Source organism: Chrysemys picta, chromosome 10 (assembly GCF_011386835.1).
Source record: "Chrysemys picta bellii isolate R12L10 chromosome 10, ASM1138683v2, whole genome shotgun sequence".
In the NCBI taxonomy this organism is placed as follows: domain Eukaryota; kingdom Metazoa; phylum Chordata; order Testudines; family Emydidae; genus Chrysemys; species Chrysemys picta.
In genome coordinates this window covers 74,005,143-74,077,231 of record NC_088800.1, presented here as the reverse complement: position 1 = coordinate 74,077,231, position 72,089 = coordinate 74,005,143, and the positions used below count along the sequence as shown (strand labels likewise).

The 72,089-nt window shown below is 43.6% G+C and overlaps 1 long non-coding RNA gene across 1 annotated transcript; it reads right to left on the bottom strand.

Moving 5' to 3' along the window:
* Window positions 1-23,057: 23,057 nt before the first annotated feature.
* Window positions 23,058-71,675, bottom strand: LOC135974067 (uncharacterized). The gene is made up of 4 exons (XR_010591190.1): window positions 71,551-71,675; window positions 56,771-56,826; window positions 49,433-49,518; window positions 23,058-29,666 (listed from the first exon to the last, which is right to left on the bottom strand). It is a non-coding gene; the product is annotated as an uncharacterized LOC135974067 (long non-coding RNA).
* Between the last annotated feature and the right edge of the window lie 414 nt (window positions 71,676-72,089).

Here is a 72,089-nt window from a genome sequence, read left to right as displayed (position 1 = left end):
GAACTGCAAGAAGATGGGAGCAGACACTGGGAGAAAGGATTCTTTGCTTAGTGGATTTATGTTGTTTGTTTGTTCACCTCCTGATTCTAAACATCATGAATTGGTGGAAATGCCTTTAAAGCAAAACTGTTGAGTTATTCATGACACTGTTAGAGCATACTGTGGAGAAAATAAAGCAGTGGTGAACCTTGAGTGATGGTCCTGGATAGAGAAACAACCAAATAGACTCATTGGCAGAAGGCGTATAAGAAACAAGGAAGTGTGATTTATAAACCATGTCCACCTAATATGTTTTCAAACAGATCCACCTTTATCTACACTAAAGACAAAGTCATGTTGAATATCAATTTAGTTAACATGTTTTACAACACAATGTATTTTCTCATTATTGACAAACCTTAAAAGATGGAACAACTGATTCATCAAATTTGTCCATCTTCTAGTGTTTATCGTGTCCCTAATTGATGCTGCTGCTTTTTCATATGGCTGATGTAAATGTAGAGCAACAACTATAACTTTATATTTAGAGATTGTGAAGCCAGATAATTGCGTCTGAATTAGTAGAATATATTGCTGTAATGCCTCCTTCGTCTTTGTGAATCGGGCATTGAGTTGTTATATGTTCCATGGTCTGTACTGGGTGACCACAGTCACACACTGGAGAGTCTTTAATTTTCCATTTGTGTAGCAAGTATCCGCATCTGCCATGGTTTGTGCGGATACGGTTAGGGTTGCCCATGAGCTTCATGGGAGATCAAAGCCAGGGATCTTTCATGAGGTGTTTATTTATGTCTTCTTGTAAACTCCTTCCGGCTTTCCAAGCTTCATCAGGGTTGAAGTTGCATTGTTGAAGGTTAAATGCATGGGTCCAAAAGGGTTTATGCGACTTCAAGTGGTGGTGAGGGACGCTCATTGGTGCTAAAGCCTTGGACTTTAACAAGGACTGGACACATGATTATTCCCCAACTACACTACAAAATGAAATCATGTTTTGAAAAGGTTGAGAGTTAAACATCCCAGGTCTTCTAACATGATTATAGCTACAGAATAAACAGACACCAGCCAGCAAAGGCACTTCAGTCTGGAAGAAATGTCACTTCCCCCCAAACCCTAAAATTCAAGAAACAATGCAGTAAATAAAGATGAGTCAAGGGACAGAAATTCAGAAAGTTTTCCAGATAAATGATTTCCTGCATAGCTCTGCAGGCAAATCTAGGCATGATCTTCTGTCAGACATGGCTCCATAGTGAGCAGCTGTACAAAGATGATGTTTACCGCTATCTAAAGCTCTGGAGAATGCTTTCACACTTGCACAACTTGAGCGTGAAGTGACAAAAGTGATGAGTAAGTTATACAGCATCTTAGTTCAAGGTCTCTACTCAATGTGGAGCTAATTGCATATCCCACAGATTTTCCTTATGCTTTTAGTGTTTGTATAAAAAGAAATCAATTAAGGTCATAGTCACACTCTGTGTTTTCATTTCTCCTAATTTGTTTAAGTTAAATTAACTCTTTTGCCATTGAATAGAAAATAATGTTAACAACATAAAACATGCAAAATAACCACAGAACTTTGGAGGATAATTATGGAAAGCATCATTCCAAGTATCTAGAATTTACAGCCACTTAAGATAAGTGAGGTGGAAACTGGCTTACAAAATTTGCCCAAAAGGCTATATTCCTCAGAAAATCACTCACTAACAAACTTTCCTTGTTTTATTTTATCTGTGCTTGGTGTGAAATTACTGGGTGGTATCATTTAATTTTAGTCAACATAGCATGTTCATCACAATTAGAACCTTGCATCTATATGAACCAGGCAAGTGCTATCATGCAAAAGCAGAACAATGATGCTATTTTGATGCTAAAAACAGAAGAAGTGGCTTTTTTTATTTTCTAAAGTGGGATGAGGTGAATAGAAATTAGAATTCTCTTATCTGAGTGGTGACCTGTGAGTGTCCAGCACAGCCCTCACTGGAAATGCCAAGATCAGGGCAGGCTGCAAAAGGAAAAGCAGATACTCCCAAGACTGGTGGGTAACACTGAAGTTAATCTCCTCAACCAGTCACAAACTGTGCTTCTGCTCCCCCACACTGGTTATCAAGAAGCAAAAAAGAAATCATACAGCCCCCTTTATTGCATTCCAGTTCTCTGGCTCCCAGCCAGCACGTAGGTCCAGTACAGTGAGAAGTTATTTAAAAAACTCACATATACAAAATGTTCTTCTAACCCCAAAGGGTCAGCCACATTACCAGGTCTGTATAGCTTTGGATCTTACACAAAATACCACACTGCCAGCCAATTCTTTAGGGTCTAAAACTAAAGGTTTATTATAAAGAAAAAAGAACGAACAAGAAGAGAGATGTTAAATCGTAAAGCAGTCACATACATACAAAGACTTCAAAGTCCATATATCAGGTTCCTAGCAGTATTGGTGAGTTTGTTGGCTTGAAAATCCCTCTGGAACACATCCACAGCTTGGATGGTCATTCAGTCCTTTGTTCAGAGCTTCAGTTTGTAGCAAAGTTCTTCCAGAGGTAAGAAGCAGGATTGAAGACCAAATGGAGAAGATGCAGCTGCCTTTTATAGTCTTTTGCCATGTGGCCTGTGCTTCCTTTGTTTCAAACAAAAAGCTGTCCAGCACATGGCTTGGAGGCCTTAGAGTTCTGTCCACAGGCATGCCCCCGCATGCCTTGCTGAGTCATAAGGTGTATCTGCCTTCTCTCAATAGGTCAGTTGTATAGCTGATGGTCCTTAATACGCCAACAAGCAGGCTAGGCAGAGCTGATACCCAAACTGTCTGAGAGGGACACCCAGAAGCATAGCACAAGTTTGAAATACAGACATATATATCTATAACTCATAATACAAAGGTGATACAAACACATACATGAGATTATCATATCTGGCAAGTTGTAACATTTTTGCAGATACCTTACATGGCATATCTGGAATAATTCATTACAATTTTACAATATTAATATTCACAATATCCTCAAGTGTCCCCCAGATTCCATAAAGCATCACAAGAGTAAAGTGCAAAACATTGATTTGGTGTGCGGCAGCTCATACTAGATAGTCATAATGGCTCCTTCTGCTCTTAAAAAAAAAAACCTATGAATATACGTATGTAAAGGCCAGATCATCAAGAGTAGGGTTACCATTCGTCCGGATTTACCCGGACATGTCCTCCTTTTGTGTGCTAAAAATAGCGTCCGGGGGGAATTTGTAAAGCACTCACAATGTCCGGGATTAGCAGAGCGAGTGGCTGGGAGGGCTGCAGGGAAGTCCCGGGCTGGACTCAGGAGCAGCTGTAGAGGAGCCGGATCTGCCCTGCATTCTGAGCCAGCAGCTCCCTTGCAGCCCAGTCCGGCAGCACTGTGCAGGGCCAGACCGGGTTTTGTTGTGCAGGGCCAGGGACCAGGTTTTGTTGTGCTGGAGAGCTCAGCCACGTGTCCGGCTCGGCTGCACAGAGCCCAACACTCTGTTCTGAGCAGCAGGGTAAGGAGGTCAGGGGGCAGGAAGGTTCTGGAGGTGGAGGTCAAGAAACGGGGGGGGGCTTTTTGGGGGGAGTGGAGAAAGTTTTGGGCAGTCAGGGTACAGGTAGGGGGTAGGGTCCTGGGGGGCAGTTGGGGGGGGTCTTAGGAGGGGGCAGTTAGGGGACAAGGAACAGGGGCTCTCTTAATGGCTCTCCATGCGTCTCTGGACCCTCTCAGCTGTCGGGCTTGGACGGAAACATTGCCTGAGGGTAGTGAGAGAATGGGTTATCGGTGAGGTGGGGGTGGGCGTGAGCCCGGTCAATAGGGGCAACCCCTACCAAGATCTGAGCCTTTTCTCACACACCCGTTAGAGCTCGACATTATGCTGTTTGGGACCCCTCTTTGAGGAAAGCCTCTGGATTGCAAGTCCAACCGCTACCTCCTCGTGGTGAGAGTCGGTAACTGGCTTGGATAGCCAGGCGGATTGCGGAGGACGAACCCACATCCCACATTTAGTGGGGTGTGGGATGGGGTTGGGCAGCCCCATATGGTGCCACATGGATGCCCCCCTGGTAAGGGTAGCCTCCCCCAGGTACGGGTTGACTCCCCCTGGTAAGGGTTAGTTTCCCCCAGGCACGGGTTAGTTTCCCCCAGGCACGGGTTAGTTTCCCCCTGGAAAGGGTAAGTTTCCCCCAGGTACGGGTTAGTTTCCCCCTGGAAAGGGTTAGTTTCCCCCTGAGAAGGGTAAATCTTTTAGCTATGGAAAAAAGTAATTTATATTTTTATACCGGATTGGCGCTGGACCGGGTTAATAACGCCCCCGCTGTTGGCTTTGATGCCCCGGCTGACAGTGTTAAATATATTAGGGGTGTGATCAGGGTCGCTGGACCAATGGATAAAATGGTGTGGACTATAATGAAGTCTCATGAGAATGAGAGTGAGAATCAAGTCCTCCCAGTGGAGCATGGAGAGGAGGTAGAGGAGAATGTTTGTGATGATCATGGTGAGGAGATTTTATCTATCTTACCGATGGTTTTTACAAGGGACACTTTTAATGATTTAACTATGGACAGTTTTAATCCAGATTTTAAGTATTTAAGTACATTTGATGATCCATATGTTAGGGAATCAAGTACTGATTTTAATAGGGATCGTAATAAGGATCTTAACAGTATTGGTAGTAATATAAATATATTAGAAAGTAGTTCGTGGAAGGATGGGGTTTTTTATTTAGAGTATCCCGTTGATAGTTTTAATTGTCCAATATGTCCCCAGATATTACCAACATTTGGTAAATGGGCCAAACACATTAATGTGGTTCATAAAAGTAAAGCCATACGAGTTGTATGTAGTAAATGTGGAAAATCTTCTCAATATCATAATATAGCTTGCCACTACCCCAAGTGCATACCCAAGAAGGCGGATACCCCAATGAAGAGCCATACGTGCTCGGTCTGTGGGCTTGGTTTTCATACTAGATCTGGATTGAGCCAACACTGTAGACATAGACACCCTGCTGTGAGGAATGAGCAAAGAAAAGAAGATATGGCTGCTAAAAGTAAGATCAAAGAGGGATCGACTAGATCTCGTATATGGACTAAAGATGAGGTTGCGCAGCTTATACAGTTGGAAAGGAAATATATTGGGAAAAGGAATATAAATAAATGTATTGAGAGCGAGATGAGGACCAAAACGAATAAACAAATATCAGATAAAAGACGAGAATTAGCAAAGAAGAAGTTAGTGGTAACAGGAGATAGGGAGGAAGTGACTGAGGTAGAGGACATTAGAGTAAATATATTAGAAATTCCGCCCCCAAGAGAGAGGATTTTCCCACTAAAAGGACATCCAGAAGTGGATTTAGTGGAGAAAATATGTAAACGGGGAAAACAAAGTAGGGAGGGAAGAGAAATAATAAATAGTTTAGGGGAAATTGAAGGATTATTAAAGGAGGATTTAACAAAAGCTCTCGGATGGGCAATGTTGGAAAAATTATGTTATTCATTAGTAGAGGGACAGGACCCTAGAAATGAAAGTCAAATAGAGTTGAAGAATAAAGGAAAAGGGAAGATTAGAAAGGAGGGGAGAAGGAAGCAATTTAATGCAATTAGGAGATATGCTACAAAGAAAGCTAAGTATAAATTCTATCAACAATTATTTGATAAGGATAGAAGAAGATTGACTCGCATTATAATGGGAGAGCCAGATAAGGCTAAGTGTGCTATCCCTATGAAAGAAATTGAGGAATACTATGTAAATATTTTGGGAACAATTGGACATGGTAATATGATAGGGTGGCCATCATCCACAGAGAATGCGGATAATGATATATTAATGAGTCCGATCTCTGTGGATGAGATTAGAATAGCTTTAACAGAAATAAGAAAAGATAGTGCTCCTGGCCCAGATAAAGTAAAAGTGAGCAATTTGTGGGATATTTTTAATTTAGACTCCTTAATACTTACAAAAATTTTTAATATATGGTTTCTAAATAGACAGGTACCAGATGAATTTAAGAAAAATAGAACGATTTTAATACCAAAGACACAAGATGAGGAGGAAATGAAGAAGTTAACATCTTGGAGACCATTGACAATTGGGTCAGTTTGGATTAGAATCTATACCAAAATATTAGCAAAAAGACTGGTGGAAACAGTTAAGATATGTAGTAGACAAAAAGGGTTTATATCCGCCCCTGGGTGTGAGGAAAATATTGCTATATTAGATAATTTGATTAAAGGGGCTAAACGAAATGGGAATGAAATTGCAATAGTGTTCGTAGATTTGGCTAAAGCATTTGATTCTGTGGGACACGGACATATAATAGCCGGGTTGAGAAGATTTGGTATAGATGAACATTTTATAGATATTATTAGGGACCTTTATGATAATTGCACAACTAGGGTATGGGTGGGTGATGAAGCTACTGAGTCTATTTTAATTAGGAGGGGGGTCAAGCAGGGTGACCCGTTGTCCCCAATTTTGTTTAATATTGCTATGGATCCCCTTTTAACTAGATTAGAAGTAGAAGGAAGTGGTTTTTATGTTAAGGGTAATAGTGTCACGTCATTGGCTTTTGCCGATGATGTGGCAATTTTAAGTAGCTCATATAAAGGAATGATCAAAAATTTGGGTATCTTAGAGGAGTTTTGTAAAAATACTAATCTCTCTGTTAATGTGAAGAAAACGAAAGGCTTTCATATTTTAACTAAACATAAAACCTATGTAGTTAATCCTAAGGATAATTGGCAGATAGGGTCAGAGAAGATTGAATATGTTCAACCAGGGGATTTTGAAAAATATTTAGGGGCTAGAATAGATCCCTGGATAGGTGTAGGGGGACCGGTACTTAAAGAAAAATTGAAAGATTGGAGTGAGAATTTAATTAAGGCCCCATTAAAACCGGCCCAAAAAATATTAATTTTACAGACATACATCTTACCGAAGCTATTTTATAATCTTCTTTTAATAGAACCCCCTTTTAATCTTTTAGACGATCTTGATGTGTTAGTTAGAAAAATAGTTAAAGAGATTTTACATTTACCTCAGTGTACCACAGATGGGATATTTTATTCTAGAGGTAGGGATGGTGGTTTAGCTCTCACTAAGTTTAGTGTGCAAATCCCAAATATGTTAATTCGTAAATGGAGGAGACATATTGTCTCGAGAGATGATTGGATGGACCTATCTTATCTATATGCAGGAGAAAATCTTGTGGATAAAATATTGTCATTTAGTGCAGTAACATCTCATCCCAAGAAATGGAGGGAAGAGGAATTTTTAAGATGGTCGGAACTGAGATGTCAGGGAATAGGGATAAAATATTTTAAAAATGATTTAATTAGTAATTCGATTTTTAGAAACTCTAGTAAAGTTAAATCGTCAGCGTATATCGCAGCATTGCAGCTTAGGGCAAATATTTATCCTACTAGGGAGACATTAGCAAGAGGAAGAGGAGGTGTGAATGCTCTTTGTAGATGGTGCGGTAAAGTGCGGGAGACTGTTCCCCATATCTCAGGACAATGTTATAAGACTAAGAATGCTAGGATAAAAAGGCATAATAGAGTAGTGTCTGCAGTTGTGGATAAGGTTGGTAAATTAGGGTGGAAGGCAATGATAGAGCCCCATTTGAGAAATAGTAAGGGTGAGTTAAGAAAGCCGGATATTATATTTATAAAAGGAGATACAGCAGTGGTGGTTGATGTTACAGTGCGATGGGAGGATAATGCCGGAAGTTTGGAACAAGCCCACAGTGAGAAGGTGGCTTATTATCTTGAGTTAGAGGAAGAAATTAAAAACTTAACGGGAGGTAAAAATATCCACTTCTTTGGTTTTGTGCTTGGGGCACGTGGCAAGTGGAGTGAAGGTAATAATGATTTGTTACAATTATTGGGAATGGACAGAAGTAAAAATTTTAAGGAGAGTATATGTAGACTTGTTTTATATTCCACTATTGGTATGATGGCTATATTCAGTGACAGGTAAAGATCCCGGAGTTTCCATTCCGTGTATCTTGCCAAAACTAAATTTTAGCTATTTTGGTTTCCATGCTCTAAATTTTCAAATTTTTAATATTGTTTTGAACATTAACATATTTAGTGTTATTTAATATCTGCCCTTCAATAGAATGGTTTTAACTATAATAATAAATACTTATTAATGGATGAAATTCCAATTTAAATCATTAGTTTATTTATTTATTTATTTTAACTACTGGATGTGGATGCGGACTGGCCGCGTATAGTAACCAGGAAAGGGCAGGTAGTCACGCCTGTACATAAATAGGGGGTGGGGTTCTGGAGGGCAGTTAGGAGCAGGGGTCCCAGGAGGGGGCAGTCAGGGGACAAGGAGCAGGGGGGGAGTGTTTGGGAGTTCTGGGGGGGGCTGTCAGGTGGCAGGGGTGGGGAGATGGATCGGAGCAGTCAGGGGACAGGGAGCAGAGGGGTTTAGATGGGTTGGGAGTTCTGGGGGGGGCTGTCAGGGGGTGGGGAGTGGTTGGATGGGGCGTGGGAGTCCCAGGGGTCTGTCTGGGGGTGGGGGTGTGGATAAGGGTTGGGGCAGTCAGGGGACAAGAGGCAGGGAGGCTTAGATAGGGAGTGGAGTCCTGGGGGGCAGTTAGGGGCAGGGGTCCCAGGAGGGGGCAGTCAGGGGACAAGGAACGGGGGGAGGGTTGGGGGTTCTGGGGGGGCGGGAAGTGGGAGGGGCAGGGGCGGGGCTAGGGCGGGGCTCCTCCCGTCCTCTTTTTTTCTTGCTGAAATATGGTAACCCTAATCAAGAGGAGCTGCATTTGGAGTTCAAGAGTGCAGTATAGCTCTGAGGATCAAAACTGTGGGTGTTACATGCATGTATCTTAGGGCAATATTCACCTCTCCCCTCACAAAACCCAAGTCATCAGGCTTTGTGCAGAGAACTAAGCACAGAGTTAGTAATTCCTCTGCTCCCTCCTATACATACAGACAGAGCAGGGGTCTGCAGTCCACAGGGGCTCTAATAGCAGTCACTGCTTTACCCTGACAGCTACGCAGTGTTTTGGGACCATGGGATACATGTACTATAAGTGCAGATCATGTGATATCTCCCTAGTACAGAGTCTCCCTTCCCTGCACCCTGAGGTTTCAGAGTCCGCCTTGTGCAGCTAATCCACATCCTGACTGTTGATTTGCTATGGGACACCCTTTGCCCTCATGTAGCAGGGTGGTGACCCCACTCCTGCCCAGAAGGGCTTAAAACAGCCCTGTGAGAGGGCTGTGGTGGGGAACCAGTAAGCCTAGGCTGATTGGGGAAGCAGCCTCAGCTGGGGCCACGCCCCAATCAGGCCACATCTGGCCCTATAAAGATGCTGTTAGGCTGGAGCTGAGTCTCTCTGGATGTTGAGAGGGATGGGCCTGGCTGCTGGGAGCTGAGCAGGGTACCTAAAGTGGAGCAGGGCTGGGGAAAGGCCAGAGGAGCTGGGGAGCTCCGGCCTGGAAAACCCCCAGGCTGCAGGCCTTGTTAAAGGGTGAGAAGGTACTGGGGTTGCAGAGGGGCAGCCTAACAGGGTAGGCAGAGGCATCAGGTCCAGACCCTCCTTGCCAATGATGAGTGGCAATTATACTGCAGTCCACCCCAGTGAGCGGGGCTAGATGGTGACTGGCAGTAGCCAAAGACTAAGGTGAGGTGGGGATAGGGGGTTCCCCAGGGAGGGGAGACCCAGCGAGACTGTGGGGTACTGCAGGAGGCAGAACCCCGAGAGAAGGGGCACCAGGGTCCGGGAGGGACACGGGGGCCAGCGGCAAGGTGAGACACCAGCCTGCAGAGGGTGCTCCGGAGGCTGGCGAGCTAATTCCCAGGACGACCAGCAGGAGGCACCATGCCGGTGAGTCTTGGCCCTGCCACACCTCAATTACAGGCACCCAGTCCCCTGGCTCAGAGCAGGCCTTGCCCGGATAGATTTGTGTTCCAGAAACAGGCCTCATTTGATACGTGCTGGGATAGGTGAATTAAATATGCTCAGGTGTTACCTCCTTGCCTCATGTGACCTACACAATACACACTTTAAAAAAGAAAGGGAAGAAAACAGGAAGAAAACATTTATTTATACTTGCACCAGATCTCTCAGACAAGACTTTATCACAAGGCTCACAGTCCAGCGAGGAAAAGGGTTAATCCCAAAGAGAAGGTAATCATTCTCTAGCCCTTCAAATATAAACCAACAATCTCAATACTATTGTCTCTCAACAGTAGGGCTTGTCAAGAGGCCGGGATAATTCTTGTCAGGCCACATTCCTGGGCCTCCTCCGCTATGCCAATGCTTTTCTACTCCTTGTAGCTGCTTCCTAGTCCTTCCTGTCTCTCTCTATCTGCCCTCCTCCATCCCGTTGGTGCCATGTATTGATATACATTCAACAAACCTAGAAATGTGGGAACTTGCAGTGTGCCAGGGACAGCTGAAAGCCCAAGGCAATAGCTTCTAACACGGCGAGGGAGCCAGGCAAATGGATCAGGGTTAGCAATAATGTTAGTCTATTTCTGTCAATTGTCAAAAAAGTGAAACAAAGGATCTTATTGCAGCCAAACAAGCTTCCAGAGATGGAGACTACCCCACAATGGCTGTACAAAATTCACTCTTTTGTGGTTATTCCAAGTACACCAGCTCTTCTCCACACATTAGTTATCCTTCTTCTAACCACAATGCCCAGTGAACCCTACATTATCGACTTAGCCATCTTTTAGTCTTGCCCTTTAACCCAGGGCAAGAATGTAATGAATGAAGCTAGGAACCACAATCAATAAAAGCACTAAAGTCCACAGCTTGTATAACCACAGCAAGGAAAGTGGCTTCCTCAAATACTCAAATATATTAGATTAAGAAAACTATGATAGCAGAAAGAGATCCTAGAAAGCATTGGGTAAGAAAAGAAAGTGGGGATCAAAATCCTGGTTCTCTTGAAGTCAATAGCAAAACTCCCATTTGCAAAGCAAATATGCATTGTCCCAAAATGAGTCACTAAAAGTAAACTCCTTTCACTACAGAAATAGATTGGTCTTTGAAGACAAAAATGGAAATGGCAGGATACATTTAGGGCTTGTTCCTGCACGTGGATATATGCAATGCTTGTAAAATTAGCTCTTTCACTTGTGCACATGGGAGCACTAAATGCCAAAAGTCTCTTTAGTGCAAGTTGACACTGATCTTTCTTTAAGAAGTGACCATCAATACCAAACCAATGAGACGCTATGCGTTGCAAATGGGCAGAGATGGAAGCCCAGATCTGCCTGGGACAAGAGGCTTTCGACACTCCATATAAATGTCTTCCAGGAATGCAAGCATCATGGTTAAAATTGTCTCTTCATCTCTCATATCACTACCTCCTGTCACACAATCTTTCTCATTTAAATGAAATGTGTTACGACACTTACTGGAGGCAGGACTCAAATTAAGGTTCGGGACCCACAGGTATATAACACACCCCACCTCCCCAAGGCTGTACGCTATTTTCCCCCATGCACTGTCCCAAGATTAATGCCACCATGTTGCCAAATTCAGAACTGCAATTTACTTAGCAGGGGTATGAACCCCAGTCTCAGGCAGCTGCTATCCCATTTTGGCCTACAGAGGGAACAGGGGCCACAGGCACAAGAATCTGCCATCACCAAGATCTGCTGGCAACCACACAGCAGGGTTGGGGTCCCCTCCTCAGCTTAGCAATGTCGTGTCCGTCAGCCTCAGGAAGAAGCGACTTCTGAACTCCTCTTCCCCCCAACACCGCTTCCTCTCTGTCTCACGTTTCTTTTGGATATTCTTATGATCTTTGGCCCCTGGAACTCACTTCTTGCTCGTGGTAAGAGGGTGTTCTTCTTGACCCTGACGGAGGGCAGCCCTGCAAGCAGCACAGTCTATGGGAGAGGTCTCCTTAGTTTGTGCCCTATTGACTAAGACCTAAATGGAGGAAAGCTTCACATTATCTTTCCTTAGAGGTTCAAGTCTACTTCTGGTGTTGGTTAAAAAGTTTTTAACACATGGACAATAAATGGCTTTTCAAGAAAACGAATGGGTTGGTGAGAAAATCTTTGTTCTCAGAAAAATTGGTTTCTCATCAACATTCAATTTTTATTGCATTCAAAATTGTGCATGGAAAATTTTATAGTGTTCTGATCAGCTCTAGTCATTTCACAGTCTATGGGAAATCTCCAGAAGCTAAAAGCCAGCTTTCCAACAACACCAGATTTAGTAAGAATGGAGAGAGCAAAATCGGATGAAAAGAAAATGAAGGGTCTGTTTAACGTATCTAGTCAAACTCTACAAAACTATCAAAAACAAGTCCCCATCATGTTGTTGCTGGAAAGCCAGTCCTCTTTCATCTTTCTAGAGCAGGTATCCTTTCCTCCCATCTGACTCCCTTGGCAGGCAGGATGTCAGCCATACAGTAGCTGGACACTCAATTGTCATTCATCCTTCTCTGATTTACCTTTCAGTTTACTTTGATCTTCCCTCTATGGCATCACCTCCAAAGGTATTTACTCTTTCAGGAGGAGATGACAAACCTTCATGAAAAGTCCATTGTCTGTATCCAACATACATTCAGAGTTGTGTTCATTGCTCTGGATAAATAGCTTCCAGTTACCTTCCTGTACCATTTTTAGATTTAAACTTCTTTCCAAGGTCTCTCCTTGCTGCATTTTCCCATATTATTTCCACATAAGGATCGGCCACACCCAGAGCTGTCTGTTCTTTCTTCTAGCCCAACAACCATGCTTCTTGCATGTTAATTATCCTGCCTGGCAGTGTTAACCTGAATCCAACTGGCTGTTTTGCAATTTGAGTTTAAAGAGACATAGCTCACCTCCTTATCATTCTCTCATAACATTATTTTTACTCTCTATCAGATGTGATTTGCTGACCGATTCACTCCAACCTGTCACAAACATGATCACCAGGATGGTCATGTAAGTTGAATACATATGGGGCACCAATACAACCAAAGTGGATTCAGTATTTTTATTCAAGTAAATATTGATGAGTAATTTTTGAGATATTCTGTCGACACCATTAAATATCTTCCCTCTACGGATGAAAAAGGTTGTGGAAAAATTGGAAAGAGCTAGAAAAATGATTCAAGGCCTGCAAAACATGCCTTTAATGAGAGACTGAAGAAGTTCAAACTATTTAGTTTATCAAAGACAAGATTACAGTGATTTGATGAAGTCTACAAGTATGTACAAGGGGAACAGATTTCTGATAGTAGAGAGGTCTTTCATCTAGCAGGGAAAGGCATAACAAGATCCAGTAGTTGGAAGTTGAAGCTAGACAAATTCAGACTAGAAATAGGGAGAAAATTTTTGAACTGTGAGGGTACTGAGTAGGAGAACAAGGTATATAAGGACATGACAAAGTCTCCATTACTTGTAGCCGCTAAGTCAAGACTGGATATCTTTCTAAAATATACGCTATCACTCAAAAGAATCTATGGTCTGGATGCAGAAATTATTAGGTAAGGTTGTTTGACCTGTGTTATGCTGGAGGTCAAATTAGATTATTAGGATGATCCCTCCTGACCTTACAATGTATGAATTAATCTATGAACATGTGTAAAAGAGGGAAATATTCAAAAGTGGTTCAGGCCCTGACAGCATTCTGCCATTCACATGAGAGCTAGATAAAGGGATCGGGCTATGCAATATATGAAATTGAGAGAATGAAGCCACACACTTTTGTTCACCCCAAACAAATACCCCCAATTTTTTATTTTTAGTTTTTTGCTTTGATCCAAATATGATTTTTTCAGAAAAATTGAAAAAAAAATGGATTGGATCAAATGCAATGTTTATATCAGCCCAAAATCAAATGTTTCATTGCGATTTTGAACATTTAAAAATAAATAAATAAAATCAAAGGAAATTTCAAAACCAAAAGTTGTTTGGAATTTAAAAAAAAACATTTAGTTTTGAAAATGTAAAAAATGAAACATTTTGGCTTTTTCTAAATTTCTGTGTCTGTGGGCTTGGGTTTTTTTGTTGTTGCTGTTTTGTGCGTTCAATTCGGCAAAACCGACACATATTTACGAAACATTTTGAGGTCATTGAATGTATTTTCCAATTAAAGATGAAAAATTTTGCCCAACTCTAGCCCTAGCGACAACTGAACTGTTTTCCTTGGTATTTGCTATATACTTCAACTAAATAGTGACGTTAGCATTAGGGAAAGGTGGCTAAGTGACAGCCCTGAGAGCTGGCATCCTTCTTTTATCCACAGAACAGGTTCAGCAAGGGGACCAGCAATGCAATCTTCACAGTCCTTCCCCTCTTCTTTGCCTTAACCTGAGGTGGACAGACCAGCTCTTGGAGAGGAGAAAAGCAGTTCATGTTCAAAAGCCATTCCCTCTGCCCTCTCAGTGAGGGTTCCAGTCGTTGCCAAGTCTAGGGTGACCAGGTGTCCGGTTTTCACCTGGAACACCCGGTCAAAAAGGGACCCTGGCAGCTCCAGCCAGCATTGCCGACCATTGCCGCTAAAAGTCCAGTTGGCGGTGCTGCAGGGCTAAGGCAGGCTACTCCCTACCTGTCCTGGCACTATGCTGTGCTCCGGAAGCAGCCAGCAAGTCCGGCTCCAAGGCGGGGGGGCCACAGGGCTCCGGGCGCTGCCGCCGCCACAATCACCGGCCAATGGGAGCTGGGGGGGGGGTGGAGCCTGCAGCCAAGAGCAGCACGCGGAGCCTCCTGGCTTCCCCACTTAGGCGCCAGACCTGCTGGCCACTTCCAGGGTGCAGGGCGGTGCTAGGACAGGCAGGCAGGCAGGCAGCCTGCCTTAGCCCAGCTGCGCCGCTGACTGGGAGCCGCCCAAGGTAAGCCTGTGCCCCAACCCCGAGCCCCACCCTCAAACTGGGAGCCCCCTCCTGCACCCCAAACCCCTCATCCCTGGCCCCAGCCCAGAGCCTGCACCCCCAGCCCAGAGCCTGTACCCCAACCCCCTCCCTCAACCCGCAGCCCCCTCCCTCATTCCGAATCCCTAGGCTCCCCCCCCCCCAGCCTGGAGCCCGCTCCTGCACCCCAAACCCCTCATCCCCAGCCCCACCCCAGAGCCCGCACCCCCAGCCCAGAGCCTGTACCCCAACCCCCTCCCTCAACCCGCAGCCCCCTCCCTCATTCCGAATCCCTAGGCTCCACCCCCCCAGCCTGGAGCCCGCTCCTGCACCCCAAACCCCTCATCCCCAGCCCTACCCCAGAGCCAACACTCACAGCCAGAGCCCTCACCCCATCCAGCACCACAACCCCATGCCCCAGCCCAGTGACAGTGAGGGAGGGAGGGGGAGAGCGAGCCACCAAGGGAGGGGGAATGTAGTGAGTGGGGGTGGGGCCTCAGGGAAGGGGCGGGGCTAGGGTGTTCGGTTTTGTGCGATTAGAAACACCTAGTGCCAACTGAGGTAATAAAATGTATTCAGTTGAAATGGGTACACACAGTTTTTCCTACACACACATGCAACCACACACTAGCACATTTCTAAGCACAACACATATCGGGGTGTTTGTTCACCAGCCAACGCACACACACGTCTGGTGAAGCGGACGCCCTCACTTTAACCCGTGCCTCAGCACGGCCAAAGTGTGCTTGCTGTAGCTGAGGAACACACAGCCTATTGTGAGCTACTGCCTCCTTAGCAACATGTTGAGAATAAGGCACAGACATGCCTCTCAGCCCCTTTGCACCGAGTTCTCACTGTTTACTTTCAGCCATGAGCTTGGACAGCTCTTGGTGACTGCGTGTTTACAGAGCAAATGACCAAGTTCAGAAAGTTCAACAACCCCCACATCTCTATAATTACCTTGTTTTCTACAGTTTGGCCAGATGTGGGATGAACGTTGGTACTTTCCAGGAGCTCTATTTTCATCTTGGCATCATCCTGGATCAGGAATGCGTGTCAGCACTGGGAACCGCCCTGAGACAGACGGCATCTAATTTGCCCCTAAATTAATGAGACAGTAGCATGTTTACCTCTCCACTAGCTTTTGTAAACAGATGCAAGAAGTGCTGCGGTCTCAACATCTTGCCTGAATAAAGGGCCAGATACCCAGCTGGTGTAAATGGGGGCAGCTTCAGTGAAGCAGTGCCCATTTACATCAGCTAAGGAGCTGGCCCTAAAGATGTATATTCACATTTCCTAGCTGGACCCAATAAAGCACTAAACACTTGTCATTTGGAATTTCAGTTCTGATCCTATTTTCTTGCTTCCTCAAAGAGATCACTAAAAACCAAATGTAAAAAAGCCAAGTTGAGTCAAAACTCAATAATACTGATGTTTTTATTATAAAAGAGGCTGGGGGGTGTAATTTTTTTTTTCAAGTTTGGCATCTTTTATTATTGTAATCTTTTAAAATGACTGCTTTTTCCATTGTATTAATTTATTTTTATTCATTCCTCAGATGCTTGTCACAGGGTATCTTGAATGCTGCCAATCTGCCAAACAAAGTAAGCCAAGAAAGAAAGGAAAAAAAAAAAAAAGATAACAAGCAAGAAGGAAGAAGGGAGAGCTGATTAAAAGGGAGGCAGAATAGTTTAAGGAAGGGGTGGCCCAGTGGTTAGGGTGCCACTCTAAAGCTCAGGAGATCCAAGTTAAATTCTTTGCTCTGCCAGACTTGTTGTGACATCTTGGGCAAATCACTTAGTCTTTCTGGGCCTCTGTTCCCCATCTGTACAATGGTGATCATAGCACTGCCCTACCTCTCAGAGTATAAGCCTGAGTATAGATGACATGGGAAGTAGGTGATTCCCCAAACTGAAATCAAACCCAGTCCAGCTAGAATCTGGTCACAGGATGGAGAGCAGAAACAATTACCCCAAGAACAACTGCCTCCAGGCAAGAGAGTTGCTCAGATATCTTGCACAACGATTACATGGTGAAAGGGGTGCTACTTGGACTCAGAGAACAAGGGATTAAACTCAACTCAACTTCCCTCTCCTCTTGTACAGATACCCAGGGTGCGGGTGGTTAAGTCAATGGGCTTGGATTCATGACACCTGGATTCTGGTCCCAGTTCTGCCACACAGATGTTATGTGTGACCTTGGGCAAGTCACTTAAACCTTTCTTGGACTCAGTTCCGCCTCTATTAAAGTGGATACTACTACATCCTTCCTTCCAGCTCGTCTCTATAGATTATAATCTGTTTGGGATGGGGACTGTTTCTTATTATGTGTTGTACAGCTCCTAGCACAACTGGCCCCCAATGTTGGCTGGAATACAAAGAAGAATAGGAACGAGCCATAAGAATGGTTGCTTGCAAGACAGAGGGGAAAGATGGTCTTAAGGAAGTGTCCCTAGATGTAACCTACCGCAAACAAGATCCTTCCTTCTTCAGTGTGTAACCAAAGTCTGAAACACAAATTCTCCCATGTTTGGGGTTCAGTAAGCCAGCATAGTTTCTTCAGCCCTGGAGCCTAGTTGCTCCCCTGCCAAGCTGCCTTGGCTGACTTCCTCCTTTTATTTCCAACAGGTGGGCCCAGATGCACATACCACACCCTCTTCCCAACCTCTGTACAGCTGACAGGAAAAGAAAGAGTAAGGCTGGGGCAGCCTCAGTGGAGTGGAGCCAAAGCCCGACATCCACACAGGACTCACAGTGCATGCACAGTTCTCCCCCTCGGGAAAGGACAAGAGAAAGAACAAACCTCGTATGGCAGATGATAGTCGCATCCCTTAATACACTGCCAGAAGGCGCTCAGATACCACAGTGATAAGGGTAAGATAAGAACCTGAGTAGACTAGAATAGTCAGACCACAGCTGGGGAGTACACCCTGTAAGGAGGGGCTCCTATCCTAAGGATTATAGCACTGAACTTCAAGCTGAAGAGATTCTGGTTTTGCTTACTGATTGTATTAACTTATTTTACTCTCCTGTCATAAGTGAAATCAATGAAAAGGCCTGGTGTTTCTTTCCTGATGAATTAGCCTTCCAGTTTACAAGACTTCAGCTGGAACCTGAACTGATTTTTTCTTCTTTTTAAATATAATAATTGCAAAAAGTTGGTTCTTAAGTTTCTTGCCTCACCCTGTGGCCCTGCAATGTTCCAAGCATCTCAGTTATTTCCTTGATTTATACTGGTTCCTTTCTTTCCTTCCACGCAGAGACTTGGCAGAATAGGGAATAGCAGAACTAACTGGTTGCCCAAATAGCTGCCAGGAGCACTACAAACTAGTGCTGCCGTATTTTAATCAGTTTTGCTTATTGGGGCACAAGGGAAATGTTTCCATTATGAGATATTGCATTTGTTCACAGTGGAAACAATTTTGCTCCTGGAAACAGTACATAAAATGTTTGGTTTCTAGAAGAAATGATGCAGTTGATAAACTTAATAAACTACTGCAAGTATGTACTGTGCTTTAATTGTCTCTCTATGGCTCCAAAGGAAATATGAAAAGTAAAACAATGAGAAGGGAAATAATACAATGAAATCAAATAGGAATGAAAAGAGAGGGATGAAGGTGCTTCTGTATGGGTAAAGGGTAGGACACTGGCAGACCAGCTGCCAGCTCGTGCCAAGGCTCCTAGGTCTCACTGGACACGGACAAATGCATAGCTGGAAAGCAGTCTGGCTCACCCAGGAGTTAGCATTGTTAAAATAGGTATTAGATTTATAAAAATGTGCTTAGTGTTTAGACTTTATGAAATGTTGTGAGTTGCCGCATGCAAAAAATCTCTTACAATATCTGTATCCCATGTTATAAGGTAGCATTTAAGTGTTTGCTCTGAAACCGTAAACCCCCACACAGTCAGGAAAGAAGCATTACCAAGTGTGAAATACTAGTCTCCCAAAACAGGTGTCATCTCTTGCCCAACAAAAGAAGGCCCATAGACAGCAGACAAGCCACTATAAAACAGCAGAGGACAACAGACTTAGTTGATTGCTTCTAGGGTGACCAGATGAGGGAAAGAAAAAATCAGGACACATGGGGGAGGGGGTGCTGCCAGTGGATATCGGGACAATTTGCATCCTGAACAAAGATTGGTCGGGATGCGGGACACACCCCAAAATATCGGGACGGTCCCGATTTTATCGGGACGTCTGGTCACCCTAATTGCTTCCCCCACATCCATGAAGAGAAGACATGCAAGTGGACTCATCCCTTCAGCTTGAACTTTGGTGGAAGGGAATACAAATCTCTGACAGGAAGAAGCTGTATTTATCTATGCTGCTTGGACTTTGAGAGGGCAAGATTTCTAAACATAAGCAAGGGATCCCCAGCTGCATAGCCTGGGTTAGCCCTAGAGGACATAGAGTTGCATATTACAGCAGCTTCTATCACCTTTGAAACATTACACTGTAACTCATTTGTGTGTGTATGTTTACCTACTTTAACCCTGTAAATAACATTTGTTTTTCTTAGTTAATAAAACTTTAATTAATATATTATAGGATTGGCTACAAACAGTGTCTTTGGTAGAGGATCTAAGGTGCAACTGACCTTGGGTAAATGATTGGTCCTTTGAGACTGGAGTAACCTGAATATTGTTGTGATTGTTGGTGTAAGACACCGTCTATCACAAAGGCAAGTTTGCCTACATGGCAAGATAAACCAAAGTACCCAAGGGACTGTCTGTGACTCCATGCCAAGGGTGTAATGGTGCTTGAGGAGTTCACACTTGATACTTGGTGAAATCTAAGTATAGAGCTCACAGACAATGTGGGGTTTGGGCTCTGGTTTGTAACAGTGTGCCTTGAGGTTGGAACTCATGCTCCTGCCCCACTCCAGACAGTTTGACAGAGGGTATTTAGGGAGAGTATGTTATCATGGAAAGGTAAAGATGAGTAAAGCCCAGGGATAGAAATAATCTGAGTGGGAAGCTGGAGAATAAGAAATGCAGTTTTAAAGGCTTCAAATTTCAAATGTCAGCCTTATTTTGCATCTGAAAAATTGCTTCTAAACACATTTGCTCCTGCGCTTTGGAGGTGCAAACACCTACAGACTCTAGCACTTGTGCATGCACTGGGCGTCGTCTGGCATTAGACTTTACACCTGAAAAAACTGATGCCCCAAACAAGTTCCATACATGCAAATCCTAAAACCAGTGTGCGTTTATTTCAAGCACCTACATAGGTGTTTCCACCAGCAAAGAGAAGGCACAAGCACATACCGAGGCCTCTCATCACATGTGCACCACTGGGTGCCTGGAACAAGGGCTGGCTAGAAGTTTAGCTGAAAATATGCAAAATTGCTGCTCCTTCGAACATAAGGGATTTAGAATGTGCATCAAAGAGTGACAGTGGAAGCGTTAATACTATCCTATCTACAGCTAAGTCTCTCTAGCTTGGGATTTTCTAAGGTACCAATTACTGTGATATTTAAGTACCAACAATGAAGACCCTATTCTCAAATAATATGAGCAATTGAAGACCAATTTTCATGTCAGTTCTATATGGAATGAATGTTCTCCTACATAGCTCACACAAAGGGAGTATTTTTTTTTTTTTAAACCTGGAATTCCTCTTGCGCCACTTTCGGGCTAAGCATTGAGGGGAATGTGTTCATATCTCCATGGCCAGGAACAGGTTACAAAAGGGGAACAATCCAGCCAAGACAAAAAGAAATATTAACTCATGCCTACCACATTGCTGCAATCGATGTGAAAAAGAGAAGGAGGAAGGTGCTTTACCTCACGTGGCAGATGATGAATGAAAGCATTGACTTTGCTAGCATGACAAAAATAACCTCCAACCAGAAAGTGACTTCTTGGCCACGTTATCCCACATCTAAGTCCCAAACCGACTTTACATCAATATGAGGCATGAGGTATATGTAGTAAGATGAGGCCCTGAAACAAACTCTTGTATCAAAGGCCCAGTCTGAGGCCTGAAGCCTAAACCAAAGTACTTTTAGGCATTGCTAAGCAAAAGCTGGGCTGTGAGCCAGAGGCAGGCCCCGCTCACAGAAGTTGGCAAGAAGAGGGCTGCTAGAAGCAGGTGCATCCACACATAAGTGCTAATAAGAGGGACTTGTGCCAAGATAGCATCAGAACACTCCCCAGAGATAACAAGGAACAGGCAGGTGCATCTTAAAGACAGGGTCAAAAGGACAACATGATGGATAGATATGTTTGAACTGACATGATCAAAGAGGGAGACAGCCCCCAATGAGTCAAGGAGCTGTACTTCAATACGTCAGTAGGGATGAGTAATCTGTCCTGTAAAAGTAGGTCCTGGAGCGCATCTTTGTCCAGCCGCGGGGGCAGTGGCGTGTCCCACCACTGACTGAGCTGTGTCCATTGCCGGGGGCACATATTCGTAGAATGTCCTGTAGACTCTATAGGAAACTATTACTGTGCTTCGTTTGTTCCTTCGTACCTTACTAGAGTCTGTGGTCGTTGGGGGTTCTCTTGGGGTCTGCTGTGTCAGCTATCTGTGCAGAGACGGGGCAGCACACAGAGGGAACACGCACGCAGCCAACTGTTATCATCATTGAACAAGAGCAGAGCACCACACCGGTAGCTACTGACAACAGTATAGGTCACCAAAAAGGTGAACTGACCCTGTAGCAAATTTACTGCTGGTCTGTGTGAAAGACAACACAGTTCTATAAGCAATGCCATGGCCTTACCATCAGATTACTGTGCAATATATATGTCTTCTAACTTTATCTATATTTTACTGTACAAACCTATCCACTGGGGCCAGGTACAAATAACAGCCCATACTCCTTTTATGTTTGAGCTCCCCTTTCTGTCTCTCACCTTAACCCCAAGGTAGGGTGTGATGCTGGTAAACCAGGTGCCACATCTTGCCACGTCTGTAGGCATCAGTTGGGCACTGACAGATTCCTAGCTGGAAACAGACTGGCTCACCTATATGTTACTATTGTTCAAGATAGGTGTTAGACTTTTAAGGATGTGTTTAGACTCTATAAAATGCATGTAAGTCGCTGCATGGATTAATATCATGTGTAATGTCTGCATTCCATACTACAAGGTAAAATATAAGTTTGTTTTATAATTGTAAAAATGCTTTCTCTGAACTTGTGAACTGAGAGGGGAAGAGTGGACTATCAAAATTAAGTGGGCCATCACAGGAGAAAAGCTTTGTTAATTCTCCCATCCACCCATGAAGAAGTACATGCAGGAGGCCTCATCACAATGGTTTGAATGCTAGAAGAGGGATATAAAAATAGCTAACAAAGATTTTTCTTCTATTTGCTGGTTGGACTCTCACAAGGGCGGGAGCGAAGACACAAAAAGCAGAGATCCCCAGAGTTGACCTGGGTTGAACCCTAACAAGACATTCAATGCTGACTGATTACTAAATCTGTCACCTTTTGAATCACAGACAAACTCAAACTCATTTTAAACTCATATGTTGCCTGCTTTAACCTGTAAATAACATTTCTTTTTTCCTAGTTAATTAAACTTTAGTTATTTTATTACAGGACTGGCTACAGGCATTGTCTTTGCTGTGAGTTCTAAGGTACAAATTGATAAGGAGTAAGTGACTGGTCTGTTGGGACTGGAAGCAACCTGAATATTTTGTGATTTTTGGTGTAAGTGACTATTTATCTCTAAGTCCAGCTTGCCTGGGTGGCAAGATAGACTAGAGAGCCCAAGGGGACTGTCTATGACTCTATAGTAAGACATTTGTTACTGGGTTGCTAAAATCTAGTTACAGAAATTTGCTGTAGACTTCTCCTTCAAGACTCCAGTGCTATAGCAATTGATTGTGTTAGAACTCAGCATAGAAGACACTTGAGCTCTGCAGTCTTAATGAATTAAGTTTCTCTCTCTATCACACATGGATGCACCAAAGGACCAACGGCAGAGAAGGGAATGCAGATGCATGAGAAGTGTCAGCATCAGGAGAGAGCAATATGGCGAGAGCATATCGAGTTAGTTTCCAACACTATGAAACCAACCTATGCTTCTCTCTAGTTGATAGATACTATACAATGCTGCATTTCTGCAAATGAAACTTACAAAGCATCTAGTAGGATTTACTTTTGTGCCTAAGTGAGTTAGGTCTTTAGGTGCCTAAATATATTTGTCAATCTGGCCCCTAGTTCAAATTACTATGTAAACATGTGGTAGGTCAACCCCTATCCAAATATCAAGATGCAGTCACATATTTAAGGTGTTTTATTTTGATGGTTAACATGGAGGAATCAGACTTATACCGCTTTTTGGATGATCTCTAGTTAAGAAACACATGCCACACATCAATATACAATTAAAATTATTTAGACAATAGAATCCTAATAATGTAGACAATCTTAACTTGCACTAGCATTATAACTACTAAATATCATCAGAGAATTGCACAGCCTTCAACCTTTTTTTGTCTAAAAAAATAGATGGGCTAGATTATTATTTTTTAAAAAGGCTTTTGGTCCATAGCAGGGCATCTCTACAATTGCACCTCTCTCAGGCACTGTCAGGGTTTTTTTAATTTAAAAAGAATGTATATTGCACTCAAGCGTCTGGAAACATAGGACATGGATTAATCCTAATATCTGCCAGCAACAGGCAAAGAGCAAACCCACCCGTGACCCTGCCATCTCTACCCATGGGTGACATTCTGTAAGTATCCATGGCTACAGGACTACAGCAAGGGGGCAGGGGGGAGAGAAAGTGAACACCTTCATCTTGCTTTGCCTAAAATCACGGCACTTCAGCTCTGGCAAGAGGCAGCTCATTCCAGAGCTGAGAGGCACCCACTGAGAAAGGGCTCCGATCCTGCCAAAGCATCCACTGAAGTCAACGGGACTGCGCATATGCCTAAGACTTTGCCCACATGCACACCTTTAAAACTGACCCTGTTCAGATATAGAGATAGCCATCTTACTGTTTACAATGTGATGCGGACATCAGCAGAACAGCGGCCTGGCATGAGTGAGCTTTAGAACCAGTGTCTCCTCTATCGTGATGGGCGTTGGGCTGAAGAAGCCTAATGGAGACGAGGGGCGGGGAAGGAGACAGAAGAGCACAAAAGAAAGAATTGTACGGAGAATTATCATTAGAACCCAGAAGGGCCGATATTCTGAGGTGTTTTGTAATGTGCTTGAGGTATAGAACAGCTGCTTAGCTAATAGCATTATACAGAAAAGAGCATTAGCAATATTAGACTATAGGAAAGGGAAGAATTATTGGCTGCATACTTTTTCCCCAAAGAATAACATAATGAAAAGGGTTCAGCTGAAGCCACTAAGGCACCCTACAAATCATATATATTATAAATCAGCAAAGCCCTGAGGCATCATGTTTATATAGACACTTAAATTTAAAATCAAAATACTCAATCTTCGTTGCTAGGAACAGAGATTCAATTACTTTGAGCTTTACAGTCTGAATAATATGCAGCATAAAACTAAGTTTTGTCCCCAAGGTATTGCTCACTTGCGGGCCATTTAAATCACCTAGTTGCACGGAGCAGACAAAACAAATTAATCCAAAAAAATAACAAAATTAGCCTTTTATCTATGAAATCTGATACAAATTGCAAAACAGACGATGTGCAAAAACCATTCAACGTTCATCGCGTCATGAAGCCCTCATCATCTCTATTTTTCCTCCCCCTTTCTTTAATTCTATAAAGCTCTCCAGACAAAGACAGGAAACATTTTATTACTAAAACTGCTTGAGAAGTCAATCTTAATACTCTTATTGCTGTCTAGGTGAAATAGTGCTAGACAAAAGCATAATGAAATTTCAAACATAACATGATAGAGGTTATTCTGTTGACAACTGGGACTAATCTATAATTGGAAGGATTTTTTTTTTAATTCAAGTCAGAGATTGGCCACGCAGGCCCTGAACCTGTAAGTGACATTACATGAGCAGATCCCTGTTCCTAAAATCAACTCTGTTGAAATCAATGGGGCTCCACACAGGCACAGAACAAATAGAAGGATTGGGGCCAGAGCCAGATCTGAACTCTTCTAAAGTTTGAAGGTCTTCAGATCTGGGGTTCCTCAAATCTTTGATAGCACAGTGACGGTACCAGCATGGCAGAAATGTCATTACTTTCTTTCCCACCCCTGTATGCCAAATGCTACACGGTAACCTTGCAAAATTCTACTCAGCCTGGGCAAGTCATTTTTCCCCTGGGTTTTGGAGAGCAAGGAAATTATTGAAAGTCTTTTTACAATAAAGGCTAGGCTCAGGACACTTGGTTCCTGAGCTGCCACATTTTGACAAGGTTTCTAGAAATGTTAGATATAGTAGGATCGCCATAGCAGCAGCCAAATGTATGAATGTCAAAGCATTTCTCTGATGCAGTATCACCAGCCTTCCCCTCCCCTGTGGAATCCAGATTCACTTATCAGAGTACAGTGGAATCCAACATTATCAATCATTTTACTCATCCCTGCCAATTACAGTGAAGGATTATTTTTCTTGGCAAACTAATTCTTCCACACGTATAGTTCTGCATCAGTTTTTCCACTCCCTCTACCTCTATCTTATCCAAATGATTCCCTCATTATATCTCATTTAGGAAACAGTTGTACTTTATTATAAACAACATATTTGTAAGGCCAGATTATCAAGCAAGGGAGGCATTCAAAACATATACCTAGGTTATGTGGGTTGATTAGTGCAACTGTGATTATAGGCACTTGATTTGTTGCATGCAAATGAACATACTGATGCATGCACTTACCCAATATGCATGGGAATGTACCCACAACTGCATATTCATTGTACAAACAAACTTGCAGTCTGATCCAAGCCAAGCCAAGGGAAAGATTCCCAATACATTCAATTGGAGTTGGATCAGGCCAAAAATTTGTTCGCAAATCTAGCCCTTTATGTGAATTTGATGCTCATGAAAGCGAGGGATTAATAATCCTGAATGGAGCAAAACCAAGAAAGAAGCTGGTGCATCCCCTGCTTCTCCAAACAACTCCGCCAGTGCACTTCTCACTTCCATCACTCCCCTACATGACAATCCTGGGCTGAGCCTGTCAGGTATTCCTAAGTATGTCTCATTGGGCAGTGTTTTTGTGATGTGGTCAATGTCCATTAGGACGTAAAGTGAATCTAACCATATATTGCTTGAGAGCTGAAGCAGGATTTGAATTCAAGGATCAGATCTTGAGGTCAGACCTTTGTGCCCCTGGCACAACTCAGTAGGCCTGTGCAAAGATAAAATTAAGCCATTTGCCGCCTTCTTGATCCTGAAGCTTCTGGACATCAGACCAGATCCAGCTGGGTGTCTCCAAGGTGTCAGGACACCAGTCAAATTCATATTCAGGGATTGGGAAAAGGGTGTCATAAGAGCCTCTGTAGTATCCCTGTGCTGTGATTCTGCCAATGGCAGAGCAGAGCTTGGTCAAAGGGTACTTTTTGTGCTACTTAATGTCTGAGCAGAAGGTCTGGCCCCCAGGTCTCCAGAGGCTGAAGGCTAGTGCATTAAACCACTGTGCAAGGCCAGCTGCCATAACTATCCATTTTATTCAACTAAACTCACTTAAAAGATAGCTTGATATGAAGAACTGGGCCAGAGTATTTAATAAAAAGATGGAACTGTTCTTTTGAGGTCAGATGGCACTAATATTCTTGCAGGAAAGAGACAAAAAATGTTTAATAAAATTTACAGCGTTTCGTTCAGATAAAAGTTAGAGGACACTCAATTTATGGGTGATGTTTGGCTCAGAGCAGCAATAAAAGTCAGGTCAATAAGTGATTCTCTCTCTTAACTTGGAAAAAAATTCTGACTACTCAAAATATCAGCATAAACCATACAAGCAGGAAGAGCAAGTGTGTGAAGCCAAAGGTGCCCACTGAAGAAATATCAAGGGGAGGCTTTATTCTAGATAGCTGGAAAATGTCAAAGCAAAGCAACTTATTTATGTGCCGTCTGTAAATAAAATATAGCCGTGGAAAATATGAAAATTGAGTTTGGAATAAGTCAGGCAGCCATTGCCTGGCAAACAAGCTGGTCTTTTTAACTCAACACACTTGTCATGGTCATCAGCAGGCATGTGAGCCTAATTCAATTAAATGGAACATTCTGAACTCGAGAAAAGCCAAGCAGTCAGAAATAATAACTAAAAAAAGTAGAAGAGCTTTAGTACAGCAACGGAAACTAGTTCAGAAGCAGCCAGGGAGACCCAGTACTAGTCAATTTGGGGTGCCAGAGTGGAATTGCAGTGAGCATATTGCTCATAGTTTTCACTTCTCTGGTGCCTTCTATCATGGCACCCATAGGGCCTGATTCAACTTCACTGGAAAACTTACCATTGATTTCAGCTAGTGGTGGATCTAGCCCAAAGTGCTTTAAAATTAAATATATTTATTTATTATTTGTATTTCAGTAGCACCTAAAGGCCTTTTGTCTTAAATAATTAACACAACAGGTTCCAAGTGAGGTCAGGACCCCGTCATACTAAGTGTTGTACATAGTAAAAGACAGTTCGTGCCCTGTAGAGCTTACAAACTAAATAGAGGCAGACAGAAAAAGGGTAAGAGAAAGGAAGTATTATTAGCCCTATTTTACAAACGGGGAACTAAGGAGCAGAAAGATCAATTGACTTGCCCAAGGTCACATAGGAAGTCCATGGCAGAACCAAGAACTGAATCCAGATCTCCCAAGTTCCAGTCCAGTGCTTGACCCACGAGACCATCCTTACTTTGTTAAAAAAAATTTAAATATCAGTCTACACAGCATCCCACTGTGCTAAGGAAGTATCATACTCATGTGACAAATGGGAAAGCTGAGGTACAAGGAAATGAAAGACAATGGGAGCTGCTGGGCGCTCATCACTGTTGAAAGTCAAGCCACTGACCTAGATGCCTAACTTTAGGTACTCAATCTTTTAAATTCCGGGCCATGACTCACTATCCTTGCAGTTAGGTTACTACTGTAGTGTTTTGGACTGTTCTTATGAAATACTGCAGAATCTTATAAAAAGTACAATAATGCCATTGCTCTCTTCAGACAGTTTTCTGGAGGGAGTAATTCCTTGATACTTATTTCAGGAAATATCAGTTCCATTTAAGCTGGAAACAATATGTATAAGCAAGAGGGTGACTCAGAGTTTCCTCAGACTAAAAAACAAGAACAAGGAGATGGAGAAAACCATAGAGGGAAACTTTCTGGTTCACCTTTACTAAACTAGAACTTAGTCACCAAGCGGGTTGTCTGTAAGATTGAATTCCTCCTCTCCCAAGTGTGGCTAGGCAGCTGCTTCATATTAGGGTTATATCGCAAGGGCAGTATAATAAAAAGGGGATTGGTCCAAGCAAGCTCTTACATAGCTGGGAAGTTATTGCTTTCTCCTCCGCCAAGAACATAAATGTAATTGGTAACCCAGGCCCAGGATGTACATATGTTTTACATAGGCCCACAGCCAAGTGAATGTGATTTTCCCGTCTTCATAAACATGCCAGATGCCACATCCCTTGAACTACTGCATTTATCAAAAACATTTTTCCATCATGAAAAATGTCAGGATTTTGTTCTAAACAGCACAGAGTAAACAATGCAGATAACAGGATTAAACAATTTATAAACGTAAGAGCTGATAGATTTTGGTCCAGCAACAATCACAGTCTGAGAGAAGCCCCTTTGTCTTCCAGGAAGGATGCTAAGGATTGTTTTCATCAACCTTAAAATGTCATACACCTACCCCAAGACCTACAACTCCAGAGGTATTGCCACTGATAATTATTGATTTATGATCACAGCCTTTGATGAACAGTTTCACTGGACACAAAAGATGTATTGTATGTATCCTGCTCAGAGCGCTAATACAAATCAGATTAGAAGGATATGCTCTTTCAGTTGGAATACAATCTGCCAACCACACAGAACAATACCAGTCCTATCTATTTTGCAGCCTGCTATTATCCAGTGGATTATGTGTCATAAAGAACAGTCTGCAATGCCATTAAATAAATGAGTTCTGGTAGAAATTGGGTGATAGAGGTGACCTCTGCTCTGTTACTTTCCATTGTGGTTGTAGCAGCAGGTAGAAAGTTACATTGCTCTCTTGAAGAGTTGTAACAAAACAGGTGAACAAAATACAAAACTACCATTGACATTAGAAGCAGCCTGGTGAAGAACCATCAAATTGTGACTCTGATACCAAAGCAAGGACTAAGAGGAGATAGCAGTCAAGGACCAAATTCTGCTGTCAGTTACTCCAGTGAAATACCGTAGAACTGAGTGGCTTAACAGAGCAAAATTTCACTCCATCAGTTTGTCCTCAGAAATGGATGATGAATTTTTAAAAAAAACTCAAGACTTAAGTGTCTTGAATATGTAAGTGCAACTTGTTGGAGCCCAGGAGAGTAACCAGTTCCCCGGTGGCAGATCTAGTCCTCGAAAATTCTAAAACGATAGGTGTCAAAAAGGAGGCCAGTCTTGGCTGATTTCAGTTATATGAGCCTCAGGTATGGTATGGTATGGTATGGTATGGTATGGTAGAGATTGGGAGATGTGTGTGTTGAGGACTTGACTTACGCCTCTTTATTCCATGCATAATAGAGGGCCTTTACAACTACCCTTCCATCTTTGGCAGTCTCTTGCTGCAGTCTTAGCTTCTTCTCATGTCATTTTCCACTTCTGTTGTGCATTTCCAAGTTGTTTTTGGTCTACCCCATCGTCTGATGCCCTGGAGATCCAGTTCAATGCCTGTCTTGTTATGTTGTTCATTTCTTTCCTCCATGTGTATCAGCCATCTCCATTTTCATTCCATGATTTCCTGTCCTGTTGGTTTCTGATTCATCTACAGCAGCTGTTTATAAAAAATTGGCGTTAGCATAATATGTTTTTGACATTGCAGATGACATCAAGTTGGAGTTTTATCAAGTGTATTGAAGAAATAGCATCAAAATGAAAAGCAAAACATTCAGGGCCTAATTTACCACTGCATTACTCCTATTACCCACCAGGGTGAGACTATAAAAGCTAGTTTTCTGTGTCCCTCCTTAGCCAGAGTTTGAACCTACAGTGGACGAAAGGTTAGTAACCCCAAACCTTTGCGCCATCTACTATCTCTCTGTAACTTGTTTATACATTTTTCCACTGGGAACAACAAAGGAATAGCCATCAGTGGGAGGCTTATGCCAGAGAGAAATTACCTGTGAAATCCAACAGGTGATCACTCTAGAGGTTCTGGCTGTCTTGGATGCTACCTCATTCCCAGTCTTCAAAACCACAGGGGGATTTATTATTGGGGAAAGAAAGCTTAAAGCTAAGTCCTTTAAGCTAAAGAGAAATTGGTGGAACAATCAACTAGAAAAAACAGAGAAAACTATCTAGATGAGGAAAAGGAAGGACAATTTTCACTAGAATGTCAAAGGTTTCATTTAACAGCATAATGACTCGAGGGAAATGTAGGTTCCATGGATGTAATAAACCTTGATAGTTTAAAGTATGTCCACAGCTTTCTGAAAAGCCTCCCAGCTGAGTTACAATATTTGGGATACCATGGAGGGAGCCAATGGTGGACAAGAGAGAACCAGCACACAATTGGCATCTACGTCATCTCAGGGTAGGGGTAAGGATTAAAGCCCCAATTCAGCAAAACCTCCCTATTCAGCAAAGTAAATGCACATGCCTAACTTTCAGCATGTTTCAGTCCCATTAACTTTAGTGGGACTTATGCATATTCTGAAGTGTTTTATTGAATCTGGTTAGTAAATGCATATGGAGAATGAGCTGCCTCGTGTGTTGAGGTAGTTCCATCCAGATCAAGACTGAGGTCCATATCAGCTTGCATTGTAGCTTTCCACACTGCTCATGTTCTCTGCTTAGATAGGGAGCTTCGTCGAACTAGTTCTCCTTGGGATAAAGGCAGTGAGTAGAATGTGAATTGCAGATGGTTCATTTCAACTTTGTGGTTTCATTTCACAAGTTATATATTATTAAAATAATATCACAAGTTTTATATTATTAGTGATGATATTCATGTTATATATTTATGTACATTGTAATAATATATTACTATACAATGAAAGTCAAAATGAGATTAATTGACATGATAAAGTCCAACAAGAAGTTTTTCCCTTATCGAAAGGAAATGTTTTGACATTATCAAAATGAAATGATTCAAACAGTATTGAAATGAAATGTTGCAATGGTCCTGGATCAACAGTTTTCAGAATGTTCTTATCTTGCAGGAAATTTTGAAATTTGTGCTGATTCAGAATGAAATATTTTCCCAAAATGTCAGAAATTCCCATGGAACAGAAATTCCTGTTGCCAATCAGCTCTAATTTACTGTTCCTCAGATAAAAAACATAAGTACATATACTTTTCTAACCCATTGCTTTTTTCATGTGTAATGTTTCCAGGAGGCCCTGACCTGTCTGAGAGGGGGCTCTGTGCTCACTCAATAGCGCCATCTAATGGAAAGGTAACTGTAAATATTGCAAGACGAACTGTTGTCTCAGGACCCTTGTATGAGCTGCTCTTCCAACTCAGAGACCTACACAGTAACCAGAACATCCCCAAAGGGCAGGAAGTCCACTAAGAATATGGTTACCTTGTGGGTGCGCATGCCTTTCTGAACCTAAAATGACTCAGCAAACTGAGTCTAAAGAACCAGTAAATCTGAATTTGCAAATTACCTTCCTTGCTGGTGTTTGTCTTGTGTGGGGGCTCACTCATCCATCAACTTTACAAACAAACATCAGAAAAGATGAGAAAGCCCTTAACTCCACCTTGGGAAACCTTAATGCTATAGATCATCATCACTAAAAGGTGCAAATAAAAACATCATATTCTAGTATATTAGTAATGAAATAGCATGGTTTAAATGAGAGCATATGCACTGAAAGAAAAATCAAAATGATCCAAGATTGCCTCTGCGTCAGTCATGTTCTGCATGACAAGTTTACTGGGTTTATTTATTTTTCTGGAAATTAATAAAACTAGTAATCTGGCGGCTGACTTTTATCAACAACAATTTGCTCCAACCTACTCCTGCATAATGAGTTCACGTAAGAATATCCGCTGTCAGGATTGAACTTGCAAACACTGGAGTTTTCAAAAAGCTCTGACTTGATCCTTTAATCCAACTTTCTCATATTATTAAATTCTTAGTGCTCATCATATGTGATTTGCTCTACCAGATCTATACGGACAATGTGGATTTATTTCTCTGTGTGCATGAGGAAGGGGTCACCTGAACAGAAGCTCTCTACTCTTTCCTGGCTTGCATAACTGAAGATGAATGTGATTTCTAAGGAACTGGAATGGCCCTACCCAAACGATAAAGTGAGAGACTTATAACCATATATAGTATTGTTGAAATACATAACTGTTCATTTCCAGCATTATTCTGCCACACTTACACTGAGTAGACTCAAAGAATACAAGTGTGATGTACACTCTGAGGTACCCATCTGCTCTGTGGCACAGGAACAGACTGACATTTGCAGAGAAGATTTATAAGGAGAAACAGGAAAATCAATCCCCGTGGGGCAGCCCACCTTCAAGATTAAAAAGAAAGCTCAGACAACGCTTTTGTTAGCAGTACATTGGCCACAGGAACTGGAGGAGGGGGGCGGAATAAAGCGGCAGAATGCCTGCAGCAGCTGCAGAAGTAGGTGTACGGAGAACTGAACACTCTGTAGCTTAATTATCTAAAAACACACACACAAGTCAAAACATGTCTGGTTAAGCAGAGGGGGGAAAACAACTGCGCATATCCTGCTGTCCACTTCCTTTGGTCAATCCCCAGAAATAAACTAGCTACAAGATGCATAACATCTACACTCTGCTTCCTCTCTCGTAGGATTTGTGGTAGATCCCAGAGACCACAGAGCAGAAATACCGTATTACACACACGTATATATTTAAGTCTATATTTGGAAATAATGAATTAGAGCTCCGCTGATTAGTTTGTTCCCTCACAAAAGCTGTAATTAGGTTAAGACATCCTTCCTGACTTTGACTGACAACACATGGCATGTCTGAAAATCAACAGCAACAATCACCATGCTCACCAGAGTTTAGAGAGAACCTAGACAGGAAATGACATTGACAACTCCCAAGCAAAAAGTGATAGAGGCCTGATTTGTGGCTGTCAGCTGGAAATGTTCAGAGGGAGAAGAGGATTGATATTTTACTAGACATCTCCAGAGAGTGGAAGGATGTAACAGGTAACTCTGCCTCCTACATCACTGAGAGATAAAAAGATTTCAGTCATGAAGATAATATACTAGAAAAATATCGATGCAAAGAAAAGCACCACAGAGGGAAAATAAAAACAAAGAGCTGAACAAAATCCACCTCCAAGTGACATATTAACGGTTTGGTAGGAAAAAAAATCCCTTAGCAGAAATTACAAAAGTAAATCCCTTCAAGATAACGTTTCCATTTTTGACACGTCTGGCTGTCATTTGATATATCAGATAATAAGGGAGAGAGATTTCTGTTCCTCTTTTGCACAGTTTTGAAATAGAGATGGCATTTGTTCATTATTGTGTGGCTAAGGAAAGATTGGACAAAAGTAATGTAGAATTATTAATGGGAGATGCGCTAAACAGGATTATTTTTAAGTGTCATGCTCACTGAGCAAACTGCATCTTAAACCCCTTTTAATCCATCTCAAGGGTACCACTTAGGTGACAGCCTGGCTTCCTCCACCACACTCTGGGAAGAACCAGGAGGTCCAACCACTCTAGGACTCGGTCTCTGGGCAGCAGCCATGCTAATCCAACAGCGTAAAGCACCTGAAAGCTCATTTTCTCAGGGAGCTTGTGACAGCAGCTGATGAAAGTGACTCGGCACCAGCATCTTCAAAACAAAATAGCTTGTAATTACCAAAGGGTTTACAGGATTTAGGAAACAGGTTAACACCACAGAGCCCCATAGGCATATTTCCTTACTAAATTTAACCTCTCTGTGAAGAGTTCTGGTAGGTCCAGCTTATTCCCGTCTCTGGGTTGGGAAAGCCAGCCTGCTTGCTGCCGTCCCTGTGTCTCGCTCTTCTCAGTCTTGGCAAAACAAGCTATGGCACCAGGGCTGGGCCCCAGGAGTCACTTTTTCATGGCAATGCACCCAGCTATAGTATTTGTGGGGATGCTCCTTATCTAGGCCTTTTTTTTAAAAAACCTTTCCTGCTTGGCTCCCCTAGCCACCTTTTTCCTCTAATTCCTTAGCAAGTAACCCCTTAACAACAAACAGAGAGAGGCATGCACTATATTTAGAAAATATAATGCAGCGATTTCCCAGTTCATCACAAAGAGTCACACTGCGAACAGGTTTATCTAATGAAATCTTCCATTGTACCAAAAAGAGTTTCATTAACAAAGGTTTGGCCAACACACAGTGTATGGAAAGTCCAGTGGGTGCAAGAAGGAAAGACTCCCAATTGAGTCCAATGGGCTTTGGGCCAGGCTCTTTAAGTCTATATTAAGTTACTCATCCTGGCTTTGTACCAAGGAGGACCACGTCGTGCCATGTTACAGAAGAAAATGCTGCTGTGACACTCAACGTAGGCCCTCATTCAGCACTCTATTCCTATTCAGCAAAGCACTTAAACATGTGTTTAACTCTAGGCATGTGCTTAAGTCTCTACTGGGATTCATCATGCACTGAAGTGATTTGCTGAACAAGGATAGACTTAAGCGTGTGGTTAAATGCTTTGCTGATCCGGGGTATAGACATTGATCCAAAGCCCAATAAAGTCAATGGGACCCTTTCATCTGATTTCACTGGTCTTTGGATCAGGTCCCTAGTTCTGTGAAGGAATCCCAACTTTGGAAGATGAATCTACACTTCCCTGCATGATTGCTTCGGCAATCCTTACTCATATGAATAGTCCCATTTACTAGAACTCTTTAAGTGACTATGCCACTAGTAAGGCCATCGGGGTTACTCCTACAAGTAAGGATTGCCACATCAGCTCTAAGACTTGAGAAAATTCATGTGGGGCAAAATTAGTAATAACTCTTACAGAAAAAGGTTACAACATTATCTGAGAGGAAAAAGGCCAGCTTTTAGGTAACAGTGAGATGCTAAAGACAAAAGCTATCCAAAGAGTGGTTTTACATTCATAAGATCCCAGATTACAAAGCATCCACTTTATTGTTTTTATTTCCAAAACCAAAAGTATTTGCAGATACAAAAGTACCTTCTACAGCTTCTTAGCCAGGGCTTCAATTTCTTGCCATCCTGCATGCATGAATGTTTTCTCCAGGTTGAATATTTAATTATTGTGGTTTAATAATAAAGCCACAGCATGCAATCGCTAAGGGCAGAAAGCTGCAGTCCCTCCCTTTGCTTTCCAAAGGATTATAGGATTATAGAATGTTGTTATAAAATAAATTGTTCCAAGTCATTTTTCTAAAATCTGTTGTGCTGTGGTCCACTGAATCCATTCTCTCCCATCTTTGTTTTTCTTTCCTAGAATTCTATTTCCTTTCTATAGCTAGATTTTCAGACTCTCTTGTCATATTTTTTTTTAAATGAGGCATTTATCATCCTGAAGGTTACATCCTTTCAGATAGTGGAGTCGACGGGTAAAATTTGCAAAAGCACCTAGGTGATGTATGAGCCTAAGTCTCATTTTCCTAAGGGACATAGGGTGGGATTTTTGAAAGCGAGTTAGGTTTGGTTGCTGTTTTAAAATCCTCTCTAATGCTTTATACCAACTGCTAAATAAAACACATTGTTTTAAGGCTGCTGATCAGTATATCATTCATCACAGGGTCCTGGGGGGAAGAAATGCAAAGGCATGAAACCCAGTTGCACCTGGAGGGTAATACGCTGTGGGTACCTCACAGGGTAGGGAAGCCGGGCCGTAGTCTAAGGCCTTGTCTACACTACGAGAGTAGTTCGATTTTACTTGCATCGAATTTTTGTAATCGATATTGCAAAGTCGAACGTGTGTGTCCACACTAAGGACAGTAATTCGACTTTGTGCGTCCACACTAACGGTGAAAGCGTCGACATTCGAAGCGGTGCACTGTGGTCAGCTATCCCACAGTTCCCGCAGTCCCCTCTGCCCATTGGAATTCTGGGTGTAGCCGGCAATGCCTTCTGGGTAACAAAATGTGTCGAGGGTGCTTTTGGGTAACTGTCGTCATCCGTCCATCACTCCTGCCCTCCCTCCCTGAAAGCGCCGGCGGGAAATCATTTCGCGCACTTTTCCAGTCATTGACAGCGCGGATGCCACAGCACTGCGAGCATGGAGCACGCTGCGACCATCGCTGCAGTTGTGGCCGCTCTCAACGCCTCGCAGCTTATCATACAGGTTTCCCTGAGGCAGATGCAGAAAAGTCAGGCGAGGAGGCTACGGCACCGCGGTGATGTCCTGAAGTCTGAGAGTAGCATGGACCTGTCAGAAAGCAGGGGACCCAGCGCCGAGGACATCGCGGTGGCAATGGGTCATGTTGATGCCGTGGAACGGCGATTCTGGGCACGGGAAACAAGCACTGAGTGGTGGGACCGCATAGTGCTGCAGGTCTGGGATGAATCCCAGTGGCTGCGAAACTTTCGCATGCGGAAGGGAACTTTCCTTGAACTTTGTGAGTTGCTGTCCCCTGCCGTGAAGCGCAGTGACACCCGGTTGCGAGCTGCACTGAGTGTACAGAAGCGAGTGGCCATAGCCCTCTGGAAGCTTGCAACGCCAGACAGCTACCGGTCAGTCGCGAACCAGTTTGGGGTGGGCAAATCTACCGTGGGGGTTGTTGTGATGCAAGTAGCCAAGGCAATCGTTGATGTACTGCTGCCAAAGGTAGTGACCCTGGGAAACGTGGAGGCGATCATAGATGGCTTCGCAGCGATGGGATTCCCAAACTGCGGTGGGGCCATAGATGGAACTCACATCCCTATCCTGGCACCGGACCACCAGGCCACCCAGTACATTAACCGAAAGGGCTACTTTTCCATGGTGCTGCAAGCACTGGTGGACCACAGGGGACGTTTTACCAACATCTACGTGGGATGGCCGGGCAAGGTTCATGACGCTCGTGTTTTCAGGAACTCTGGTCTGTTTAGACGGCTGCAACAAGGTATTTACTTCCCGGACCACAAAATAACTGTTGGGGATGTGGAGATGCCTATAGTCATCCTCGGGGACCCAGCCTACCCGCTAATGCCCTGGCTCATGAAGCCCTATACTGGCGCCCTGGACACTGAAAAAGAACTCTTCAACTACCGGCTGAGCAAGTGCAGAATGGTGGTGGAGTGTGCTTTTGGCCGTCTCAAGGGGAGATGGAGAAGCTTACTGACTCGCTGTGATCTCAGCGAAACCAATATCCCCATTGTTATAGCAGCTTGCTGTGTGCTCCACAATCTCTGTGAGAGCAAGGGGGAGACCTTTATGGCGGGGTGGGAGGTTGAGGAAAATAGCCTGGCTGCTGATTACTCACAGCCAGACAGCCGGGCGATTAGAAGAGACCAGCGGGAAGCGCTGTGCATCCGGGAGGCTTTGAAAGCAAAGTTCCTGAGTGAGCAGGGTAACCTGTGACTTTAAAGTTTGTGTACTGAGAAGCTAAACCTGCCCCCGTTTCTTTACCCAGGTAATGTTGACTATCCTATCCAGTTACATACCCCCTTCACCCCCCTTCCAACACACGTTTCGAAATAAAAATAGTTCAACTTTGTTAAAGCACACCGTTTTCTTTAATACTGTTTTCGCAGGAATTTTTTAAAACTGGGACGCAGACTGTGGTGCGGAGCGGGTGTAGTGTAGTGACGCGAATGCAGCTTCTAAACTCAAGGATTGACAGGCTCCGCTGCGGTGGAATGGTTGTTTCAACGGAGCCTGTCACCCCTCCTGATCGGGACTGTGTGTATGGGGGGGTCTATGTGACTTTGTGGAAGGGGAAGGACGGTTACAGATCCCCTGCTGTGTGGCTCTGTGATCCTGCCTAAGGACCGCCGCTTAAGATCTGTAACTGCCCTCCCCCTGCCACAAAGTCACAGAGCAACCCACCCCCCACCACATAACATGAAAACAACCTCCCAGACTAACCAGGGTAACTAGTCACTGCATCACTGCACTGTGTATGTGCCCTGCTGCTGTGCCTGCCCCCGACTATGTACCCTGCCAAAGGTGACTGTCCTGTCCAATTACCAACCCCCTTTCCCATCCTCCTCCAAAAGAACATGATTGAAACAGTAGTTTACAGAAACGTATTTTTTATTATCAACTACACATGGCATTGGGAGGTGAAACTTGGACGGGGGCTTGTGTCAGGCGGGAAGGAAAGAACTTTTCAAATTTTGGGAAATGAGAGCCTTCTGCTACTAGAGCTCTCTGCAGGGGTGGAGTGAGACTTAGCAGGGACTCTGCCGCCTCTCCTTCTTTGCACTTTGGGTGAGGTGGGTATGGGACTTGGTGGCAGGGGAGGGCGGTAAGAGATGGACTGCAGCGGGGCTCTGTCCTCCTGCCTCCGTTCCTGCAGAACATCCACAAGGTGCCGGAGCGTGTCCGTTTGCTCCCTCAGTAGTCCAAGCAGCGTTTGAGTCGCCTGCTGGTCTTCCTGCCGCCACCTCTCCTCCCAATCCATGTTGGCTTGGTGCATTCGGGTCAAGTTCTCCCGCCACTGGGTCTGCTGTGCTGCCTGGGCTTGGGAACAGGCCATAAGCTCAGAGAACATGTCCTCCCGTGTCCTCCTCTTCCTACGCCTAATCCGCGCTAGCCTCTGGGAGTGTGATTCCAGGCTAGGTTGTGAGACAGTCGCAGATGGGGCTGTGGAAATGGGAAAAAGGGAGTGAATTCCTCAGAAAGAAAAATGTAGTTGTGAACAAAGAACATAGTCTTTCTCTGTGAACAAGACCATGCACAGCACCTATCACATGCGCACTCAGCACAAGGTCGAATTTTCGGCCTTCGCATTCAGTGCCTGGGGTCTTGCACAGCACATTTGAGAAGCGGGGCAGCACAACGGAATTTCTGTTGCAGGCAGACATGGTAAGCCGTACACTTGTGGCAGTTTAAAACTTTTAGATTACCACTGCCCTCATTTCACATTTAAAGCTATGTCAGTTCCTGCAGCCAGCAATCCGGCAAGCGGGAACTCTGCCCCTGTCCCACCCCCTCGCGGCTGTCCCCGGGAACGATCCCTTTCGGCTGCCCCTCTCCCGCCTCCACCGCGTGGCTACAAACCAGCGGTTACAGTTCTGTCAAGGAACGGGAAAGCAGTCCCAACACTAACATTCCCCTACCTAATTAAAAGCAGGTCACCATGGGCGACATCACCCTGATGAGGATCTCTGAGAGCGACAGACAGAGAATGCTCCGGGAAAGCCTCCAAAGACCAGGGCCGTATGCCGCCCTGCTATGCAGAGCAATGATTCCCGAGTACGTGATAGTCTCGTGGCGCGGCAACGTCTCGTACTTCGGAGGACCCAATAAGGCCGCTCTCCCCAGGAACCTCATGCAACGGCTTTCAAGTTACCTCCAGGAGAGCTTCATCGAGATATCCCAGGAGGATTACTGCTCTATCCCCGGACATATAGACCGCATTTTACTGTAGCTGCAGTAGCAGGGAATAAACAGTAGAGCGGCTTGTGCAGGACAATCACTGAAAACTGGACATTGCTAGATTTTTTTTCAAAACTTGCACTGCCCATGACTAAACTGTTAAGCGCATAGGGCACACTAATCATGAACAACCCATTCTTTTAATTGTTAATATTCCTGTTTTGTTAAAAATAAATGTTTAGATGTTTACAACACTTACTGGCTGATCCTTCACCAGATTCTGTTGCATCCCGGCTGTATCCTCTCTCTGCCATGTCTTTAGATATCTTCTCGTAGATCTTTGCATTCCGTCTTTTGGATCGCAGCTCGGAAAGCACGGACTCATCGCCCCACACAGTGATGAGATCCAAGACTTCCTGATCAGTCCATGCTGGGGCCCTCTTTCTATTCACAGACTGCACGGCCATCACTGCTGGAGAGCTCTGCATCGTTGCCAGTGCTGCTGTGCTCGCCACGATGTCCAGACAGGAAATGAGATTCAAACTGGCCAGACAGGAAAAGGAATTCCAATTCAAATTTTCCCGGGGCTTTTCCTGTGTGGCTGGTCAGAGCATCCGAGCTCGCACTGCTGTCCAGAGCGTCAACAGAGTGGTGCACTGTGGGATAGCTCCCGGAGCTATTAGCGTCGATTTCCATCCACACCTAGCCTAATTCGTCGGGGAGGAGTACAGAAGTCGAATTAAAGAGACCTCTATGTCGAACTAAATAGCATCGCAGTGTGGACGGGTGCAGGGTTAATTCGATGTAACGGCGCTAACTTCGACATAAACGCCTAGTGTAGACCAGGCCTAAGACAGAATGAATTGTGAGATTCCACCCTGAGACAGGGAAGGGCAAGAGACCTTGCCCACATGGGTGCATTCATGTCTTGTCTACTCTTCTAGTGATGTGTGGGGTACATGTAGTTCTGGAATGTCTGTACTCTATCACCTCACTGTCTGTACTGGCATTTCTACCCGAGCTAGGGGCAGGGGAAACATGCAGTGTCTGTACTCTCCTCCCAGTGTCTGTACCGTGAGTGTAGCCATACCATCACAGAGATCAGAAAGGGAGCGGAGCTGCAGCTAATATTCCACCCTAGAAAATCAGAATGAACCACCTGTATGTGCAGTATATGAGATCAAGATCAGGAGTACGTGAGCCTGGACTCCGCTCCTAATGAAAGAGCGGACTGTTAATTCATGCTGAAGGCTGCTAAAGGTCACAGACACAAGACTTTTGTTTCAAACCTTTACGGTGCAGCGCTTCTCAGAGCAAAGAGTATCTCATTCCCAAGCTCAATACCCAGGAGGCCCAGAGATCCTGGAGAAGGAAACTGACACACAAGGAAGTGGGCTGCTGGTTTCAACATTAAGCTGAATGGGGGGATACCACTGGCGATTAAATGACATCCCTTCATTGCTGAGGATGGCTAGGTTTTGACAACAAACTTTGCTAAAAAAAAAATGCTGCCCAATGCTAATGCTGCTTGACAAAGCAGAGTTTGAAACTATGAAATGTACTAAACAAGTTCCTCACCTAGTGAGTTATATAACAGATCAATATGGCATGACAGAGCATGTATTGCCCCTCTTATTGTGTATCTTTTGAGTATGTCCCAGGGTGGCCCTTTAAAAATAACTTGATGGACAGAGTTAAAAACGTATACTCAACAGACTCGAAATATTCACCTTCAGAACTTGCTAATAAAGGGAAAGCTTCTTTTGTTCAGAAAGACAATCTAGAAATTACCAAAACAGGGGATTTGCTTTCCAGATTAGCTGCTAGCATGATCCAGAAAGCTATTTATACCAGAGAGAGCTATTCTAGGATTTTTGTTCAGAAGGGTAAGAAAGAAGCTAACAAACCTCAGGGGGAAATAACTGCTGCACGCTGTGACATTAACAGAAGGCCAGAGCTAGCCCTACATGGCAGCAGCTTTCCTTTGCTGTTAAGAAAATCTTATTGACCATTTTTGGCTTAAACCAGTGTTGGCCAAACTTGGGACGCCGCTTGTGTAGGGAAAGCCCCTGGCGGGCCGGGCCGGTTTGTTTACCTGCCGCGTCCGCAGGTTCGGCCGAGCGCGGCTCCCACTGGCCGCAGTTCGCTGCTCCAGGCCAATGGGAGCTGCTGGAAGCGGCGGCCGGTACATCCCTCTGCCCGTGCTGCTTCCAGCAGCTCCCATTGGCCTGGAGCGGTGAACCGCGGCCAGTGGGAGCCGTGATCGGCCGGACCTGCGAACGCGGCAGGTAAACAAACCGGCCCAGCCCGCCAGGGGCTTTCCCTACACAAGCGGCGTCCCAAGTTTGGGAAACACTGGCTTAAACAGAAAAATCTATGGAAACCAGCAGAATTGGCTGCAATGGTGTCTTTTCTCAAAAAAATATAAATTTACCCTTATTCCAGGCAAATTCCGGGAGAAATAAAAGTAAATGCAACCAGGCAAGGGACCACGTACCAAACTGGGAAAGCCACTGCCTGTCCCTTACAGTGACAAAGCTAATCTACCTGACCTTCACAGACCGTGCCATTTACCAAACAATTTGCAGTTTATAATACTGATTGCAAACAGGATCAATAGTGAGCCATAGCTCCTGGTATTGCTATATATTGGCAGCTGGCACTCCTTTGAACCTTTTAGCCATGTGTGACAATAACCCTTACCTGCTTCAGGGCTTTCAATTTAATCACGGCTGTTTACTTGTCAGAATACACACAACATGAAACTCACGGATCTACAGAAATACTCGGGGACATGAGTGATGCCCACAGGATCACTTGCAGGTCCGAGGCTGAATCCCATAGATTTAAATGCCACCTCGAGGGCTGAATCCTGTCCAAGTAGCATCACTGATGCAAAGGGGTCCAGAGATGTAGCCTACCCATAAGAATAGCGGATGACTGGGGACCACCTCCATGGGGTACTGAAGAGGAACACACTGGGGACCAAACTTTGCTCTTCTTTATAGCATACATGCTAGCTAGAGGCCATCTCTCCTAGCATGCTGGTGCTCCAGGGAGGAATAATGCCTTGCTTTGAGCATGGGAAGGTTAATGAGAAAGACCAAACTCCAGCACAACAGACAGCAGGACTTGAGCCCAGCTCTATCCATTTTCGGCCCAGGACTCCACAAAGTGTGTTAAGCTACTCTTGTTAAACAATTATTTTTCAGCAACTGGAATGATGCCTTGTTGCATAGTAAGGCCCAGATTTTCTGGAGAGTTTGATGCCCACAGTCTGGGCCGGGTATTTAAAATCAATGGTCAGGTTTAACAGCTCATAGAAACACTTTTCAAGGCTAGGAAGCTCAGTACTGAATCACATCAGTGATCTGCCAATTCCCTGCCCTGTCTTGATTTTTGCCTTTGTGCTTAGGGTGACCAGATAGCAAGTATGAAAAATCGAGACAGAGTGTGGGGGGTAATAGGCACCCATATAAGAAAAATCTCCAAATATTGGGACTGTCCCTATAAAATCGGGACATCTGGTCACCCTATTTGTGCTTTAAGTGAACAGACAATTCTATCTCACAGGCAAACTTCTTCCGAGGGGGCCAATTCTTTTTGTTTTATGCCCTGTGCAGGTAACATCCACCACCCTTGTTGAAAAGACCTTTGCCAAACCAGACTCTGCATCTGTACACCTGAACTCTGGAGACATTTGGCTCCAGCGTGCAATTCAACTTTATGAATCAGGTCACCTAGGACTACAAATACCACCTACAGAGCTCCAGCGTGCAATTCAACTTTATGAATCAGGTCACCTAGGACTACAAATACCACCTACAGAGCTGCTTCTCTCCTCCTCCCTTTCATTTCCATCAAACTTCTAGCTTAAATGCAATATACTCCCTCTTCTCTCCCCTACCCACCACAGTAGCAGAGAACTGCACAGTTAGGGGCCAGATCCTTAGCTAGCAGAAGTCACTATAGCACCATTGATTTCAAAGGAGCTAGGCTGAAACCTACAAGCTAATGAACTGCCATTAGGCGTTTTATTCCTTCCTTTGGTGCATTTGGCACATTAGCCAGTTTGAAAACAGAGAATCTGACTAGACAAGCTATTTGCTGTATTTCAGTACAGCAATTCCTATGCTCCCAATAGGAGAGTGAGACAATGACAACCTTGTGTGTAGATTTAGTTTCTCTGTCTGCTAAAAGTTTATGAGCTTTCAATGATGGAGAGATTCTATAATTCTCAGACAGTACAAGGCTAAGGACTGTTACTGCTTTGCATTATTCAGTAGGACGCATACAATTAGTACCTTATGTTCAGCGCGGTGTTCACACTAGCATCAGGTTATCATAAAACATAATTATGGGAAACTGTAAATATGTGCTCCTCTCTCCCCTGCTGGAAAACAAGGACATCCCTGGTATTTCAGAACAAGGGGCACAGCTCTCTGATCCCGCTACATAGAACAAAGCCTCAACTCAGCGACTACCCTGGCATGTTCAGAGAAGCACTGACCCCAGAAACGATGCTAATAGAAGCAACAGGACAGCAAGAGGACATTGCTGTGCAATCAGTAAGTGGGCAGGAGCCTGGATCTTGGGGAAAAAAAGAACGCTAGCTTTCATTCTGCAGCAGTAAGGACATTTTCCTAGGGAAAAATGTCACCAGAGCATGGGTTTGGGTGGCATATTTAAAAATTCCACAAACTGTCTCTATCCTCAGATGTCTTGCCACCATCCTGCCCCGGGCTCACCCCCCGACTGCCATGTTGTGGGTGCAGGAATGAGGAAGAGGCACAGAAGGACTGCATGGCTGCAACAGAGCGAAGCGCTTTGCCTTTATGTCCTCACGTTCCGTTTCTTTATTTTGTGCTCAGGCTGCCCAGTGACAGGGTTGTCAAACAGCTTTGTATGCATTTGTACTAATCTGGGGTCAGAGCGGGTTCCAGAAGAATGCCATCTGCCTCATCTCCCTTGGGGGAGAGTGAGCGAATGTACCTGGAACTCAGTGCTCTTACGAAAAGTGAATGCATTCGCAGCTGGATCAGCTTTGGGGAAAGTATCACCTTGAGTTCAAATGACAACTGCTCTGATTATTCCACATCCACGAGCCGAAAGGGAACGAAGAAAAGCAAGGAAGGGTAAGAATGATGACGACACATGGAGCTGTTAAATGCCAATACAGCAAGCCGAGATAGTGGCCCTTTGGATGTTTTGAAAGCTTCCGAATACCAGTCTAAAATCTCAGCCAAAATCGCCAAAGGCTTTGAGACAGGCTTGGCTGAATCAGGGGCGGCTCTAGCTTTTTTGCTGCCCCAAGCACGGCAGTCAGGCTGCCTTTGGCAGCGTGCCTGCGGGAGGTCCGCCGGTCCCGCGGCTTCAACGTATCCGCCGCCGAATTGCCGCTGAAGCCGTGGGACCAGCGGACCTCCCGCAGGCATGCCGCTGAAGGCTGCCTGACTACCGCCCTCTCAGGGACCGGCAGGGCACCCCCCGCAGCTTGCCGCCCCAGACACGCGCTTGGAGCGCTGATGCCTGGAGCCGCCGCTGGGCTGAATAAAGCCATTGGAAAGACTGTCTCAGGTTGAAAGGTGAAACCATTTTAATCCAGTTAGACGCTTCCATGAGCAAAGTTACAGTGCTGAGCCCAGTGCCTGAGAATTGGACTTACGCTATGGACTTGTCTACACCTTGACTTCATCTGCACCAGACAGGTGTAAATTCTAGTGTGCACTAGTTTTAACTGGCCTGTGAGACTCTGCTGGTGTGCCCTAGAACTTGCCTAGTGCACGTTAATAGAGGGCTGTTTGAAACTGGACTACATCAATGTGCACTAGAGAACTTTTGGTGCATGCCAGCACGGTCCACAGATGCCAGTTAGTGTGCAGTGCTAGTGCACACTAGAATTTACACCCCTGTAGTGTAGGCTAAGGCAACATGCAGACAAACCCTCTGTTTTCTTTTCAGAGCAGTGTGGCCTAATGAATAGACTCAGCAGACGCAGGTTCTGTTCCTGGCTCTGCTGCTGACTGGCTTTGGGCAGATCACTTCATTTCCCTGTGCCTCAGTTTCCCCTTCTGTAAAATGTGGATGAATTATACTAACCTCCTTTATAAAGTGTATTGAGATCTATTGATGAAAAGCGCTATCGAAGAGCTAAGTATTATTATAAATAATAATTCCTCAGAGGGTTTTTGGCCAATGCCACCTACTTGCCTTTCATTAATCATGCAGCCTGAATTTTCTCACCATAGCATGCCTGGCAATAAAGTATCATCTAGCTTCCTCAGTGGATCATTCCAAACAGCATAAATCCCAGAGGATTTGCATGGACGAATTTACACTTCACTTTGTCCTGCCGCCTCCCTGGCTCCCAATCCTGCTGTCGTGGGTATGCTTTATGGTGCTATAAAGAGGCAAAGAAAGCCATACCACTCTACTGATTTTCTCACTCTTATACTTCACAGCAATAGCCACAGTGCCAAGTGAGGTGCACAGACTGCACTACCCACCACTCCAGACTTCACATCAGGACTAGCCCTAAGCTTTGCAGAAAGCTGCTGCTTGAGATGAATAGGTCTTTGTCAACACACAGCAAATTTTTTAGCTTACTGAGTCCGGAAACGGGACAGGAATGAGATGGAAAAAGCAAGAAGGTTGGAGACATGCAATGGCCACTACCTTCAAACCTGGTGCTGGGGAAATAGCCTACCCAGAAATCTTTAAAGGGAAGGAATATCACATGAGTGACAGGGGGTACGTTGACAGATGTAGGTTGGACCAGATCTCTTTTCTCCCCTAGCTCTCTGGGAGAATAGTTAGTTTCCTTCTCTCACAGAGTATTAGCCTGTTTTTCTTTCACTTTTATGTAATTGTCTATGTTTCCCCATTTACAGGGTTTTTTGCCTGGATTGAGATAAAACACCCTCTATTCAATTTGCTGGCTCTCCTTGGACTGTTATTTTCTCTCTCCACGTCCTGTGGTAAGCCTGGAATCCTGAGATAGTGCAGGCCACAGCGCACACCCATATTGGGAGAGCGAGTTGCACAATTAGTCCAAAACACAAACAGTCCAAAGGAAGTGTATTTATAAAACAGTAGTTCTTAAAGGGGCACTACCTGCTTAATTTTTTCAACAGTGACAAATACAAAAACTTCAGTTTTCTGACAGAGCCCTCTTTATACAGTATATCTTGATGTTTTAGGGGAAAACATTGGTTTAAAAAAATTCTGTGGTGCTCTTCTGCTTCCTTCCAGATGAGCTCCCTGCAAGCAGCGCATGCAAGTGAGGATGTGATCATGCTAGTATTGGAGCCAGGAAGTGCAACCGACCATACTCATAACAGTGGCACTGATTATATAGTACGTGATGAAGTCAAATGTTCGAAGTAAACAGACTGGAAATAAATCTCTCTCTACTCACTTTTATTTATCATTGTCAGGGTTCCCTCCCAACTCTGAGCTCTGGGGTACAGATGTGGGGACCCGCATGAAAGACCCCCTAAATTTATATTCCACCAGCATAGGTTAAAAACTTCCACAAGGCACAAATTCATTTCCTTGTCCTTTGACGGTATTGCTGCCACCACCAAGTGATTTAGACAAAGATTCAGGGAAAGGACCACTTGGATTCCCTATTTCCCCAAAATATCCCCCAAGCCCCTTCACCCCCTTTCCTGGGGAGGCTTGAGAATAATATACTAAGCAATAGGTCAACAAAGTGAGCACAGACTAACCCCTTTGGTTTTTAGGACACTAAAAAAATCAATCACGTTCTTAAAAGAAGAACTTTATTATAAAGAATAAAGTAAAAGAATCACACCTGCAAAATCAGGTTGGAGGGTAACTTTACAGGGTAATAAAAGATTTAAAACACAGAGGACTCCCCTCTGGACTCAACTTCCAGTTACAAAAAACAGGAATAAAGCTAACTCTTAGCATAGGGAAAATTCACAAGCTAAAACAAAAGATAATCTAACGCATTTCTTCACCTTTACTTACAATTTCTGTAATTTTATATGTACTATTTCAGGTATCTTTTTAGGAACTTGTTAACCTGGTTGGTCTCTTTCTCTCTGTCCCGAGATGGAACAAACAAAGAGAGCACAAACAAAACCTTCCCCCCCACCCAAATTTGAAAGTCCATTGGTCCTTCTGGTCAGGTGCCAACTAGGTTAATTGAACTGATTAACCCCCTTACAGGTAAAGATTCAGTACATCTGGCCAGGAGGGATTTTATGTTACTGCATACATAAAGGTTATTACCCTTCCCTTTATATTTATGACAATCATAGAATCATAGAATATCAGGGTTGGAAGGGACCTCAAGAGGTCATCTAGTCCAACCACCTGCTCAAAGCAGGACAAATCCCCAACTAAATCATCCCAGCCAGGGCTTTGTCAAGCCTGACCTTAAAAACCTCTAAGGAAGGAGATTCCACCATCTCCCTAGGTAACCCATTCCAGTGCTTCACCACCCTCCTAGTGAAAAAGTTTTTCCTAATATCCAACCTAAACCTCCCCCACTGCAACTTGAGACCATTACTCCTTGTTCTAACATCTGCTACCACTGAGAACAGTCTAGATCCACCCTCTTTGGAACCCCCTTTCAGGTAGTTGAAAGCAGCTATCAAATCCCCCCTCATTCTTCTCTTCTGCAGACGAAATAATCCCAGTTCCCTCAGCCTCTCCTCATAAGTCATGTGCTCCAGCCCCCTAATCATTTTTGTTGCCCTCTGCTGGACTCTTTCCAATTTTTCCACATCCTTCTTCTAGTGGGGGGCCCAAAACTGGACACAGTACTCCAGATGAGGCCTCACCAATGCAGAATAGAGGTGAATGATCATGTCCCTTGATCTGCTGGCAATGCTCCTACTTATACAGCCCAAAATGCTGTTAGCCTTCTTGGCAACAAGGGCACACTGTTGACTCATATCCAGCTTCTGGTCCACTGTAACCCCTAGGTTCTTTTCTGCAGAACTTCTGCCTAGCCATTCGGTCCCTAATCTGTAGCAGTGCATGGATTCTTCCATCCTAGGTGCAGGACTCTGCACTTGTTCTTGTTGAACCTCATCAGATTTCTTTTGGCCCAATCCTCTAATTTGTCTAGGTCCCGCTGAATCCTATCCCTACCCTCCAGCATATCTACCACTTTTCCCAGTTTAGTGTCAACTACAAACTTGATGAGAATGCAATCCACGCCATCCTTCAGATCTTTAACGAAGATATTGAACAAAACCAGCCCCAAGACTGACCCTTGAGGCACTCCGCTTGATACCAATTGCCAACTAGACATGGAGCCATTGATCACTACCCATTGAGCCCGATGATCTAACCAGCTTTCTATCCACCTTATAGTCCATTCATCCAGCCCATACTACTTTAACTTGCTGGCAAGAATACTGTGGGAGACCATATCAAAAGCGTTGCTAAAGTCAATTTATACCATCTTTGGTGTTACTTGGGAAGCACAAACCTTTTTAGCTGTAAATATGATTTTCAAGCTGATAGCATCATTTTAACAAGATCTACCAGAACCACATGACAGAGTAAATAACCTTCCATGTGAAGGCAGAAAGCCTGATAGAAAGAACCTGCATTCCAGTCCATCAGCAGCCTGTGAGCAAGGGCAGAAAGAACAGTCGTTTGATTTCATATTTGGGACAAGACCATTTACATTCTTGCTTTGCGAAATCCCTGCTGTGTTTAACTGAGGTGGAAATTTAGAATGAGCATAATTATACCCATGTAGTGATCTACTCAAAGCCGTGCAATGTAATTTAGTAAACATACACACATGGGAGCTAATCCACAGTCCAGTGAAGTCGGTGGAAAGGCTCCCATTAACTTCAGTGGAGTTGGATCAGGCCCATAGTAAGCAAAGCATTGAACTATGACCCAGAAATGATGATAGAGAAACATAACTTATGTCAATCAACCCTAAAATTGGCTGCAACATATCTAAGGACACTAACTCAAAAAAAGGCACTGTGCAAAAGTGTCTATTGTAGGCCCCACGCTACAAGGAGCTGAATACCTCCTGTGAGTATATTCACAGCATGTTGGATTGTGGATCACTGGGGGTGGGGAGGCACCCAAACATGTCACCAAGTGTTTCCTACCTCACAAAAGGAGCTGTCCAGGGGCAGGTCAAGTTTTGGAAAGGTTCTTGCGGTCTCTAAGGCAGTTTGTCCAGCGGCACATCACACTAAAAGAAAGGAGAGAACAAAATATTGTTAGAAACACATTTCTCTAAAGCTTCTGTTTTCTCACTGCTAGAAACCTACCCACCTACCTGGCTGTGGAGATTATAATGATGACCATAGATGTAGTATCTAAGGCCCAGATATTCAAAGGCACTTAGGTGCCTAAACTTCTATTGTGGGAGTTGGGTGCCTAAATACCTTTGAGGAGCTGGGCTTAAGAACCTTCCACATACTAGCTCTAGCAAAGGTCCTAGCAGACTTCATGGAGTCACTGGCATGTCTTTGTATTTGAGTTCTCTACTACACAGTGCGTAGTAAATTGCAGACGCTCAGATCTTCCAGCAAATTTCTGTTTCACTTCTTCCACAAAGCCATTTAACATGAGCATCTGATTCTATTGTTGCAAATTCAAGAAAAGAAGAGGGGACAATAAACATGACGTTTTAAATCCCTATTTGCTTTGCACTATAAGAAAAGCTTAAACTGTATGAGAATTGTTCAGTACCTTTGGTTAACATGAGGAGATTGTATTTCCTAGCAATGTTGCTAGAGAACATCAAGGTGAACTCATTTATTGTTTCAAAGCACCCAGCAGGAATTTAGAGATAGCAAGAAGATGATGAAGGTCACAAAAGGGGCCTATATTCATAAAGCAAATTTATTAACATAAAAAAACTGATAGAATTTCAAAAGAAAAATAATTCATGGTTAATTTTACAACAGGCATTTTATTGTGAACCATAACAGTCATTTTTAGACCGTGCAGGTTTTATGTACTAAGGCCCTGATTCAGGAAAGTACTTAAACATGAGCTTAAAATTAAAGTACCTACTATGAGCGTTCCTGAATAGGAATGCTTTTCTACATTAAGAGTCCAAAGAGGTTTGATTCAAAGCCTTTGAAGTCTATGGGAGTCTTACTACAGACATCAGTGGGTTTTAGATCAGGCCTCAGATTACTACTACTCTTTATACATAGTGTTGGTTTCCGGGTAAAGTTGAGAGCACAGTTGGAAGGCAAACAACATTTATTGACCACCCTGACCATAAAAATTCCTAGGAAGATTTTTAATTTAAAAAAAGCAATTGTATGATTAAAAATGCAAAGTAGGCATTATCATCCGTTCAGTAATGAATAGCAAAATGGATAAGGAAGAATATGTACTAGCCTATTTTACTATTACTCCAGTTTTCCTTTTAAAACAGATACTGTGGTCTGACTGATTAAAATCCCTTTAATTTCCCCTGCTTTTACTGTCAATTAAATTTCACTAACACAGAGAGAGGAGCAGAGCAACAATGCAAAAATCAATTACCTAGAACAGAAACAAGATGATAATGAATAACCGTGAATTTTTTTATCTCCTATAAAATTATTTAAAATGAAGGAGCATTCTGATTGGCCACAGAGTGTGGCTTTTTTGCATTACACTAAAATAGACTTGCTCAGCCAATCAGAATCTGGAGATGCTGTACTGTTACTGATGAATAACTCAGAAAATATGATTTCCTGCACTCTGGATAATCATTGCACAGTTATGCAAAACCCTGTGCTCTGACTAAAATGTTTCTGTCAGCCAGTCAGAATGCAGTATTTTTCTTAATCATATTGTTTAGTAACCATATGCTCAGCACGAAAATCGCTCTTCTCCGATTGGCCAAAATCATAAATTTGCATTTATGGGCCCCTGTACTTGGAAACGTTAAACGGGTTGCCACCAACAAAAATGCCATATCAGCCTTGACACCCTTCAGCAAATCCCAAAACACGTCAAAACATAAGAGGGAATTTTAAAAGCTCCCCCAACAGGGCAGGACAATGAGTCTGTTGAATAAGGAAGTGATCTACAAGAATTGAACATGCTTCTAGTTGGCCTCCAACCTGCCTCCTCTTCTGCTTGGCCGTCCACATACACAAGTCAGCCAGGCTCTTGTTTCCAGGGCAACTGTGGGTCAGATTTCCCCCTTTCATAGCAGGGGTGAAGGGGAAGGAGAGCTCTCTCATGTTTCACTCTTGGTGTTTTCTCTACACAGTCCCTAATGGTGGGAGGAGCTACAGTGCCTGCTATTTGTGAAGGCTATGACTCTCCAAACCTCATAGATCATGGGAATCTACCTGAAGAGGACATCCGTTCCATGTGGAGCCAGGAGCCATCATGCAGGTACGGCCTCTGCTCCATTGCCCCCTCTCTATCACCCTGGCAGTGCAGCTACCGCAGGAGCCAGGTTGTCATTGGCAAGGTTACACGGAGTAGCAGTGGCAGATGGAACCAGGTGGGAGGTAAATACTGCTCCCAGCTCTATTATCTCCCATGTGGATTTCCACAGACACACTGCAGGGGATGGTGCTGTGAGAAGCAACATCTCCCTTTTCCTCCAAACCCTCCCACCCCAGAAATTGGCAGAGCTCCTGTGGAGGTTTAGCATCACGGGGCTGGGGGAAAGAGAGAGAGCTTTCAACCTGGGAGTCTATTCAACAGAGGTTACAGTTATTAGCTCCTCACCAGGAAACCCCCTGCAGTCATCATCATCATAATAATAATGCATATCTCCATGGATACATAGCTTTCTTGATAGTAATTCACCCATGAAAAGACAAGAAAAACAGTCAGGAGAAAGCTTTGATATATTTTCTGTTCTATCTTCTTTTATTTTTGTTTCAATCTCACCGAATAGGAATTCACTTCATGTTTTAGGCATCATTAGGAGCCTAAAGACTGTAGCAGCTTTTAAGAAATTGGCCACTTAAGCCCGAGTTGCAGTGACGTTACCGGTGAGATGGAGTGAAGACGGCCTTGCATAAGAATGAGCAGGTCCCTTTTACAAAAGCTAACAATGCAGTGAGCACAGGAGAACAAACCAAGAAGGTTCAAGTTCTAATCCTAACTCCGTTACAGGCTTACTGTGCAAATCATTTAACTCTCCATGCCTCAATTTTGGCACAACAGAGACCCTATTGCTGTATACAGATGGAGTTCCCATCCTCCTCCTCATAAAGCGTACACGCTCTGGGCCAGACGTTCAGCATAGCTAAGGCGAGTAGATGAGGTGGCTCTAAGCTATCTTTCTGCTTCATCCAGATCCTGGGGCCACGGAGGAGAGAAACTGTCTCCAGCATAATTTAGAGCAGACCATAGGCTGCTCTATGCTGCGCTGGCTGCAGCAGTCCAATAGGGATTGCTGCATCGGTAGAGGATTAGGCTATGTATAACGCACACCAGTCCCATCTCTCTCCACACCATATGCAGTGACAGCAGGGGTGTAGAACTGGCTACACCATGTTTACTCTTCCCACAGATTTCTCTGCAGCAGTGAAGTGATCCATCCCAGGGCTAAGGATTGAGCCCCACTTCAATAGGCCAAACGTATCCCCTTTCTGGGGACTGGCTTTGTTGGTAACTGAAATGACAACCAAACAGAATTCTTCTCCCCAACCCTAGCTGTTTTTAGTGGTTTCCTTCCAGCAATCTCCTCCCCATCCCACACCCTAGTTTCCTGGGCCCCACAGAAAGGCTCTAACCCTTCTTAATCCCTAGCTGGAGATAAGAGAGTCCATCTGATAGTAAAAATCAAAACTACTTCCACCGCAGCTCCGTGCAGGGATCAAGCACTTGATAATTAATGCTACTGCTTAGGGACTTGGAAGATGAAAGAATAGAATGTGAAATAACTTTTTTTCCTTGTTCTTTTTTGTGGGTAACTTGGTATCAATTGGGAAATTCATAGCATCGTTACAGAAATGCCAGATGTTCAGCCAAGACCACCTTGTCCTGAATATTCAAACCCACTGAGTTAATACAACTCTGCCTGGACCAGTTCACTCAATGAAAACTGCTTCTGAAGTTCCAGGCTCTTGCATAGGGTGAATCCTGGGGTGTGTTTCTTCAAGGCTAAAATGAAACTTTAAGTAGAAACGTAGTAAAGCATAAAGGTGTTTCCTTGGGTTCACACTTAATACAAACTACTTTTCCTTGCAGAATGAGGTGTGTGTGTGTGTGTGTGTGTATTGTGACAAAGTTCCTCCTCTATCTTGGTGGGTCCTGTGCTTATTGGCGGATTTTCTTGCCTCAGAGATTCCCCATGTGGGTTGGGGAACAGCCCAGAGACCTTCTCCTCTGGGAGAACCCACAGTCCAGGTCAATTGGGAGGTTTGGGGGGAACCCGGGCCCGGCCTCTACTCCGGGTTCCAGCCCAGGGCCCTGTGGACTGCAGCTGTCTATAGTGCCTCCTGTAACAGCTGCATGACAGCTACAACTCCCTGGGCTACTTCCCCATGGCCTCCTCCAAACACCTTCCTTATTCTCACCACAGGACCTTCCTCCTGGTGTCTGATAACGCTTGTGCTCCTCAGTCCTCCAGCAGCACACCCTCTCACTCTCAGCTCCTTGCGCCACTTGCTCCCAGCTCCTCACACTCACACCACAAACTGAAGTGAGCTCCTTTTAAAACCCAGGTGCCCTGATTAGCCTGCCTTAATTGATTCTAGAAGCGTCTTCTTAATTGGCTCCAGGTGTCCTAATTAGCCTGCCTGCCTTAACTGGTTCTAGCAGGTTCCTGATTACTTTAGTGCAGCCCCTGCTCCGGTCACTCAGGGAACAGAAAACTACTCATCCAGTGACCAGTATATTTGCCCTCTACCAGACTCCTGTACCCCACTGGTCTGGGTCTGTCACATAATAATAATAATATATATATATATATAAAAAATTCACAGTAGCAGAGGTCTACACAAATGTGAGATGGCTTTGTAGTGGAAGATTGAACACAGCTAACTATCACCTTCATCCTACAAGCTGGATCTGTGTGAGTGGGCTCCACACAGGCCCCCACAAGGCATCTGTGCAGATGCAATTGCAGAATTGGGCCCTATAGCTTTCACTATCAGCAACTGCTATAACAACATAGGGCCCAGTCTTAGACTACACTTCCCCGTCCAAGTGGCCAGTCTGTCTGGGGATCTCCGAAAGTGAAGACCAGACAAGGAGGCTTTCCACCCAAGAAGCTGCCTCATTCCTACAGCAGCCTTAGCTCTGCAGTATCTCCAACAGCTATTGCATTCTCCTTGTAGCACAGAATGGCTCAGGGATCCAGATAATCACCGATGCACCAACCCATATAGCAGAGCTAGAGAGCACACAGGAATTGTGGACACTGCTTCCCATCTTCCCTTCCTCACTTTTTGCGCAGGGGAGACATGCTTCTTTAGCCTGTCTGGAGTCCTTTAAGACTACAGGACAGAGAAAAGGATTTGGGGCTGAATCCAATGTCCACTGAAGTGAATGGGAGCCTTTCCACTGACTTAAAAGTGCTTTGGATTACACCCCAAAATCCGTGTTGTCTGCCTGGCACATAAGTACCATTACTTATGCACTAGAGCCAAACTGTCTTCCGAAACAAGAGGGAGGGCATTCCCCCAGTGGGTCTAGCACCCAACAAAAAGTAAAGAGCACAATTTCACCGACTGGTGGTGCCTGTAGATCAAGGCCAGTTTTGAACTCAAAAAACGCGAAGTCAACATGATGGGAGTCAAAATAGTGAGTTTTTCAATCCAGTCTAAAGGACTCGGACCTGATCGACACAGAATTGCACCAGGGTTTTCGTGGGGTTTTAGAGTGTGTTTTTAATTGTGATGTAGTTAAACCAGCGTAATCCTCTGGGTAGACACTTTTTCTTCAGCCTAAACCTGGTTTATACCACTTTTCCTTGACAACGTAAGATACAAACCAGGGTTCAACAGATTTAAGAGTGTCCTAGTTTGCATGAGTTTAAGTCAATTTAAAATGTGATTTTAGTCAAACCACTGCAACTTGTGTGTGAAGACAAGTCCTTACAAATCATGGCTTTGGATACAAACAAACTAGTAAGACATGATGAGGCATTTATCTAGCAATAGTAATGGCTAGAGAAAGATTGAAGGAGATTGATGGGGAGATGAAAATGACGACATAAGCGCTGCATTAAATTTAGTGAACAGCTTTGCTATGCTACACATAAATGGGATTTTTTTTTTATTACCATCTCCACTCTGGTGTCTTTTGATGTTGAACAACATATTGTATTAAGGCAAAACACTCTATTTCGTTCCCAAATTAGTATTCTTAGAAGCCTGGAACACATAATAAATTCACTCTCACATTGGCTTGACCATATTGCTTAGTTAATTTAACACAGTTTATCTCGCAGTTCACGCGAGAAAAATGTAATTAAATGTTTGCTTGTTTTTATTCCAGTTAAGGTTGCTAATGCCAAACTGCTCTTTTGTGAATGTGTAAGTGTAAAGTGCCATTACTTGTGTATTTCACCTAGCATATTGTGGTAGCCTTCAAAAATTATAAAGTAATAATGATAATATTATATAATAAAAATAATATATAATGTGGAAATATTTATGCTTTGTATTTTGACAGTTGTAGTGTGGCCAGTTCTCATGATTTTATTCTGAACATCTGGTGTTTTTATTAAAGTGCCAGCTCTTGGAGTCATGTGAATACAAGAACTTTAGCTCTCATTCTTAAAGAAAGGAAAATAAACCTACAGCCCTCACAGTTAAATTAAATTAATGGAGATATCCTACCTCCTAGAACTGGAAGGTCATCGAGTCCAGCACCCTGCCTTCACTAGCAGGACCAAGTACTGATTTTGCCCCAGATCCCTAAGTGGCCTCCTCAAGGATTGAACTCACAACCCTGGGTTTAGCAGGCCAATGCTCAAACTGAGCATTAAAGCTTTAAAAATATGACCAGCATGCAAAAATGTATCTTTTAAAAATCTTTTAAGTCAATCTCAAGTTTGTGGGGCCTGATTCGTGATTTTTGAATGTTTGGTCCTTGCAATACTGTGTACATTTACAATATAAACAAACTGAAAAATCAGGGTCCTACTTCAAGGGAATACTATAGAGATTCAGTCTGATGACAGCCAACATTTGACCCAGTTTATATTTTTTAGAATCTGGTGGAGACCGACCTGGAGATCAAAATACCTCTTTGGTATTTTCATCTAACTGGATCAAAACTAACTTGGGTACGTCTACATGTGCTGTAATCACAAACCCCAGCTGCAGCGTAGACATACCCATTACTTCCAATTGTAGAAGTGTCCACATCACTAAAGCCAGCCACCATAAATGCCATCAGTTGAGAAGATGAGGACCTGAATAGGCACGGAGACTGAACTGTCCTTTGGCCTTTAGAAGTGATTTGACCAGTTCAGAGGTAAGACACATTGGCAAATGGGGAGTTTGCACTATCCCTACCTGTGCTGTGCGGTGGAGGATTTAATTCTCTTTCAGTCTGGCACTTTTCACATCCCCTATACAAAGGAGACAAAAGAGAGGAGACACAGGGGAAAAAAATACCTTTTTAAAATTATCTGATCATGGAAAACTCTGGAAAAAAGCATAGAAATAGCAAATGTTTATGCACAGTATGTTGCAGTATGCATCTGAACACTGTTTACTCTTGTGCTCCGTTTGATGGCTCTGCAGCAGAAATTAACTATCAAACACTATTTTCAGAGCTGTACCAACATCACAGATAATGGTGTGCAAACAAAGGAGTGAGCACAGAAAGCTACTTTCATTTCCAGCTCAGATAGAAACATGAGGGAAACTGACAAATGAACAAAGCACAGTGGGAGACAGATTTTATTTTATGGGGTCCCTAAAAGCATATTATAAACTATGGAGAGATCTTTTAAACACACACTATAATGTTGTACAGAATGGTGTCTTTTAGAACGTAAAAGGAACACTTTATGTGTACACTTATCCCTAGTGGAAATTCCCATTGAAAATTTGCAAATGGTTCCTGCAATTTAAGATTGGCAGCTAAGTTTTGGAACTGAGCAAAAAGTCTAATAGTCTACTGGTCCCTAGGATTATTAAAACACAGTAGTAGAACCCAACAGAAACTAGTAGAAACCCATTGAAGAATTCTTATGGCATTTTTGAAAGATCTGTTCTCCTCAAAAGGAAATATGTTCCATAACTTATGCCCACCTGCACTATAATAATAAACCAAATTACAATCTCATATCATTGCACAATAGTAATACTGGATATATTGCCTTTCATTCTGAAGGGCCCAAACCAGCTTCATCTTATTACAAATTTTTCACAGGTCCAAAGCCAAGTGAAGCCATTAACGTCACTGAATCAAGCTCATGTTTCACAGTGTACACGGTCCTTCACCTTTTCAGGTTATCGGTATATTGTATCAGAGATTCCCCAAACGTAGGTACTCACTGAGAAGGAGATACAAAAACCCATAATACTAAAACAAGGGGACAGCCACTTAGATTAAAAGACAACAAAATTAAAATTGATCAAAGGAAGTACTTTTACCCAAAACATAATTAACTTGTGGAACACATCACCCCAAGATATCACCGAGACCAAGAATATAGAGGGTTCCATTAAAAAGCTTAGATATATCTATGGATTATGAGGCCATCCATAATCACATTTGATAGGAAAGTTGTTTTTGCTTTGTTTTTTCCCAAGAAACAATCATGCTTTAGGGCATAGACCACCTCCTAACTGATGATGCTGGAAAGAAACTTCTTCTATGGGTATGTTAATTCCATAATTATCCTCTGTTTGGTTTCTTGCTCCTTCCTCTGAAGCATCTAATATTGGCTACTATCAGGGACAGGATGAAGAAGATGGACAATTGCTCTGATCTGGAAAACAATTCCTATGTTTATATAGCTTTCAACACATCTAGCTATTTTCACTTCTCTTCCCTGAACATCTTTCTACCACATAGATTCTCATTCTTTTTTTCATTTTCCCCTTTATAGCGTTAAAAAGTTTTAGTTCCCACCCCCTACTCCCTAAGGAAGCATCAAAACACATGGAAACTGTTTCCAAAATAAGATTCTATGTGGCTCCTCAGTTTGGGGGTTTATGTATTGTATTTAATAATTATACCGTAGAAAGCTTCGGGGATTAACTGTCCCATTTTCAATCACTCTGTGGGATAGAAATAAATAGCAGGAACTATTGTTAGTATGCAGCAATGTATAGGGTTTTGAAGAGAGATAGCCCCTCCTATTAAACTGAGTTACAGCAGAATGTTTACCTGAAAATGAATGGTGTGGAATAGTTTTTGCCATAATGATCCCTGAACTTATTTAAAGCATAATCCTCTGCAACATCAATAACTGAGCTATGCTCCAAAGCCTCTTTGTGCAGTGACCTTATTTCTTTCTAGTCAACACAATCAACATAATGTTTCTTTTATGTGTGAGAATTATTGGGGATAATTATCAGTAGTTACATCTTTTTAGTGCAGTGGTTCTCCTACAAGCCCTTTTGTAAGGGAATAATGCTCTTTTGGCCCCGTCTCCCTGACCTACCACTGCTTGGATCTCAATAGCTTATTCTGCAGATCACTGACTTAGTCACAAGACACCTCTTTTTAAAGCAATATACAACACTTTCCAGAACAATTAGAGCAGACACTAAGCAGTCTGTATTAGGCTGAAATGCTACATTGCCTGCTAGAACCTGCAACCCTGGGATGGAGAGCATACAGCAAGAGAGGAGCAGCCCGGTGAAGACCTTTTCTGTACTCAGAATTGGCTCCTACAACACAAAGCTCTTCCTGGTCCTTTCTTGCCTTCCATGCTCCAGGGAGCCAATCTCCAAAACGCCAGCCTCTTTGGCTGGCACGTTGAGTCTTTTCTTAATGCCATCAAGGCTTTGCCAGAGTGATATCACAGTATAAACGCCATTACACTGAGACCTCATCACATTTGAACCTGCCAAGTTCAAAACCACAATGTTCAGTACACTGGATAGATTTGCTTCCTAGCCCCAAACCTTTTACCCACTGTAGACTAAGGGTACATCTACACTACAGGGGGGAGTCGATTTAAGATACGCAAATTCAGCTACGTGAATAGCGTAGCTGAATTCGACGTATCGCAGCCGTCTTACCCCGCTGTGAGAACGGCGGCAAAATCGACTTCTGCCGCTTTTTGTCGGCGGCGCTTACTACCACCTCCGCTGGTGGAGTAAGAGCGCCGATTCGGGGATCGATTGTCGCGTCATAAATCGATCCCCGAGAGGTCAATTTCTACCCGCCGATTCAGGCGGGTAGTATAGACCTAGCCTAAGAGATAAATTCAACAGTGAAACTCCACTGACTGTGAGCGAGTGGAGAAATCTGGCTATATAACAACTTTACACCCAAGATTAGGCAACTGGTAATAGGCTTCCAGGGTATTTGATTCATTGTAGAGACCATCTGATCTTAATTAGAAGTCAATCTGTTAACTCTACATATTGAGCGGTTTACCTCCTTTTTCTCATTTTGACATATGTGCCATATGGCTCAAGTCTGCTCTGTATACCGGTAGGAGCTCTCCTAGGTGAAATATTATGTTTACAACTCCGTGACACAATAAGTCTAAATTACTTACATGATCAACCACCGAACACTGAAAAAGCTTCATGCTTGTTTTCAGGCACACGTCGGTTATTTTATCAATTTCTCATTATCATTTTCCCACCTGGAAAAATGCCGGCAAACATTTGCATCCCATTGTTTGAAGATGGAGCTGGTAGAGATTTCCACAGCTCTCATTTCTAGATCACAACTGAAACGAGCTTGATGTTAATTTAAGTTTTGAAAGTGGTTGGATGCCATTAGTGAAAACAAATGGTCCACGTGATATGGATGTTTCTCCCTGGAGACCATCAAACTCATTTCTCACAGGCCGAGGAGCCCACAGCTGAAAATAATGTTGGTTACTCATGTGAGTAAATACTACTTGATAGGAGTACGGGCTGCAGAATCTCTCTCTCCATACACACAGACACCAAGGATGAGAATATCCTACATTAGGGGGTCTGTGACCAGGAGAAGCATCATCTTGGAAAGGGTTAGGGATATATAAGGAAACAGAAGCCGGACCCAAAGTGAAAGAGAAAGGGTGTGTCCTTTTCATGCCCCCTCCTCTTCCTCTCCCCCCTCTCCCCGCTGTCAGTGGAATTGCTTTGTTTATATTAGTTATGTATTTGTGTTCAAACAATAAATGGTGCCCTGGGGCAAATGCCTTAAAAGTTCTTGGGCATGTTCTTTGCTTCTCTTCCTGGGCTGGTGAAACAGACAACCAGCTGAAAGCCTCTTTTTTTCCTTTCAGCCATGGTGGTTTGCACTGAAAGGAATTGCTGTCTCTGGGCTCTGAGGTGGGATTTGAAAGAAGAACACGGGTTTGTCTTCACTGGGAAAAAAAAAAAAAAGGTGCGTTCTTAACTCAGGTTAAACCAGCAGTGAAGACAAGGCTTTTAACTTGGGTTAGCAGGTGAAGTACAAGCTGATACTTGGTACTGAACTTGAGTTGACAGCCTGAGTTACAAGGCAAGTTGCCATCTCTTCATTAAGCCGAGTTAAGAACATGCTGCCCCTCTCACCCACCAGTGGAGACGTAGGTGAAGTGGCACACTGGGTGCGGAAGAGAATTTGACGGTGAAGAGAACATACAGAGGAAAGAATAATTCTGATCATTTTTACCCCCATGCTTTTTGCACATCCTCGCAAGGGGCACGTGTGTGAATAATCATCAGAGAAATCTGGCTACATAAATTGCATGATCCCACCCTGAAATGCATCCTCAGGCAATCCGATACCTTGCAAAAGCAAGGGCAATGCCTAATCAGAACAACAAATAGAATTTCTATTGAGCACAGAACTGGTATGAAGGGGCTAATCTCTCTGTTCAAACAAAAACTCAAACACTTCCAAGAAGCCTGCTGCTGCTGGACTGCAGCATGGCAAGGATTTCAAGTTAAATCATTGCATAATACATTGGTAATGAGTTTCTCAGCAATCATTATGTCTCTGTCAGATGGTAATAAAATGGAGTATTTGTCTCTGTTCTTGGTTCGCTTGGAGAATATGCAGATATGCCAGTCCTCATTATATCTTGATAGAAACAAAACCCATTAGCACAGGTGCTGTAGATTTTAATGAGGGAGACACGTAGAAACTAATCCAGGTCAGTTATAATGAAATGGTTGCACCTAGCTGAAACTGATAAAAATCTAATTATGTCCATATCAATGGACTGTTTCATAGATGCACTGTGTTGATCTATTCATTGTAGGAATACATAATGGGTTTTGCCTAAACGGCTCTATGTAATTGGTAGGTAAGGAATCATGAGCATGAGGTGAGGGCTGCATTTCAAGTGGCTGTCAACACTGAATGGAAGAATTTTTCGTTGGAAAAAAATGGTTAGTTTTTAAACTGCACTTTTTAGTAAAATCAAACAGAAAACATGTCCTAGAACAAGACAAATTTACTCTTCTGATATGATGTGATGGAAAGAGCTTTCAGTTCTGTCCAGGGCATAAATGAGACTCATCGCTGACATCCTGGGTGTTTGTAATACAAACAAGGCAAGTTCAAGAAAACCGAGAGCCCCCTGCACAGCCACTCTTACTTAGCCTTCTGTCTGTAACATGAACCAGCCCTCATCCACTTCCCCAAACTGCTCTGCCATGCCACATGAGGCAAGAAGATGGAGCTAGTCCAGACCAGTGTGCGTTTGGTGGAAGATGCTCAGCTGAGGACCTAGTGGAGGGACGTTAGCTGTTAAAGAGGAGGAGGGGAACGAGGTGACATATCCCAGCCAGACTAGGATAGAGACAGAGGCATCTTGACAGGGCATCCCACCCCTGCACAAAGCAGCTCACACTGCACACGATGTGGCACTGGCGCATGGGTGTAAATATCACACCAGAATTTCAATCCAGCCCTGATAAATAGCACACGGTGAGCATGAGGCTCGTCTGTCTGTATCTTTGGCAGCACTGTCTGAACTGGTGCTGTAGGCAGCTCAGGCCTCACCTGCTGCCCTACTGAAGAGAATAAGACTGACGGGATAAATCCCCCCGGACCCAGCCAAGGCTCCCCGCTCAAGAAGAGGTGTGAAAGTCTCCCAGATGTTACCTTCCCCTGGCCGGAGCCAGATTGCGTCCTGGAGTTAGAAAGGGGAAAGGCTCATTTTCTGCTTTGAGATCCCCCTCAAAGGAAATACAACTGCTGCCATGAGACTGCTCAGAAAGGAGTCCATTGTGCTCTACTTGACTGGCCCAAACTCCCATTAACTTCCAGGGATGCTTAGAACATACACGGAATGGGTGTTCAGGCCAAAACAGCCAACTGTGCAGAGGCAATCGCATGAGTTTACAAACTAACCTACATCCTGATCTTGCAAGCTCATACATGCAGGCAACCTCCCGGGCTTGCGTGCAGCCCTTTTGAAGATGATGGGATTAAGCATGTGAGTAAGTGTTGTGCTGGACTGGGACTACAGAGTGCGAGACACAAATAATAGTGTGGCACCATGTCTCTGACAATAGCCAGTAGCAGATGGTTCAAAGGACCTCCCTCCAATTACCCAGGTTTTATTTATGTATTTTCTTCACTTGCTTTACCTTCAGGCTAATTTATTTCAGCCTTTTGTCTCCTGTTCTTTTGCCTGTTATGCCTCACTGAGCGGCTGATCACCCTCTCACATCTTACAGAAATTTTTGACTCCAACCATTTAGCCTAATATTGTACGCTCAGTACTGAATGGCCCCCTGATTTATTTCTGCCATTTGTGTACCACTTAAACATTCTCTTTTCTTTCGGTGCCACCACTGGGGAGGATGCGAAGTAGTCTCTCTGGTCTCTCCAGACACACTATGCATTAGCTCCCCAAAGGTAAACAAAAGGCAAGAATACTGCAATCCATCTTACATTGTTTTTTGAAAAAGAGTTGTTTAAAACTCAAAGAAGCATTAAATGACAATATGATTGTTGGAACAACTTTCACTTAAGGGAATTTACCAAACCATGACTTACGGGGCCATTTTTCAAAGTGAGTGCAAACAATGGTTTCCGGGAAGCACTCTCACGTGTTCATGTATTGTGATTTTTTTGTCTTTCACATCAGAATTCTGCAAGCATGTTTGCAGAAAACCCATCACTATGTTCCAGAATCTTCCTCCTCCTTTCACTCGGAGAGGCAGGGGCATACACACCTTGCACATTTACTCTATGGGTACGTCTACACTGCAGTAGAAAACCTGCGGCACTAGTCTCAGAGCCGTGGTCAGCTGACTCAGGCTCAGGGTGTGGGGATAAAAATAGCAATGTAGACGTTTGGGCTCGGGCTGGACCCCGGCCTCTGAGACCCTCCCCCTGCAGAGTCTCAGAGCCCGGCCTCCAGCCTGAGCCCGAACATTTACACTGCAATCTTATAGCCCCTCAGCCAAGCCCCATGAGCCCAAGTCAGCTGACTCTGGCCAGCCACAGCCAGGCTTTGGGTCATTTATTGCCGTGTAGACATATCCTAAACCTTATTTCACTCCTAGAGGTTAAGTGACTTGTCCAAGGCTACACTGCGACTCAACAGCAGAGCTGGGATTAGAACCCTTGCATTCCTTGATACCCAGCATTATGCTCTGTTTAGTGGATAGTTCAAGAGATTGTATAATAAGGACTGCAGAGTTATAAGCCTATCTCTGACATGGACTCATTGTGTAGCCTTGGACACGTCATTTAAGATCCATGCCTCAAACTCCTCATGTGTAAAATGGAGATAATACACGTCACAGGGTCATTGTGCAGGTCTTTGAAATAAATCCAAATAAATAAATACATTTCATTCGGCCATCCTGTGTTCTCCGGGCTTCTAAAAAAAAGTGTGCAAGACATGAAAATCATCAAATATATGAAGAACACCTCTCTCACCTTTGAAATATTGATGCTTATTCATCACTGTCATCACAATCATAACAGCTGCCCCATAGCTAACCATCATCTTCCCATATACGTTAAATCCCCATCCTTCCACCAAAACTCCTCCAAAAAAAAAATGGGTGTAATGTTTTCTACCAATTGAATAAGTAACCTGGTTTCCCTGGCATTTATAACAATTCAATCACATGAAAAAACTTTCTCAAGAAGCTACGTGCTATGGCAGAGAAAGCTATGGGTGAATATTATAAATGTGAAGTTGCATATTATTTCCTGCATCAGTTTAGTGTGTCCACATCTTCAACAAATGGGAGGTAATCTGTGCCTGGGCTTCTGGCTATTATGATGGTTTTGCACTTTAAGATCAAATCTGGGACTTGGTGTGTCACCCACTGAGATTAGATTAAGCCCTTCTGCATCACCTGACCGCCTCAGTCGCATATATTGGAAAGCTTAGCTGAATGCTGATAAATAAACCAATTATAGATTTCAACAATCAGGAAATAGCCTTACAGATTTATTCAACAGCTTATTTTTCCCCCCAGGGCAGCCAACCTGTATATAAATTATGAAAGGCTCTTGTCTTATTATTATTTATTAAAAAGAAGCTATTTAGAAGTTATCAACAATCCATAGAAAGGCATTCAGCAATGTAATTGCTTAGAACCTTTTCTGCCTTTCTGGTGTGACATTTTTCACCTTGAAAGGGACATTTGCATCTAGAGGTGAAAACAATTTCAAAACTCAATGCTGAGAACACCTGGAATTGCTATTGCTCATCTTTACCAGGCACTGACAGTTTTAAAACTCCCGAATACTGAGATAGGTCTGTAATTTCCTAAGGGAGACAACTATAGTGAGAGAGCATTGTTTTCCCATGATAGCAGTTCAATTCATCAGTCCATAGGCTTCTAGCCATATCCACAGACAAGTGTGATTGATAGAATGGAGTGTGGGAAATCCAGGTTAAAGTATTCCATTTTAACCAAAATGTACGGTCCTTTTCTTTTTTTAAAATGGCAAACTTATCCCCTGGTGATTTTTGAGAAAAATGCATCCTTGCATTATTATTTCTATTGCGATAGTACCGAGGAGCAGCCATCATTGCTGTACAAGCACAGTACAAAGACAAAAAGAACAGGAGTACTTGTGGCACCTTAGAGACTAACACATTTGTTTGAGCATAAACTTCTTTGGCGCCAAACCTGAATTCTGGGCCTCTCCATTTAGGCAATGGAAACAAAAAAGAACCTGAAAAACATCTGCATGAATAGGATTGTAGCCTTCAAGCCTGACAAAGGAGAATATAGAGACCAAGTTAAAGAGTAAGGAGTCAGGAAAGACTATCCTCCATCACCAATAACAAGACAGTGGATGTGGCGGACACTCATCAGACTCAATGGATCAGGGATTAAAGTTGAAAGACAATGAACCAAAGCTAGCCATGGTGTGAGTCCACTAACTTCAGTGGGATTACTCCAGGGATGAGTCTGCCCAAGGAGATAAAGAGGATAATTCTGTCAGTCTTTTCCCCATTTTTCCTGCATAAAACAATAGAAACAATATTTCCCTCAGCTGCTGTAATCAAAGTAATTGGGTTTCCCACGAAAACCATTTGTTTTATTTACTGAGTGTGTATTTGTGGATTCAAGGATTTAACGGTCTCTGAGTGCTTTGTCCGGTATATTGTGCAGGCCTTAATCTGCATATCATTGACACAGTATATGGATCTGCTATTTTTTCTGCATGATGTGGTGTATGTGTACTGAGTTAAAGTAATACATTCAAGATCCCATCTTTTTTTCCTCCATTGAGTTGAATTCTGCAACCAGTTTTGCGGACATTCAGTGTGTCTCATGACCACAACTTCCTTCTTTCTTTCCAAGGGGGAGAATGGAAAGCCTCTGCCATTTGCCTGTAACTGCACATGTCCGTTGCAGTAGAATTTAGGTGAGTAGTAGAATTTGGGTGAGATCAGGGCATGGAGAGGGGAAAAGCCTGTTCCGCAATAGCATAGGGATTAAACTAGGGATTACATTGTATACCAACTTGTGTTGAAATCAACTTTCCAGATAACATTAGTTTTCCCCTTTAAAACAAACAGTCTATGTGGCTAATTGTGACTAAGACCAAACTACAGTGTGGTCCAGCTACCCATGTAGAACGTTATATGGAACTGCTGACATGCCCTATGTTCTCACACAGCTATAAGGAGACAGAACGCCACTGTAACAAATACACAGGTGTCTATTTAGGCCTGTGGACACAGACTGAGAACTAGTGGTTCTGACACCTCCAAGTCCGACAGGAAGGAGAGAAGGGAGGAAAGAAAACATCCTGCTGTCCTTAGTGTCACTCTTAATTTTTGAGCATCTCTGCTATAGTTAAGGACCCACAGTATCTCCATTACAAATGGTACGCAAAAGGTCAGGTTCTTTACAAATATCTCAGGTGTGGAAGCTTCCACACAGGGGAAAAGAACAACCTACGGGTGGAAACGGTCGGTGCTTAATTTGTAATGAAAGAGGTGCTGGGGCTCACGCAAATTTTTTTTTTTACTTTCACAACGGACATGGCAAGCCCAGAGGTGCCGGGGCTACGAACTGCCACTACAGGTGCCAGGGCTCTACCCAGGCAAGTCCTGGCACAAATTAAGCCCTGGGAAAAGTTCATTAATAGATGGGGGGGGATGAAATTCAGGACAACTCAAAAATGACTGAAATACTAAACTGTTCTGAAGTCTGTCTGGAATCAGAATCTGAATGCAGCCTGAACTGAATTTAACCTGCAATACTATCCCAGGGGAGGGTAACTATATGGCATGGCTCAAAATACAGTTCCCAGCTGGCAATGGGTCCTTGTGATATGACCTATCATTTCTGCAACCCACTCTGTACTAGCGATAAAGGCAGCTGCAATCTACCATATTTTATGCTATCAAGGTTCAGACCCCATTCTCCTGGCAATGGGGACCCTCCCTTGGGCAAAGTTTCTGCCTCCCTGCTATACAGTTCAGGGGCGCGTTTCCTAAATGCTAGAATACTGAGCTGCCATTCTGCCTTTCAGGAGAATGGGACCAAGCACATTAATGATGTGATAATCATCTTATTTTATACATCTTCTAATCCTATCTTCCGCACTACCACTCCCCTGCGTGTCCTTGGGGGCATGCCCCATACTTTGGAAAACATTAGTATAGATTTCCCTAATATGAGCCTCCCTCTCCATCCTTACGTGCTTTGATAAGCAATGAAATAGTTCACAATGTTGACATTTAAAGTATGACCTGAATTAGCACCCAGTTGGAATGCACGAGGCAATTCTCACTTGAGAGCTATTATTTCAGGCTGTCTGCAAATTCAGGCAGATATCGCTGCATCAGTTACACTCAGGTCACGTTTTGAAAGGTCTCAGCTGTCGTAATAGCTAAAAGTTTCTTCTTCTCTCTGCCCCCAAGATGGAGCTCAATTGAGAGGTCTGTCCATGCCCCTTCTTTCCCCCCGGTTAGCTCTTTGTGCCCAGCTACGGGTGCACCCCTCACTTTGGGAAATGTTGATAAACAAAAATATGATGGTATACCAGTTTGTGTTATTGCCTAATGAACATGAGGGAGGCAAAAATAAAATTAACAAATGTCCCGGCCCTCTGTTTTACTTGTCATTTCATATTATAATATTGTTTGGCAGGGGCCTGCGTGGGTTTGTTTCTGTTGTTGTTTAGGATTATGATGCCTTTACAGTTTATTTCATATCTTCGTCTTCTGCTCTTTTGTGATTAAATGCATAAAAGCAGACAGAATAATAATTACGTAATTTATGTTCATATGCTTCCTCCCACTGGCATGCTGCTTCTCGATTGAAATTGTATTTGATTCATGAACACCCACCTACTAAAGATTGGGGGACAGATATTGCAAATCCTGATGAGAGATCACAAAATTATGTTTCAGCTACACCACTGATGTCAGGTCCATTTGCACACTTTTATTGCCGATTCATTCACTCCTGCTTTATAATCCAGTGCATTGACTGTTAGTATTTATCCTTGCTACTTCGCAATAATATTTTAAAGGCATATATAGAGGTGAACTGTGCCACTCTAAATATGTGGTTCCTACCCAGTGATTCAGGAAAAACATGGAGATAATTGTTATCTAAATCCTACAGGTGTGCTGGCATGGATGTACTAGGAAAGATTTGGGGGCAAAAGCAATTAACTGTTCTTTGTTGAGAAAATTCTGCCACCTTTACCTACCTAAAGAAATGAAATGGAAAGAAATATAGTGGATGTACCAGGGATAGCACTTTTCCCATGTATGTGTGTGGTTCCTTTCCCAGGATGGCTGATACAGTAGTGCGTAGAGGCATCATTTGAGATTGGGGCCCCATTGTACTAGGCACCGTACATAATATAGTACGGGAGTCCCTGCCTGGAAGAGCTTATCGGTTAAAAAGACAAGACAATGGGTGGGAGGGGAAAGAGAAGCACAGAGGGGATGTGACTTGCCCTGGGTCACAAGCGGACAGGTGGAAGAATCAAGAATAGAACTCAGGTCTCCAGCGCCTCAAGCACGTGCCCTGGCCACTGAACCTCACTGCCTCTCACATACCACAATTCACAGGGAATTCATTTACAATTCACTTAGTTCCATTCCTAATTCATTGACTTGCCATTTTCATGCCACCTTCTAAGTAGGGCTCCATTTAATCTAAATTCAGCATTAGCAAATGGAAATGCAAGGGTTGAAAGCTGACAAAGTTGCAGCGTTCTTCAGCGAATGCAATGTTCTCCTTTGCTTAAATGTCATTTAAAAGTGACTGTAACGATGCGACAACTCACCAGTGTGGCGCCTCCTGCTGGTTATCCTGGGAATTAGCTCTTGTCAAGCCCGGAGTACCCTCTGCAGGCAGGTGTCTTAGGGCCCCCATGTCCCTCCCAGACCCCGGTGCCCCTTTTCCTCGGGGTTCTGCCCCCAGCAGCAACCCACAGTCTGTGTCTCCCCCCACCCAGGGGAACCCCCAACCCATTATCCCCACCTTGCCTCAGTGGCTACTGCCAGTCATCAGCTAGCCCCCACTCACTGGGGCAAACTGTAGTCTATAAAAGGCCACTCATCATTGGCAAGGGGGCGGGGGGGTCAGACCAGCTGCCTCTGCAACCCCAGTACCTGTTTTGGCCTTTTAGCAAGCCCGCAGCCTGGGGATTTACCAGGCTGGAGCTCCCCAGCCCTGCTCCATTCCCTGTACCCAAAGCAAGGGAGACTGACTTAGCTCCTCGCTCACAGCCCTTTTATAGGGCCAGCTGTGGCCTGATTGGGGCGTGGCCCCAGCTGTGGCTGCTTCCCCAATCAGCCTAGGCTTTTTTCGGGAGCAGGGCAACTGCCCCGCTACAGTGACAAATTAAGGATAACCTCAATTCAAATAGATGGGTTGATGCTTTGTCTCACTGCCATCCAGAACGAAGGGTTATGACATTCATTGATAAGATATGCGAATGGCTCCTAGCAAAAATACTGTCATTTATGGTTCTCTCTTACTTTACAAACTGCAGGTCTGAAAATTGGTGTGCACCTTCGGCTCCATCCTGCTGTGATGAATACAAAGGGTTACAGGAACAGACACTTCGTAACCCAGCAGTAAGACTGAACAATCATCTAAAAATGATTTTCTTCACATGAGCATCTATTAATGCATTTCTGTGATAAAATGTACAGTTAATAAATTGGCTTTCACACTTAAAACCGATTCCCTTCTACAGCTATGAAAGAGAGAGCATATTTCACTGATCCACAAGTGTGTTGAACGGAAAAGGAAAATCTTAAAGCTGCCATTTTTGGTAAAATGCACAATCAGCACGAACGCTGAGATTTCTCTCTGGGCTGCATCTCCTTAGACAATCTGACAAACAGAGTTTTGTGTCTGTGAGAGCAGTGATGTTTCATCCTAATGATTTCATTCAACGTGGAGATAAGAATTACAATGAGTCAGGTAGCATAAGTGTCACCTGCCAAACTGGTCTGAATGAAAACAGCTACATGAAACTAAACTGGATTTTTTGGATATTCTTCCCTGGATGAATGATGTGCTGTCTTGAAAGCTGAATATTAAATTTATGAGTTTATTTTGCTAGACCCACAGCACCAGGAGTAACAAATATTTCATCTCACATGATTAATTAAAGAAGCACTTTTGAGCATTCTTTAAGCGACAAACTAGTCAGCTCTTTTCTCCAAGCTTACTGTTAAACTGTTTGTGAAGGAATGAGTGGCTCAGAGGGACTGGTAATTGGCTACAGTCTTTTACTGCAAGGTTACTGGTTCAAATCCAGACCAGGATACATCTTCACTGCAGAGTTAACTCAAGCTAGCTACACTTGTGTTAACTCCTCTCGGGGTAACCTACCTCAAGTGAGAGCAGCCCACTGCAAAATAAGACTCAGTCTGCACAGGATGGTGGGGTTAGCAGCTGACAAAGGTGCGTTCACCTGAGCTTTACCCTAAACCCCCTCTCAGGCCAGCCAGTTCGAGTTACAAGCACCACCACACTTGAGGACAGGGTTTGTGTATGTGGACAGGACTCAAGTTAGGGGCAACACTCAAGTAATAATTCAAGTTAACTCTTCTGTGAAACAAACCCTGAGGGAATGTCTTCACTGCAGTTAACCTGGGCTCTTACCTGGGTTTTAGCCCTATGATCCACACAGAAAAACCTCTGCCTGTGGTTTGGAAGTGCTTTAAGCCTTGGCTAGCTTACATGATTGGGGGTATTGTTTAGAGCCTGGACTCCATTTTAATTCAGGCTGTAACCCACCTACTTTGCAGTGAGAATGCAGGAAAAATCCCTGAAGTGCTGGTAGCCCTCCAATGCCCTTCCCCTGAAGGGACAGACATGTTCTTTCACAATTGACATAATGGGGGGGGGGGAGGGAAATCATAGAGCATCTTAACACAAACCACCATGGGATATGCCCCCAGAGAGACATTGGCAGAAAGAGCGAGGCCACCTCTCTTCATATGCAGTCAGCACTCCCCCCCAAAAAGATTGCTCTTAATGTCAAGAACTTTCAGTGTCCATCCCAGAAGGCTCAAAGACGAAAAACAAGAGTGATATATCTCCAGAATAAGAGCAACAGAGCGAGCTGAACTATTAAGACTAGTAAGACTGTAGTGCCTTTCACCTGAGGATCTCAAAGCATTTTACAGTGTCACAACACCCATGTTAGCTAACTAATGCCTCTATTTACAGATGGGGAAATCCAATGGGATTAAATCACTTACCACAAATCAAAGAAAAATCCATGGATCGAGCCAGAGATAGAATCCAGGAGTTCTGACTGCCAGTCCTTTGCTTGAACCACTTGAAGACAGACAATTCTCTCTCCACTCCTGCTTGAGCTGAGAAAATGAAACAACGTAACATTCATTATACAAGATATTTTAAAGAATTATCTTTCAAGTAATACACCCACACAATTTACATCATTTTAATGCAGCATCCATCATGTTCAATCCCGTCTTTATGTGATAATTGCTATGCTTATTAATGGAAGCAGGGGGAAGTTATTATATACACTGACAGAGGCTTACCACACTCATGACACAGCCAGACCTCCGTTAAAAGCTCTATGCAGCTGTGCATTGCTGCATACGATGCTTAAGCACATGTCTGACCCATTCTAAAGTGGCTTTTTGAACTGCTACTGATCAGAACTCTTGCTGAATAAGCGGATTTAATTCTTTAATGCCAATGTCTCAAAAATAACAACACTGGGAAATGGATGGAGGCAATAATTAATGCGTTAGCATCAAGAGAAATG